Source organism: Ovis canadensis, chromosome 18, assembly GCF_042477335.2.
Source record: "Ovis canadensis isolate MfBH-ARS-UI-01 breed Bighorn chromosome 18, ARS-UI_OviCan_v2, whole genome shotgun sequence".
Taxonomy (NCBI): Eukaryota; Metazoa; Chordata; class Mammalia; order Artiodactyla; family Bovidae; genus Ovis; species Ovis canadensis.
Window position 1 is genome coordinate 74,475,447 of NC_091262.1, and position 71,410 is coordinate 74,546,856.

Below are 71,410 nucleotides of genomic sequence, written 5' to 3' on the forward strand. Positions count from 1 at the left end.
TGAACTGTGAACTTCCAGATGTTCAATCAGGATTTAGAAAAGGCAGAGGAACCAGAGACCAAATTGCCAACATCTGTTGGATCACAGAAAAAGCAAGAGAGTTCCAGAAAAGCATCTACTTCTGCTTTATTGACTACACCAAGGCCTTTGACTTTGTGGATCACAACAAACTGTGGAAAATTCTTCAAGAGACGGGAATACCAGACCACCTGACCTGCCTCCTGAGAAATCCGTATGCTGGCCAAGAAGCAACAGTTAGAACCGGACATGGATCAATCGACTGGTTCCAAATTGGGAAAGGAGTACCTCAAGGCTGTATATTGTCACCCTGCTTATTTCGCTTTTATGCAGAGTACATCATGAGAAATGCTGGGCTGGATGAAGCACAAGCTGGGATCAAGATTGTCAGGAGAAATATCAATAACCTCAGATATGCAGATGACACCACTCTTATAGCAGAAAGTGATGAAGAACTAAAAAGCTTCTTGATGAAAGAGGAGTGAAAATTTGACTTAAAACTCACCATCAAAAAACTAAGATCATGGCATCCAGTCCCATCACTTCATGGCAAGTAGATGGGGAAACAATGGAAACAGTGAAAGATTTTATTTTCTTGGGCTCCAGAATCACTGCAGATGGTGACTGCAACCATGAAACTAAAAGACACTTGCTCCTTGGAAGAAAAGTTTGACCAACCTAGATAACGTATTAAAAAGCAGAGACATTACTTTGTGACAAACGTCCATCTAGTCAAAGCTGTGGTTTTTCCAGTAGTCATACATGGATGTGAGAGTTGGACCATAAAGAAAGCTGAGTGCCAAAAGAATTGATGCTTTTGAACTGTGGTGTTGGAGAAGACTCTTGAGAGTCCCTTCGATTGAAAGGAGATCCAACCAGTCCATCCTAAAGGAAATCAACCCTGAATATTCATTGGAAGAACTGATGCTGAAGCTCCAAAACTTTGGCCACCTGATGTGAAGAACTGAATTGTTGGAAAAGAGCCTGATGCTGGGAAAGATTGAAGGTGGGAGGAGAAGGGGATGACAGAGGATGAGATGGTTGGATGGCACCATCGACTCAATGGACATGAATTTGAGCAAGCTTTGGGAATTGGTGATGGACAGGGAGGCCTGTCATGCTGCAGTCCATGGGGTCACAAAGAGTCAGACACGACTGAGCGACTGAACTGAACTGAACTTAACAACCCCATTTGGAATGTGTGAAATGTTTCTGCCTTTCTTGTTCCTACTCTGCCTCTTCCTGTGTGAGCCACCTGGCCTGTGGATGTACACATGGCATTTGGAGTTTATGGTCAACCTGGCTCTGGATTCGCTTTCCCATGAGTCTAATCCATTCCTGCAGTTCTACCCCAGGGCTTATGAATGTGCAGTCTGGAGACCTAGAACTATGCCTTGACCTGTCTCAGAATGGGTTTGAGATAAACCCTCCGATGTCCTAGCTATACCACCCCTCCCCACCTGCACTGGTTCCTCTTATACTGCAGCTTCTTCAAGGCCACTGGGAGCAGCTGGAATTCTGCCAAGAAGCCCAGCACCGAAACTTCTGTGGGCAGTTGGGGAGCATTTGTTATTGAACATTCTAGTGTGGGGGCAGTCAAGAGCACACACATGCAAAGCCCAGAAGACCGTCCAGAGCCCATGGGCTTCATGTTGGCTTTGAGCCCCATCTTGAAACCCATCATATCCACAGAGGTGTGAATGTGAGGGGTCAGGAACAGCTCTTTCACTGTTCAGCTCACCTGACTCTAGCTCCTTAATGCACACGAGTCTCTCCATGATGTTCTGGGAATGAGGCCACCAGGTCACCCTATTGCAGACACCAGAGAACTGAACCCACCTCTTCCTTCTCTTTGCTCACTCTGCTCCCTACCCAGCACCCAGGCTCCTTGAATCTCTGACCAGTCTCCATGCCATCTGGTTCCAGTTTCAAGGGAAATGAACTTCTAAGAGATGCTGAAAGAGTATCAGAAAGAAACACAAGCTTTGCATAATTCACAGTGGAAGAGTCCATGCCAGCCTATCCTGGGGTCACATTCCTGAGTGCCCCAGCTTGGCACACAGCAGGTCTCAGGAAGAGGGTTCAGCGGAGTGGGGATACGTCCTGGGGCACATTGTCTGCTACTTACAGTGTGGGCAGATTTTCTGGTTTCCTGGCCAAGAATATCGTCTCCTTCTGAAATTCAGTAAAGGGATCATGAAACTCAACTTGAAGACAGCCTGATTTTCTCCTTCAGGAAAAACTCCGAATCATTTTGCCTCTTGAGTTTCCATTTTCTTTTTTTTTTTTTTTCCCTTGGTACTTTTCTTCCCCCTCTAGGTTTCACAAGAAGAATTTCTGTCCGAGAAACTCTGAAAAGGAAACAGAAGCTATTGACTTGAAGATAAAGCCTCGTGGAAGCCCTTTGATGTTCTAATTTAGGAAACCTTGTGCTGTTGGTGTTCTCAGTTTCTGAAAGCTCCATTGTAAGGAAGACCTCTATGGAACCTTGGAATAAGTCAGCTTCCTGAAATTCCCCTGTAACTGACCTCAGCTTTTTTGCTCCTTCAAGACCGTATAGCCCACTCAAGCACCTTATTATCTTAGAGAGGATAGCTGTTGTTCTCCTCGTTTGAGTTTTTGTGTAAAACTCTCAGAGACGGGAAGTGAATACCAACACAGTAAGCATCCCAGGGCACCCAGAAGCAGTGTTTTGGAAACTAAACAAATGTGGCCCGAAGTATTGTAGTCTAGACTTTGACAGACTGGATCCAGGACACCACAGGGTTCTTCTGTGGCCGGGGTTGTGGAGCTGCAGGGCACCTCCCCTCGTTTCTCTAGGACAGTCTAGACAATGGTCTTCAAATAGGGCTACACACGCCCCTCGGGGCACAGGAAGACTCACCCACGGGATACTGAGACACGTCTCATTTATGGGAATGACGCTCCAGACCCTCCATTTCTGGTTGACTTTTTCCTGAAGTGCATCTGCCCCAGAACCCGGTGTGCGGTCCAAGAAGCAGGCAGCATCCTCCTCTCTCCTCCTGCCTTCTCCCACCTCACGGGGCAGGCAGACCTCTCGCCCCTTTTCTGCAGTAAATTCCTTGTGTCAATGAAAAATCATTGCCTGCCGCATCAGTAAACATAGGATGTTGCACCCATCAAGCGGTCACTTTACGGTCGCCCCCACAGTGAGTCCAGAGGAAACTCGGGGTGGAAACAGGATGCCTCCTCATCTCACAGTCAGTCATTGCAGCCACCGCCTCCCAACGCTGTCCCCTGAGGAGACTCAGGATGAGAAAGCACAGGGTACTGGCCCCAGATAGCCGAGGAGCAGGTCAAAGGAATGATTTCAGTGAGCCCAGATTCTTGCATCTTCCCTCATACTGCAATGTGCTAAACTCCTTAATTTGTGATATCCGGTTTTCTTTAATGAACAATAATCTTTTGAGATTCCAACCACCTGGTTTTTTTGCAAGAATTCCTGTGTATCCTGGCTCTCCCTTTACGTCTTCCGAGTGGTCTCTCAGAGCTATCTGAGGGCTAACCAGACTAGGCTAACATCCTCAGTTTTGTCTGCCAAATAAAGCAGAATGCTCAATTTTTAGATTGTGCTTTTTTTTTCCCAGGTGACCCTTTGGTTGTAAAAACCTCAGAGTGCTAAACAAAGAGATGGATAGAAATGCACATATCTAAATGCCCTTTTTGTTAGAGTTTAGGCAGGAGATGGATGGGCCCTGTGCTGAGCAGCTGGAGTTTGACCCTTATAGGGGAGCAGGAGTGAGGAGGAGCTGAGCTCTGCCCAGGAAAGAGATAAAGAGACCACATATTCCTCATTCTTAAGGTCAAGGAGGTCTCCCTGAATACACATGCACAGAAAACCTCCTAAAGATAAAAAATTAGGAGGGGACGCCACCCCATAGTAAGTTATGTCAACCTACCCATAAGACTGTTTGCTAGAATCCATCTTGGCTAAGAGATGCGCACACATACAGGGAAGGGTCCTGAGACACACCAAATAGACCTCAGAACTGACAAGGCAAGCTGACTGGCCGAAGGAAATCTGCAAGAAATGCCCCATGTAAGTGACTTAAACCACCACGAGTGGGAAACTCTCTGAGTCTGTCCATGTGAGTCTACTCACACATACTCTTTTCCCTCCTAATAAGCACTTTACTTGCTTCACTATTTTCTGTCTCTTTGTGGAAATTCATTTCTACAAAGCCCCCGGACCAGAGCCTTGTCACTGCCCACTGGCTAGTGGCTAGGTTTTAGCACTCTTGTTAGGGGAAGCACACTGACTGTAACCACCCACCCTGGCCAGACACTATAGTAACCATTTGCATGAGTTATTTGATGACAGGAGGTCCTAGTAAGGAACATGGAAGTAACAAGCCACCACCAATTGGAAGAATTTGGGAAAGGTCAAAAGCACTTGCTGCATGTCCTACCACCTCCCAGACTCTTCCTCGCTGGAATCCATCTTGGCCCAGCAATGTGTGCACCACCAGGAAGTACCTTAAGTCAGAATGATTGGCCAGAGACAACCCGGAAACTAATCCCATCACCATAAAACCTGAGACTGTCAGCCACGTGGCAGAGCAGACCTTCTGGTTTCCCTTAACCTCCTGCTCTCTGCCTGGGCATCCCTTCCCAGTAAAGTCTCTTGCTTAGTCAGCATGTGTGTCTTCTCAGATAATTCATTTCTGAGTGTTAGACTGAAGAGGAAAAGTTAGAATTTTACATAACCTCCTGCTCCTTGTGCCTCTGTAATTCAACTTGCTTCTTGCAAAGTCTGGATCACATAGGTCTCAGAAAGTGAGGGTCACAGTCTAGGAACTGGAGCTTATCTCGCTCACCCTTGTCCTGCTCTTTGCAATCACCCAGCCCCTGCAAACCCACAAACCTGCTTAATCATGTCAGTCCATGTATGAAAACTCTGTAACCCCTTTGTTCAGGGCCCAGAGCTTGAAGTGTTAACTCCTCTGGGCCCACTGGCATAATAAACTCAAGTTCTCCAATTCTCCAAGTACAGTGCTTGGTTTCTCGAGTACTGATTTCTGCAACATTTCTGGAGGCCCCAGCGAGATTCCAATCACACCAGCCCCTTGACCTGCTGGACTCGTGGCTCGGCTGGGGTGGAGCACAGGAACCCTGAGATGAACGAGGAGGCGCGCCACCTGACGGTATTCCGGGTTCTCTTTAGGACCGGTGTTCTGATTCTCTGGACAGCCAAGCCCTGACTGGACTCATTGGAGGGATGGACCGACTCACCAGAAATGGCCACAGGATCAGGTAAGGCCCCAGGGCCATTCCTCAGTCAGGTCCTACTACAACGGTTACAAAAGGAGACTGATCACCTCCTTGGAGCTCCCAGGAAAGCAGCATCAGATAGGGAGAACTGGGGACTCAGGAGAAGGGAGGCATTGTGACTGATAACCTCCTTAGAGCTCCCAGGAAGGGAGCAACAATTCAGGAAACCTGGGGACTCAGGAGAAGGGAGGCATTGTGATAGCCTCTGAATGATGGTGAGTGAGTGAGTGCTGATTGAACTGAGTGAGAGAAATTTTTCTTTTTGGAAACTGCAAAACCAATTCTTTTTGCATATGCAATTAAAAACAACTAGCTTGTTAAAAGGCTTGCCTAGGAAAAAGCCTGAAGTTAACCCTTTCCATGTCCTTGAAATACACATGCAACTTTGCCTGAGACCTCAGCCTTAGGCAAATTAGAACTTCAAGCAAAGGGAAAAAAAAGTGGGGGTCAAAGAGATATTTTAAATCTCAAACAGAAAACTATGAGATCTCTGTCTATCTGGATTTATGTATGTCTCAGTGTATGTCTTTTTTTTTTTTTTCTGATAGTATTGTTCAAGTTGTAAAGGAGTTCTAATTTAATTGGCCTATGGCACCTCACTCCAGTACTCTTGCCTGGAAAATCCATGGACAGAGGAGCCTGGTGGGCTACAGTCCATAGGGTCGCTAAGAGTCGGACGCAACTGAACAACTTCACTTTCACTTTTCACTTTCATGCATTGGAGAAGGAAATGGCAACCCACTCCAGTGTTCTTGCCTGCAGAATCCCAGGGATGGTTGGGAGCCTGGTGGGCGGCCGTCTATGGGGTCGCACAGAGTCGGACACGACTGAAGCGACTTAGCAGCAGCAGCAGCAAAGAAAAGTAAGCACTCACAAATCAAACAAGTCTAAATACAAGAAAAACTAACCTAAATAAATTTCAGATTCATGTGAACTGGGAAATATTCAATATTAAATATCTAGTATTAATGGTTTTTTTTTGCTAATCTGATAAGGAAAATAAGATGTATGTTTTTAATAAAGAAGATATAAAAATAAAATTATATTTTATAAAGGGAAAAGAAAGTAGGTCTGATTTACAGGTGGCTGTTACAGAAAGTGATTAAAAAGTTTGTGGAAAGTGGACCCTGAAAAAAAAGTTTTGTGCACGGTTAGGACTAACTAAGTTTAAATTTAATTAAGTTCACCGAAATGAGTTTAAAGTAAGCTGGTGCAAAACTTGAATTCGGCCTTTCTCTCTGTTAAGAGAACATACTTTCTTCAGATGTTGAATTGCTTCTAATAATAGATTTAAATTTCTTTACTTCTTAATTGATCTGTTCTATACTTGCCTTTGAAATCTTTTGTTACCATTGGCTAAGTAAATAACTATCATTTCACAGTGACTTACATGATCCTACCTGACTGTTATAAATCCTTTTGATATTTATTGACAAAACTTTCTAAATAACTTGACTTCTAGCTAACTTCAGGATGCTTCAGAGGGCCCCTGAGACATCCCAAAGAATTATTAAGGTACCTGGGTTCCTTGGACATGTTAAATTACGTGAGAAGTATTGTTGAAGGGGTGATAATTCTTTTCAGATTATACTGTATGATTGATGTTGCTAATATAGATATCTTAAAATTATGTGAAATTCATATAGATCTGATATGCCCTGATAAAACCTGGTAATTATAATTCTAGTTATCATATTAAAGTGTTATGACCAGGTTTCTTTGTCAACTGCAGTGGAATCAGATTTTAAACATTCCTTCTCATGCCTTTAGTATACTGCTGGTCCTTCAAGATTTATGGAAAAGACTTTCTAAGATTAAGCAGATAAACAAATTATGTTATTGATAAATAGTAAGCTGGTACCAGACTGGAATTTGGTCTTCTATCTATTTAGAGAACAAAGTTTTCTTAGACTACAGCTTTAGATAAAAGATTATGAATTTCTTTGCCTTTAACTGATTTATATTTGTTTTTAAAATCTTTTTGTTACTTTGCTAAAGTAAATAAACATTATTTAAGATTATGGTACATGTAGGCAAAGCTCATTCTGCTTCTACAAAAAGAATAACCCCTCATGGTTAGACTTTTGCTATCTTGATATCTTTAAAACATGGCAATAGTCTGCTCCTAAATCAGGAAATTAAAAATGGATAAACAGCAGCTAAAAATCAAAGAGTCAGGGCTATGGGAAATCCAAGATGGCCACTTGGCTTTTCCTGGCTCCCTGAAAGACCTTATTTTTATTTGATGGGTTAAAGCCTCCCCTGGCTACAGTATTAATCCCCTCACAATGAGTTCTCCAAAAAAAGAAAAAATTATGTTTCACTGAATACTGAGTCCTAGTTTTGTTAATTAAGGTCTGTGCTTAAGACTCACTTCTGATATAGTTCCTTGTTATGTTATATTGCTAAAAAGTTTAATTAAGTTATTAAAAAGGACATTCTAAGATTGGTTCTAAAGCTTATCTCAGTAACCAATCTTTGGATAAAAGTTAGATGCTCCATGATATACAACCAGGAGATTAACACTTAGCTATAATCATTTAACTGACTCAGATGGCCTGGGGTATACCGGGCTATACCCAATGAAAGTTCTTGACTTAAATTCTTGCTTGTGACCTTACTAATAACTGCTAGCTATATTATTTTCTATGTAGCCTGCTTCAGAAGATTATTTCTTATGTTACCAAACATGTGACTGAGCCCATGATAAAATGCTGATATGCAGTTCCATATGAGATCAATAATTGTAATAATGTAACTCTAGATATGGGAAGAAGCAACAAGAGGAAATATGTTCCTAGACCAAGAGGCTAGTAAGACATGTATGGTCCAGAGACTTTTGCTACTTACAAGGCCTGGCCTAGTGACAACACATTGGAGTGGCCTGTCAATGGAATCTTTGTTAGACCTGGGAATAAGTCTTCCTAGCACCGTGGGACACAATTACCATGAAATGCCCCCAAAACATGGTCAAATAAGTGGCTATGAAGGGACTCTGCTGACTGGAAGTTGGCCCTTGCCAGCTGCCTCTGCAAAGATTAAATCATGACCACTACAAGATGCTGACCTTCAGCACCCCCTTGCAAGGAATTCAGGGTGGAGACAAAAAATAAGGCACTCTACACTCTGGGAAAAACCCAGAAAACAGGCCTTCACATAGTCAGATGTTTTCAGGTAAAGATTTTCATGAGTCCAAATTCTTGCATCTGCTCATACCTAGAGAAGCACTAATGTCACAAATCACTGTCTACTGGCTAGCCCCACAACAGCTTTCCTGCTTCTATTAATCTTCGGGCCATATATCTTTAACTTTCTTGTCAAGTTTGTTTCTCCAAGTAGTAGTATGACAAGAATTTCCCTCGGCCAATACCCAGACAGTGATGGAACAAGCTGCCTTATTCTGTGGACTCTCGTTTCCCTCTGTAAATGCACCGCAAGGTCCTTAGGCTATTCTCCCCTTGAGATCTCATATGGGAGACCACCCCCAGTGATTGTAGAGCTCAAGGGAGACCACCAACAACTAGCTGACCTGGAATTGTCCCAACACCTCCAGGCCCTGGGAAAAGTCTTCCACCATATTGCCCAATAAACCTTAGAGAGGACACCTATTCCTTTGGGCAATTGGGTTCATCCCTATCAGCCAGGAAATGAGGTATGGGTTAAAGATTAGAAAAAAAAAAAAATTTCAGCCAGTATGGACAGGCCTTCATGTGGTTGTCCTGGAAACCCCTACTGCTGTTAGAGTTACAGGCATCATCCCTTGAATCCACCACACCAGAGTCAAGAAAGCAGCTACTTTCTGTGATGAGGACACCTGGAAAGCAGTTCAGGACCCCAAAAACCTCCTCAAGGTCTGATTCCAAAGACAATGGCCCTTAACAAAGGATGCTGAGCCCTGCTCTAGTCAGTTCGGAAGCTGACTAGTCAACACATAGCAGAAGCTTGAGGATTCTTCAGCCTTGCTCCAGTCACACTCCAGCAGCTGGCTGGTCAATGCACGGCAGAAGCTTGAGGAATCCAGCTATCAAAATATAGATGGATTTTCATTATCCACCCTGGCCTCTAACCCTAATTGGTATTATTTCTATGCTCTTCATTACAGGGCCAACTAGACTCCCCGGCTGAGGTGGTTTCACAGAATAGGAGAGGGCTAGACCTACTGACGGCTGGAAAGGGAGGACTCTGCCTCTTCTTGAACGAAGAATGCTGCTTTTATGTAAACCAATCAGGAGCAGTCAGGGACATAGCCCAACAGCTACGGGAACAAATCATGAAGAGGAGGGAGGAACTAGCTAATTCCTGGGGTAGCTGGAACAATATCTGGAGCTGGCATCATGACTTCTCCCTTTAACCGGTCCTCTCTTCATGTTCTTTGCAACGCTCTTGTTTGGCCCTTGTATTCTCTATGCTATTACCCAGGTCATAACCTCTCGAACTGAATCCATAAAGCTACAAATGATAATAGCTCAAATATAGCCCCCTAAGCAATGGAGAGCTCTGCATGTCCTACCAAAACATGATATGATGCTTTCTACAATGAGTAATAGAAGCATCAAGAAAGGGGAAATGAAGAGGAAAAGTTAAAATTTTATATAACCTCCTGCTCCTTCTGCCTCTGTGACTTGACTTGCTCCCTGCAAAGTCTGGATCACATAGGTCTCAGAAAGTGGGGACTCAACAATACTAGGAACTAGAGCTTATCTCACTCACCCTTGTCCTACTCTTTGCAATTGCCCAGCCCCTGCAAACCTGCAAACGTGCTTAATCATGCTTGTCCATGTATAAAAACTCTGTAACCCCTTTGTTTGGGGCTCAGAACTTGAAGTGTTAGCTCCTCTGGGCCCGCTGGCATAATAAACCTGAGTTCTCCAAGTTTCCGAATGTGGTGCTTGGTTTCTCAAGCACTGGTTTCTGCAACAAGACAAGTGCCTCCTTTCAGGCCCTGGAAGGGGTCCCTCCTGCATCACTCTCACTGCCAGTGTTGTAGCCACCCGTTCCGGGAAACAAACTCACTCAGAAGGACAATGCAGATAGTGAAGTGCAGTTTATCACACCTGCGGGCCCAAGGCAGGGTCTCCTCTTAGCCAAGGACCCCAACCAGTTTTTGTGAAAACCTTATATACCCTAAGTGTACACGCCCAAACCCACCTCCCCAAATTCCTTGAAACTAGTCTGAACAAAGGAAAAGAAAGATACAATCAAAGTTAACCCGTGATTCATATGCTTTAAGCCTGGGTAGTTAACAGTGGACAATTATCAATAGGCCTGTGGTCATACCCCAATAAGCATAATAGAATTTATGATTCTATTTGGTTACACAGATAATTAGGGTATTCTTTTAGGCAATGGAGAGTCTAGGCATGAGCCCTGGGGTTCTTCCATCCGGGGGGCCTGGTTTTCCAGTTGGTATGTTGTTTCCATAGATACTGGGCATATAGCTCAAAGTCCACAGTCCGGCCCAAGATGGAGTCCTGCTTTCAAGATGGAGCCTGTTCTGTCTGTTTCCTCCTTCACCATAGCCTGACTTAAGTCTCTAGCCAGGGAACTGAAATCCGGCTGCAAGCCACTGCAGGTTGAGGCCACCTGAGATCAAGAGGATTTCTATCCCTCCAACTAAATTGAAGGATCTAATTGTCCTGATGTGCAGGAGTTAGTCACTCAGTCATGTCCAACTCTTTGTGACCCACTGGACTCTAGCTCACCTGGTTCCTCTGTCCGTGGAATTCTCCAGGCAAGAATATTGGTGTGGGTTGCCATTCCCTTCTCCAGGGGATCTTTCCAATCCAGGGATTGAACCCACATTGCAGGCAGATTCTTTACCGTCTAAACCACCAAGGAAGCCCAGTTTTCCTGATAGACTATCAAAAATCATTTTTGATAAGAGATGACTGTGACTTTTGGCATAGAACTTGGAAGACAAACTGTTAAAAAACAAAAATTCGGCCAAGTAAATTGACTGTCTTTGGCTTTATTCAATGATTCAGAGATCAGGAAGCATCCTCTCTGGCAAGCAGAAAGGTGCTTCAGGAGCTTTGAAACAAAATGAAGCTTTTGCACAGAAGGAGGGTGGGGCAAGGAAGTTATTAACAAAAGAAAAGAAATGGTTTCAGGGCGGTCATATTCTTTTGGGGGGAGGGTGATGATCTACCATGCAAATTACCTCTTCTTCCTTGGGAGGTAGAGAGGGTACACGGGACAGATAATATTAACGAAGCCGACAGGAAATTCCAGACTGGCCAATTAAGACTACATTCTAGGCGAAAGTTGAGACTGCAATTAGTTCAGTTCAGTCGCTCAGTCGTGTCCGACTCTTTGCAACCCCATGAATCACAGCACGCCAGGCCTCCCTGTCCATCACCGTCTCCCAGAGTTCACTCAGACTCACGTCCATTGAGTCGGTGATGCCATCCAGCCATCTCATCCTCGGTCGTCCCCTTCTCCTCCTGCTCCCAATCCCTCCCAGCATCAGAGTCTTTTCCAATGAGTCAACTCTTCGCATGAGGTGGCCAAAGTACTGGAGCTTCAGGTTTAGCATCATTCCTTCCAAAAAAATCCCAGGGTTGATCTCTTTCAGAATGGACTGGTTGGATGTCCTTGCAGTCCAAGGGACTCTCAAGAGTCTTCTCCAACACCACAGTTCAAATGCATCAATTCTTTGGCACTCAGCCTTCTTCTTCACAGTCCAACTCTCACATCCATACATGACCACAGGAAAAACCATAGCCTTGACTAGATGGACCTTAGTCAGCAAAGTAATGTCTCTGCTTTTGAATATACTATCTAGGTTGGTCATAACTTTTCTTCCAAGGAGTAAGCGTCTTTTAATTTCATGGCTGCAGTCACCATCTGCAGTGATTTTGGAGCCCCACAAAATAAAGTCTGACACTGTTTCCACTGTTTCCCCATCTATTTCCCATGAAGTGATGGGACCAGATGCCATGATCTTCGTTTTCTGAATGTTGAGCTTTAGGCCAACTTTTTCACTCTCCTCTTTCACTTTCATCAAGAGGCTTTTTAGTTCCTCTTCACTTTCTGCCATAAGGGTGGTGTCATCTGCATATCTGAGGTTATTGATATTTCTCGCAGCAATCTTGATTCCAGCTTGTGTTTCTTCCAGTCCAGAGTTTCTCATGATGCACTCTGCATAGAAGTTAAACAAGCAGGGTGACAATATACAGCTTTGACGTACTCCTTTTCCTATTTGGAACCAGTCTGTTGTTCCATGTCCAGTTCTAATTGTTGCTTCCTGACCTGCATACAGATTTCTCAAGAGGCAGGTTAGGTGCTCTGGTATTCCCATCTCTTTCAGAATTTTCCACAGTTTATTGCGATCCACACAGTCAAAGGCTTTGGTCTGGGTTTGGTATTGAAACCAAGCAGGAACCCTATGGGGCTCCTGGGCAGGAAAGCCTTTCTGTGCCCCCCATCTTTTGACCTTCCCTGAGTTCCACAGGGCAGGTTCAAACAGTGCTAATCAGGGAAGGGAGGGGATGCAGAGACAAAGGATGAACAGTTGGAAAACAATAACGCAGCCTTGGGGCAGGGTCCTGGTTCCCCCTCAAGGGATACACAGGACAGTTTCTTTGAGCTCTTCTAGAGAACTAAATCTCCCAATCAACTGAGGATAGTGTTGATGAAGTGTTCTTCATTCCAGAGAGAAGGTCACATTGGGACTTCCCTAGTGGCCCAGTGGTGAAGACTCTGTGCTTCCATTGCGGGGGGTATGGGTTCAATCCCTGGTTCAGGAACTAAGATTCCATATGTTACAGTGCAGCCAAAAAAAGAAAAGAAACAAAAAGAAATAATAGAGAGAAGGTCACAGTTTGATAACCTCAAGAAGCTCATCAGGAGGCTACCTGAGGCCAGGTTAAAGGATGCAGACCCTGCACACACACTGATTCTTAGCAGCCGCACCCTGGAACCATCACTATAAAACTTCTCACCAAAACCACCCAGGTTGCAAAACACAGTTTGGAAGGACACAAGCCCACTGTGCCTCCCTTTGGCTGGCAAAGCAATAATGCTATTCTTTTCTACTTCACCCAAAACTGTCTCTGAGATGCGATTCAGCTCTGGTGCCCAGGGGCTGAATTTTTGGCATCTGTATCATGAACTTTAGCACAAGTGATGCCTTTGAGGGGTTTTTCTGGTGGCTCAGATGGTAAAGAATCTGCCTGTAATGCAGGAGACCTGGGTCCTATCCCTGAGTCATGAAGAGCCCCTGGAGAAGGGAATGGCAACCCACTCCAGTATTCTTGCCTGGAGAACTCCATGGACAGAGGAGCCTGGTGGGACTACTGGGGACCTGTGGTTTCTCTCTTTAACAACTCAAAAGAATTGGGTAGCATCTGAAACAAAACCCCTCCCATTCCCATCTACTTATTTATGTGAGAAAGTCTTCCCAGAACTTACATCTACATAAATGGAAAATAGAAATAGAACTGATGCTGCGTTCTTTCAATAATAAACACGCATGAGTATGCACTAATGGAGGGAGAAACCTTATACATCTCTATTCGTGAAGATACATTTCCAATAACATTTTACTCTTTGTTTAATAATTAATGTAATTTGCAAAAATGTTCTGTTGTTGAGTCAGTTGTGAACTGCTGATAATCATGATGATAACTCAATTCTGAAGCCCTTTTTATTTTTATTTATTTTTTTTTTTTTGAAGCCCTTTTTAATACTTAGAGTCCATGTGTTATACTGTGCTGTGTATGGTTGCTTAGTTGTGTCCAACTCTTTGCGGCCCATGCCCAGAGGGGATTATGGCTTTCCGTATTTCTGTTTACATCTATATCTTCATCGCAGGCAAAGAATGTGTTTTTTATATTGAGACAAGATTGAGAGAGAGAAGTGGAGTGGAAATATTGTTGTAGCCACGCGTTCCGGGCAACAAACTTACTCAGAAGGACAATGCAGATAGTGGAGTGCAGTTTATTACACTGGTGGGCCCAAGGCAGAGTCTCCTCTTAGTCAAGGACCCCGACCAGCATTTGTGAAAATCTTTTATACCCCATGTGTACGTGTCTGAACCCACCACTCCAGATTCCTTGAGACTTACATAAACCAAGGAAAATACAATCCCAATAACCCCATCATTCACCTGCTATGTGCTCATGTGCTCGAACAGTCAATTAGCCAATAATCAATAAACTCGAGGTTACACTCCTATTGATACAGAAAAATTTGTGGCCTGTCTGGAGGAAGGGGTGAGTAGTGTATGTTTCCTCTTAGGCGATGAGTAACCTAGATACGATCTTCAAGGTTCCCCCATCTGGAGGGGGTCTTATCCTTCTGTTGATGTTTTCATAGGCACTAAACACAGAGTTCAGAGTCCATTGGAAAGGTGGCCGGGCATGATCAGCATGAACAGGCCTAAGATGGAGTCCAGGCCCTATGAATTCCTTCTTCCATATGAGTTCAAAGTAAAAAAGAACCATATCAAACATATTACTTTAAGAATCATTTATGTATTTATATAAATGTTTTGATAATGGGTATTAAAGGAAACCAGAATATGTCATCCCAAATTATGCTTCTTTTACATAAGAAAAAGCTCTCTCTACTCTCCTCCCTCTTACTAAAGGTGAGGTGTAGATTTTCTTTTATTGGAGACCACTCTAGACTCTTATCAGCCCAGAGGTGGCACAAGAGGAATCAGCAAACAAACTTTAATTTCTCCCATATATTTATCTTCCCAGTCTGCTGCCCTTGGAACCTTAAAACCATTTCCCTTGTCCCGTCATTTTCTGCTAATGTCTTGTTCTTTGTTGGAGATGCTAGATAAGCCCAAGTTTTGGTCACTGCTTTGAGTTACTCATCCCTGAGTTTCTCCCATGCAACTAGGAGATAAACATGCTAATAAATTTCTGTTTTTCTTTCATTAATCTGTCTTTTTTTAAAAATAGCACCCCAGCAGAGAACCTAGAAGATGAAAGGGAAAAAAGACTTTTTCCCTCTTCTATGTAGTATAAGGAACTTCTCGGGTGGTGCTAGTGGTAAAGAACCCACTTGCCAGTGCAGGAGACATAAGAAACACAGGTTCAATCCCTGGGTCAGAAAGATCCCTCGGAGGAGTGCATGGCAACCCACTTCAGTATTCATGCCTAGAGAAGCCCCATGACAGGGGAGCCTGGCAGGCTACAGTTCACAGGGTCTCAAAGTCAGACACAACTGAAGCAACTTAGCATGCACAAAGACATAATTATTTCAGACATCCAACAATAATATTTTAGAGAAATAAACTATTGGACAGTCATTCAATGAAATACTCTGGGCAACCACTAGAAATGATAGTGGAGGAAACTACTTAATGATACGAGAAAATGCTCATAATATATTGAAGTTCTAAGTGAATGCTAAAAAATAGTGTATAAATTGCAAGCAATTTTACTTTTAAAAAAATACAAAATATATTCCATAGCTTGACAAGGCATCAACCAACTCCTGCATCCAATTCATTTTGGGGAAACAAATGCTTCATGAATTTGCTGGGGTTTCTACTGAAGACTCATCCTCCAAGGGAAGAACTTGTTTAGTTCATGGTTATTTTTAAAGCCATGGTGCAAGCTGGAAAAGAGATGTGTTTGCCAACAAAGTTCCCTCAGTCGAAGCTATCAGTATCAGTAACCTCAGATATGCAGATGACACCACCTTTATGGCAGAAAGCGAATAACTAAAGAGCCTCTTGATGAAAGTGAAACAGAAGAGTGAAAAAGTTGGCTTAAAACTATCTGGTCTCATCACTTCATGGCAAATAGATGGGGAAACAGTGGAAACAGTGACAGACTTTATTTTTTTGAGCTCCAAAACCACTGCAGATGGTGACTGCAGCCATGAAATAAAAAGATGCTTACTCCTTGGAAGAAAAGTTATGACCAACCTAGATAGCATATTAAAAAGCAGAGACATTACTTTGCCAACAAAAGTCCATCTAGTCAAAGCTATGGTTTTTCCATTAATCATGTATGGATGAGGGAGTTGGACTATAAAGAAAGCTGAGCACTGAAGGATTGATGCTTCTGAACTGTGGTGTTGGAGAAGACTCTTGAGAGTCCCTTGGACTGCAAGAGGATCCAACCAGTCAATCCTAAAGGAAATCAATCCTGAATATTATTTGGAAGGACTGATTCTGAAGCTAAAACCCCAATACTTTGGCCACTTGATGTGAAGAACTGACTCATTGGAAAAGACTTTGATGCTGGGAAAGATTGAAGGCAGGAGGAGAAGGGGACAACAGAGCAAGAGATGGTTGGATGGCATCAGTGATTCAGTAGACATGATTTTGAGCAAGCTCTGGGAGTTGGTGATGGACAGGGAGGCCTAGTGTGCTGCAGTCCATGGGGTCATGAAGAGTCAGACACGACTGAGTGACTGAAATGAACTGAACTGAGTCAAAGCTATGGTTTTTCCGGTAGTCTTGTATGGATGTGAGAGTTTGACCATAAAGAAAACTGAGCGCTGAAGAACTGATGCTTTTGAACTGTGGTGTTGGAGAAGACTCTTGAGAGTCCCTTCGACGGCAAGGAGATCCAACCAATCCATCCTAAAGGAAATCAGTCTCGAATATTCATTGGAAGGACTGATGCTGAAGCTGAAACTCCAATACTTTGGCCACTGATGCAAAGAAATGACTGATTGGAAAAGACCCTGATGCTGGGAAAGATTGAAGGCAGAAGGAGAAGGGGATGACAGAGGATGAGATGGTTGGATGGCATCATCAACTCGATGGACATGAGTTTGAGCAAGCTCTGGGAGTTGGTGATGGACAGGGAAGCCCAACATCCTGCAGACCATGGGGTCACAGAATCAAACATGACTGAGCAACTGAACTGAACTGCAATACATTTAGGTAAGATATCTTACCAATTTAAACATGTAGACATGACATCCACACAGTGGGTCAGAACATAAAGAGCCATGATTCTAATACAGAATGGATAAGGATTGTGATTAATCTTTGAACATTTTGATCTATGGAACTTTTTAATTTAATTTTTTAAATGTTCGTAACATTGATCACCCTTGGCTAGAAGATTGAGAGACACAGTAATCGTTTTCCGAATGTTAGGAAGATTGAAAGGAGAGAGAAAACACCTTGAAAAACTCACGGAAACTAAGTGAAATTCCCCGTGGATAAATGCGGAAACCACTGGCTAGGTTTGAAAAGCGAGGACAGCTACTTAATATGCTTAGCAACGCTTTGGAACTCAAATACATTTTACCAAATAAATCATTCACCATTGTTTGAGGCCTGCAGCTCCCCTGGACATGGCAGAACAAACACTTCTGTGTGCCAAGAATGGGAAAGTCCAGGCCAGCCAGTTCCCTCTGGACCAGCACATTAGTGGGTGGTGTGCGAGGCAGAACATCCCTTGTTCCCTTACCCCACACCATCACCCAGTGTGCAGAGGAGGGGAGTGTTTAATAACTGGGGCAGAGCCAGCTTCCAAAGCAGGGTTAACAACTCCCAAGCAACCCCATTCTGCATCCTGTAGCTACAACCACAGGAACTCAACAAGGGCGACACGCCAACAAGACCTCCAAGATACAAGTTAGGAGTAATTCTGACTTCACATTTCCCCTGGTGTGCCCCACAGCTCAAGCAAACACAATTGATAAACCTGCAAAAATGTTTCTCTGATAGAACGCGTACCCTTCTGGATGACTCCAGAAACCATGGGCCCTTTACAACATCAAGATGTTTGTGTGTGTCCAGTTGCTCAGTCATGTCCGACTCTTTGTGGCCCTGTGGATGGACTGTAGTCTGCCAAGCTCCTCTGTTCATGGGGTTTTCCTGGCAAGAATACTGGAGTGGGTTGCCATTTCCTCCTTCAAGGGATCTTCCCAACTCAGGGAGCAAACCCAGCCTTTGAGTTTCAGTTTTAGAGTCTGCTTCATCTCATTTTGCATTTTAAAAGACATTTACTGAGTGCTTACTAGGGTCTACGTACACAATAGATGTTTGAGATACAAAAAAAAAGAAAAAAAAAAAACAAGACAGCTTTCTTCTTAGGAAGTTACAGTTCAGAAGAGGAGATACTGAAAACAACCACTGTAATTCAAGACAGAATCAACCAAGTAATCAAGATCATTGTTACTTCATCATCAAAATACTTTGTGTCATTGAGTGCCTATTACATGCTAGAGAGGCAGTACTTTACAGGTATCATCTCATTTAATACCAGAACAACTTATGAGAATTTCCAATTATTCATTTTACAGATTAGAAAACAGAGGCTTAGAAAGTTTGGGTAACTGGTTCAGCATCTTAACGTAAACATGTGGCAGTCCCAGGACACAAATCTGAGTCCGTCTCCAGAGCCTCCATTTATTTCCATTCCTTTACACCAACATAGGATATGAGCAGACTCTTATGGGGCTGGGGAAGCAACTCTGAGAAGAAAATCAAGGAAGGCTTTATGGAGGAGGTGGCATTGAGCTGGACTTTGATGAGCTCATTTCCAAAAAGTGAGGAAGGGACATGACATCTTCCACTGAAGGAGCTGCCAGGGTAATTGTGTGAAGGCTGGAGTCTAGAGGTCCTACAGGAGACATCCGAAAGTTTGGCAGTGCCAGAATAAATCAACTCTATTGAACTGTGGATGGCAACTTTACTGGTCTTCAAAGAGGCCTCTCTCTGTCCTCACCTGTTCCATAACCCGTATCACTTATCTAAAAATGATCTCAAATTCCTCTTCAGAAACTGGAGAGCAGCCCGTGTTCTTTGGGATATCACGGTGTCACATTGCTTCCTTCTCACTGCCTGTTTCGGTTTGACAAATAACTGGAAAACAAAGGTTGACACACTGGGAGCATGTTTTTTGCTGCTGAAAACTGCCGGTTGCTAAGTAACGCTCTCAAGCTGCTGTTCCATAGGGGTGCTTTCAAAGGGCCAACACAATGGAAGTCCTTACGATAGCTGGGGTGTGGCTTGTCCCGCTGCAGGGAGGCCTGAGAAAACAAGTTCTGCTCCCTGACACTTCCCATGCTCTTCCACGTGGTGCCCTGAGAGCCCTCGTGGACACCCTGGTGGCACTGTGACCTGAAAGGTGAGGCTGGAGAAGCTGGCGGGGCGGGAGCCTGGAGTCCCTGCAAAGCCATGCTAGGTATGGGGCTTGGCCCAGCACTGCACACTCTGAGCACCTTTGGCCAGTTTTTGAACAGAAGGGTATCATGATTTAAAGGGAACTAGGGCTATAATCTAAAAAAAGCTAAAAAAGTCTGTTACCAAACTTAGGTCTGGCTGCTTGCCTTTCAAAAATCAATAATTGAAAGGCAGGTGTTGGCAGAAAGGAAAACGCTGTTTTTGATCAGAATCCTGGCAAACTGGGTACTCAGTGTCTCTGAAAACTGACTTCAAGATTCTGCTTGGCCGTGAAACTTTTAAAGGGAAAGAGGAAGTAATGTCACTGAGATAGGGGATGAGACTTGTAGCCATCCCTGCACTGTGCAGAAGTCCTCGAATTCTTATGATCTTTCTGGAGATGCTTTTTAAAATATTTATTCATTTATTTTTGGCTGCACTGAGTCTGTTGCTGCGTGCAGGCTTTTGCTAGTTGTGGTGAGCTGGGGGCTACTCTTCATTGCGGTGAGTGGGCTTCTCATTGCAGTGGCTTCTCTTATTGCAGAGGACAGGCTCTAGAGCCTGTTCAATAAAAGCTGGACAAAAGTTGAAGAGGCATTTCACAAAAGAAGATATACAAATGGCCAATAAGCACATGACAAGTCTTCAGTGTTATTAGTCACTAGGGAAATGCAAACTAAAGCAACGAGATACCACTTCATACTCCTTGAGGAGTGAAAGTTTAAAAATCAAATAACAAAAAATGTTGGGAACCTGGCACTATCATCATCTTATAGAGTTTACACTTACACTTTATGCACTCAGATGGTATAAATTATCCCTGCAAACAATCATACAGTTTCTTATGAAGTTCAGTGTCTACTTACCATAGGACCTAGAATTCTGCTTCTAGATGTTTACCCAAGGAAAAGAATGAAAGTATATATTAATATATTCTCACAAACTCCGTAGCAACTAGAGAGATGGGAAAGGGTGGGAGGTGGGAGGGAGGGTTAAGAGAGAGGGAACATGTACATCTGTAATTAATTCATGTTGCTGTATGGCAGAAATCAAACCAGTACTGTAAAGCAATTATCCTTCAATTAAAAATAAATTAAAAACAAAACAAACAGATAAAAAATACACCCACAAAAACTCAAGTACAAGAATATTTACAGTAGGTATATTTAAAATACCCCACACTAGAAACAACTCAAATATCTCTCAACAGATGAGTGGATAAATAGATTGCCACATATTCTTACAAAAGAATACAGCTCAGAAAATGACACCAGTACAGACAACAATACATATAATTCTGATTGATATTATATTGAATAAAGGAAGCCACACACAAAAGACCACATGGGATTCTTTTTATATGAAGTTTGAGAACAGGTCAAACCATTATATTCAATGGTGATATAAATCCAAACAGTGGTTGCCTTGGTGAAGTGGAGGTTGACTAGTGGGGCCACGAGAGAACATTTTGTAGAAATGGACATATTTGTTCCCTTGACTGGGTGTTGGTCCTATGGGCATAGTTCAGTTCAGTCGCTCAGTTGTGATCGACTCCTTGCGACCCCATGAATCACAGCACGCCAGGCCTCCCTGTCCATCACCAACTCCCAGAGTCTACCCAAACCCATGTCCACTGAGTCAGTGATACCATCCAACCATCTCATTCTCTGTCATCCCCTTCTCCTCCTGCCCCCAATTCCTCCCAGCATCAGGGTCTTTTCCAATGAGTCAGCTCTTCATATCAGGTGGCCAAAGTATTGGAGTTTCAGCTTCAGCATCAGTCCTTCCAATGAACACCCAGGACTGATCTCCTTTAGGATGGACTGGTTGGATCTCCTTGCAGTCGAAAGGACTCTCAAGAGTCTTCTCCAACACCACAGTTCAAAAGCATCAATTCTTCTGCGCTCAGCTTTCTTTATAGTCCAACTCTCACATCCATACATGACAACTGGAAAAACCATAGCCTTGAATAGAGAGAACTTTGTTGGCAAAGTAATGTCTCTGCTTTTCAATATGCTATCTAGGTTGGCTTGGTCATAACTTTCCTTCCAAGGAGTAAGAGTCTTTTAATTTCATGGCTGCAATCACCATCTGTAGTGACTTTGGAGCCCAGAAAAATAAAGTCTGACACTGTTTCCACTGTTTCCCCATCTATTTCCCATGAAGTGATGGGACCAGATGCCATGATCTTCGTTTTCTGAATGTTGAGCTTTAGGCCAACTTCTTCACTCTCCTCTTTCACTTTCATCAAGAGACTATTTTGTTCTTCTTCACTTTCTGCCATAAGGGTGGTGTCATCTGCATATCTAAGGTTATTGATATTTCTCCTGGCAATCTTGATTCCAGCTTGTGCTTCTTCCAGCCCAGCATTTCTCATGATGTACTTGCATATAAGTTAAATAAGCAGGGTGACAATATACAGCCTTGACGTACTCCTTTTCCTATTTGGAACTGCTGTGTCATTTCATGTCCAAGTCTAACTGTTGCTTCCTGGCGTGCATACAGATTTCTCAAGAGGCAGGTCAGGTGGTCTGGTATTCCCATCTCTTTCAGAATTTTCCACAGTTTATTGTGATCCACACAGTTAAAGGCTTTGGCATAGTCAATAAAGCAGAAATAGATGTTTCTCTGGAACTCTCTTGCTTTTTCCATGATCCAGGGGATGTTGGCAATTTGATCTCTGGTTCCTCTGCCTTTTCGAAAACCAGCTTGAACATCCGGACGTTTACGGTTCATGCATTGCTGAAGCCTGGCTTGGAGAATTTTAAGCATTACTTTACTAGCATGTGAGATGAGTGCAATTGTGCGGTAGTTTGAGCATTCTTTGGCATTGCCTTTCTTTGGGATTGGAATGAAAACTGACCTTTTCCAGTCCTGTGATCACTGCTGAGTTTTCCAAATTTGCTGGCATATTGAGTGCAGCACTTTCATAGCATCATCTTTCAGGATTTGAAATAGCTCAACTGGAATTCCATCACCTCCCCTAGCTTTGTTTGTAGTGATGCTTCCTAAGGCCCACTTCACTTCACATTCCAGGATATCTGGCTCTAGGTGAGTGATCACACCATCGTGATTATCTGGGTCACGTAGATCTTTTTTGTACAGTCTTCTGTGTATTCTTGCCACCTCTTCTTAATATCTTCTGCTTCTGTTAGGTCCCTACCATTTTTGTCCTTTATTCAGCCCATCTTTGCATAAAATGTTCCCTTGGTATCTCCAATTTTCTTGGAGAAATCTCTAGTCTTTCCCATTCTGTTGTTTTCCTCTATTCCTTTGCATTGATCACTGAGGAAGGCTTTCTTATCTCTCCTTGCTATTCTTTGGAACTCTGCTTAAAATCCATCACATTGTACATTTAAGATCTGCACACTTCATTGTAATTTTTTTTCTCAATTTTAAATTTGCCTACATACTATGCTTAAACAATATAAAAAGAAAAAGAAATTTGAATATAGATTACAAAAATTGAATAGTAAAAAGGGGGAGGAAAGAAGTATAAACTGGACAGAGCTTCTGGAGAGGCTATGGTGTAAAGGGAATCCTCTTACGCTGTTGGTGGGAGTGTAAATTGGTGTAGTCACTAAGGAGAATGGTACTGAGGTTTCTTAAAAATCTAAGAATAGAGTGACCATATGATCCAGCAATTCCTGGATCATGTGCTTCTGGCCATATATCCAGAAAAGATGAGAATTCTGATTTGAAAAGATTCATGCACCCCAATATTCATAGCAGGAACAGCCAAGACATGAAGCAACCTAAATGTCCACCAACAGATGAGTGAGTAAAGAAGATGTGTGTGTGTGTCTGTGTGTGTGTATGCATATATATAATGAAATATTACTCAGTCCTAAAAAAATAAAAATACCATTTTCAACAACATGGATGTATTTAGAGATTATCATAGTAAGTGAAGTAAATCAGAGAGAGAAAGATAAATATCGCATTGTATCACTTATATGAGGAATCTAAAGAAAATGATATAAATGAACTTACTTACTAAACAGAAACAAACTCACAGACATAGAAAACTTACGCTTAGCAGAGGTAAATGGGGGGAAGAGGAGGGATAAATTAGAAGTTTTGGATCAACAGATACATACTACTATATACAATGTAGATAAACAGCAAGGACCTACTGTATAACACAAGGAACTATATATGGTATCTTGTAATAACCTATAATAGAAAAGATCTGAAAAAGAATATATGTATATAGAAACAGAACCACTTCCTGTACACTTGACTCTGATACAACATTAAAAAAATAATAATAAAGAAGTTACTTCCAGCAGTGGGCCTATGGCAGAGGGCATGGCTCAAGGAATAGAAAGAAAGGTCCACTAATCCCCTTGACTAGACCCCCTTGGGCAGGGCACCATCTGTAAGTATCTACCAAGCAGCATGCCTTGTTATGTGGAAGAACAGGGATGCAAAATTAGCATATTAAGCGCCCAGCTCCCAAGCTGGAGCAGTCATGTGAATTGTGGAGACCGGATTCTTTTATGACTGCGCCATAAATTCCAGTTGTGACCCTACTGTTTCTGAACAAAAGCCTCTGTTGGTGTGGGAAATGGCCACACACTCCAGTATTCTTGCGTGGAAAATCGCATGGACAGGGGAGCCTGGTGGGCTACAGTCCATGGGGTCGCAAAGAGTCGGACATGACTGAGGGATTGCGCACACACACAGGTAAGAGCCCGTGTGCGTGGGGGATTGTGTGACTGGGGAAGACTTGGGGTGGGATTCTGGGCCACCGGCTGTTAACTTTTGGGGGGAATATGGCATTCAGTTCAGTTCAGTTCAGTCCTTCAGTTGTGTCCGACTCTTTGTGACCCCATGGACAGCAGTACGCCAGGCCTCCCTGTCCATCACCAACTCCCAGGGCTGGCTTAAACTCATGTCCATTGAGTTGGTGATGCCAGCCAACCATCTCATCCTCTGTCACTGACGCCCAAGAATTGGCCCTTTCAACCAGCACCCCGAGTGACCCTAATCCTAAGGCAAGGTCTCCAAAGATTCGGCTTGCCGATTCCCCAGTTACAAACCCCAGTCCCTTCCCGTATTCTGAGACTAAACCCACCTCTAAGCGTAAAGGAGTGTTTTTGCAAGTGGTCCACAGGCAGCTGAGACAGCAGCCTTGGCTGTGGGCCCAGTGTACATTTAGAGAGACCCCCCCCCCACAAACATCCCCCTGCCTCCCGCAGAGAATAATCTCCCAGCCGGGGTAATGGTACCAGAGGCATAATTGCACTGGCATTGGGAACACAGCTGCAGAACCTAGTCATTTTAGGGACCTGGACTTCCCGGATGGTGGCTGGCCCTGGTCCATCATGCTGGGGTCAGCTTAGCTGAGAGCTCTGTGGCAGATTTGTTGGCTGGAAAACCTCCTTAACCCCCAAAATCAATGGCATGAGGCGCAGAACCCGGAAATGAGGGAAGCCACGCCCCCGCAATACAGTACAACTGGTTCACAGAGGAGCGCCCCGCTGGTAATTACGGCTTATATCAGCATGTAGAGCAGCCACAGGGAGGAAGTCAGGAGTCTGATGGAGAAGAGACCGTGATCACTGAAATATTTCTGTTCCACAAACTCCTGAGGTGCCGCCCTAACTATCCAGTCTCCTGGGGTTATGGGGAGGCTAGGAAAAAATAATTAGACCTTGAAATGTGGAGTTGTGAAATCGCTGAAGTCCCAATTCAAAGAGTGAATTGAATGGTGAGGTTGAGAACGGAGCAGTCCCTCTGCTCTGCAGCAGGAGAGATGCAGGTGGGCACGCTGATTGCCTGGTTTGGGGGCACAACTGGCTTATGCTGGGGTTTGATACCAGCTGAGACTCAAGAAGGGCTGAATTTGAATCCCTACAAATACAAATCATGGCCAAGAATGACAGTGAGCTGAGTCAGGAAGGCTCAAGGAGGAGTGCGTCTTAGGCGTCAGGTTGCCTCCCTAAATCCATCCACCCATCTCCCCAAATCGGCTCAAAGCACTCCCCTGGCGACTCTTACCTGTCCAGGGTTGGACATGTGTCCCGAGTTGGCCTGATCAGACTGAAGGGAAAGATTCAGACGTTTGGGTAAAAGGTTTCCCTGTCTTCTCCTGGTGGGTGTGAGTAAGGGAGCACGTTGCCCCACTCGTCACTGGCCACCTTCTGGGAATCAGGCACTGGATCGGCCTCAGGGTGACCGAGTAGAGAGACTGGGAAGGATCTGGGTCTCTGACGAAAGCATCAAACATTGATTGAACTCGGCCTGAAGCCTGCCCTGTCTGGACAGCTAGCTATGTGAGAAATACATTTCCTCGTTGTTTAAGCTTTTTTGGCATCAGATGTCTTTTATTTGCTGTCCAAGCCTCCTGACTGGTACAGCACCCCCATAGAAGGGGTTGGCCACATAAACTAGGCCGGAGCCTAGGAAGCATTGTGATGAATGAAACCCAGGCGTCAGAACCTATCAGTCCAGACTCAGACTCCCATGACTTGTCTCCTTTCGTGGCATTTTTTTCTACAAAGATATATCTGATTTGCATATCAAGTATTAAGAATATTCTTTCATTCCTTCAAGAAAAAGATTACTCCTGTGTTTTATGAAACCAAAGGCCCTCTCAGTCTGCCCTTTATTTCCCACTTAAGAAGTTTTTTTACTGAAATATAGTTGACTTCAATACTTTGGCCACCAGATGCAAAGAGCCGAGTCATTGGAAAAGACCCTGATGCTGGGAAAGATTAAAGGCAGGAGGAGAAGGGGACAGCGGAGGATAAGATAGTTGGATGGCATCACTGATTCGATGGACATGAGTTTGATCAAGCTTCAGGAGATGGTGAAGGACAGGGAAGCCCGGTGTGCTGCAGTCCATGGGTTTGCAAAGAGTCAGACAAGACTGAGTGACTGAATGCCCACAATACTATATATATATATATATACACAAAATGGATAACCAATAGGTATCTACTGTATAGCGCAGGAAACTATGCTCACTATTTCCCACTTTTGAAAGAAGTACATATTGAGGTGAGAAATAGCTCACTCTCCTTTTTTTGGTAAATTTACTTATTTGGCTGCACTGGGGCTTAGTTGCAGCGCTCAGGATCTTCAATCTTCCTTGTGGCATCTTCAGTTGAAGCATGTGGGACATAGTTCCCTGACTAGGGAATCAAACTCGGTCCCCCTGCATTTTGAACTCAGAGCCTTAGCCACCGGGCCATCACGGAAGTCCCTCTCTTCTTGTTAAAGAGAAAAAAAACAATCAGCCTAAGTGCAGTGGAAAGTGGCTACTATCACATGGCTTCTGTGTGAAGGAGACAATAGAGAGTAGCGAAGACTGGGGTTAAAGAGAGCATCTAACCCCACCTCAAGGGCTTTAGCAGATGGTGACTGGCAGCAATGTGGCTCCAGGGCCAGCCACCTAATATTCCGACCCTTCAAATGATGGATGGACTTGGAGGACATGATGCTTGAGTGAAGTCAGTCAGACAATGATAAATACTGTCTGATGTTGCTCGTATGTAGAATCTAAAAATACACAACAAGCTAGTGGATATAACACAAAAGAAGCAGACTCACAGAAACAGAGAACAAACTAGTAGTTATCGGTGGGAGAAGAGGGGAGGGAAGGCGGCTATAGGGGTGGGGGAAGGGGAAGCACAAACGACTGGCTGTAAGACAGGCTTGAGGATGTATTGTATAACATGGGGAACAGAGCCAATATTTTATAATAACCGTAAAAGGAAATTAACCTTTAGTATTGTATACGAATTAAAAAATTTTAAAGACCCTGTAAAATAGAATTTGTATGTGAAGTCTTCATTAAAAAAAAAAAAAATCAGATCAACACTGCATAGGCCAAACAGAATAATTCTGCGGCTGCTTATGCCTAACCAAGTCGCAGCCTGGCATATCCCAGGCTGTGTCGAGTGGCCCCCACATCTCCAAGTAAACCACCTGCTGTGTACGATGTTGTGGCATCACAGTGTTATTTATGACACTGAAAATGTGGCAACCGCCTCGTTTCTAATAACAGGGATCAACTAAATAAACTATGACAAATCTCTCTTGGTGGAAGATTATGCAACTGTTTAAAAAACACACTGATAAGTAGTAACTTGGGAGAAACACTTAGGATATAATGTTAAGTGCGGAAAAACAGAGTCCACACACTTGTATATATAACATGATTACAACTCTGGCAAAGAATACAGAATAGAGCAAGGCATCAGAAGTTAACTCTAAAAGCAAGTGAGCCCAATAGTGTCAGGAATTGCTTCTGAGTGCAGAGTGAATTACCCATCCTTCTCAGACCTAGCGTGCACTTCTCTCTGCCTGCTGGACTCCTCTGCTCTCTCTTCTGGAGGCATCTCCAGCTGGACTCCGTCCACCCTCTGGCCCTTCAACCACCCCCCCACAGACTTGCCCACTTTTCTCTGGTTCCTCTTTTTCCAGCATAAACCACATCAAGTCCATCAACAAACTCCACTGCACTTCCTCTGAGAAGTATCTTGAATCCACCAGTTGGCTCACCTCCCTGCCACTCACCCTGGTCTACGTCATCATGCCTAAAGAAATAACTTCATTCTTTGTCTGTCAGATTTGTGTCCGCTAAAATCCATCCTCCACACAGCAACCATACTGATCCCTTTGTGCATGCTAAATCATTCAGTCATGTCCAACTCTTTGCAACCCTGTGGACTGCAGCCCGCCAGGCTCCTCTGAGCTTGAGATTCTTCAGGCAAGAATACTTGAGTGTCATGTTGATGTTTGACAGAAAGGAACAAATTCTGTAAAGCAATTATCCTTCAATTAATAAATAAATAAATTTTAAAGAGAAAGAATACTGGAGTGGGTTGCCATGCCCTACTCCATGGGATCTTCCCAACCCAGGGATCAAACCCAGGTCTCTGAGGTCTCCTGCCTTGGCAGGTGGATTAGAGATTCTATTCATTCTAGATCAGGTCATCCCTGCTTAAACCCCGCTCCCCCGACACCCTGGTGATTCTCAGTGGTGGTGGTACAGGATCAGTGGCTGGGTAATGTCAGCGCCTTTGTTTCTGTGATGGTCTTGGTCTTTCCCACATGGTCACAAAAGGGCCACCTCATCCAGGCAGGAAGTGCTTGGGATCTGAGCCTTATACTTCCCAGTATTCTCAGTAAGTCATGCCCCAGGGGCACCTCTGTGATTTACATGAGCCCAGTGGGTGACAGGGCCACCCTCACTGGACCATCCAGCTCCCTGATAAGGTTCAGCTCTTCAGTTCAGTTCAGTTCAGTTCAGTTCAGTTCAGTTCAGTTCAATCGTTCAGTCGTGTCCGACTCTTTGCGACCCCATGAATCGCAGCACGCCAGGACTCCCTGTCCATCAGCAACTCCTGGAGTTCATTCAGACCCACATCCATCGAGTCAGTGATGCCATCCAGCCATCTCATCCTCAGTCGTCCCCTTCTCCTCCTGCCCCCAATCCCTCCCAGCATCAGAGTCTTCTCCAATGAGTCAGCTCTTCACATGAGGTGGCCAAAGTACTGGACTTTCAGCTTTAGCATCATTCCTTCCAAAGAAATCCCAGGGCTGATCTCCTTCAGAATGGACTGGTTGGACCTCCTTGCAGTCCAAGGGACTCTCAAGAGTCTTCTCCAATACCATAGTTCAAAAGCATCAGTTCTTCAGTGCTCAGCCTTCTTCACAGTCCAACACTCACATCCATACATGACCACAGGAAAAACCATACTCTGCCAAGCACTTGACATCAACAGGATTCTAGAGTTGGCCCCAGATTCTATCCCCTGGTTATTCAATAAACACTACTCTAGGTACTTCTGTGAAGAAACTTGGCAGGGGCCTGGCCCAATCAGGTGAGTCTTTAAAAGCAGAAAGTTTTCTCAAGGTGGAGGCAAAAGAAGAAGTCAGAGATGCTAGAAACCCAGAAGGATTCTATGCATCTTCATTCTTTGGAGATGAAGGAGGTACCGAGGAATGTGGTAGCCACTAGGAAGTGAGAATGGCCCCAGCTCACAGCCAGCAATGAAATGAGGATCTTGATTCTACAGCTGCAAGGAATTTGGTTCAGCCAACAACAAGAACTATTCTTGTTGAAGGAATATTCTTTCTGGGGCCTCCTGGTAAGAATTCAGCCTGGCTGACACCTTGATTCTGGCCTTAAGAGAAGGGAAACCGGGAGCCTGGTTGGTCTGCCTAGACTTCTGACTTTGGAACTCTGAGATAATAAATAGGTTTTAAGTTGCTAAATCTTGGGTGATGGCTTATACAACGAAAGAAAGCTGATGTCCTTGTTTAATCCGTAGTCCTTAACCCACCAGTTCTGCTTGGTGGATGCCCTCGTATCCTTTTTAAGGTGAGGCTTTGAGAGGTTCATAACATGCCAGGGTTGCCCAGAGGCCCCAGGACTGCAGGCTGAGGCTATAAATCCCAGCCTCACCAGCTGCATCTTTGAAGCATTCATCAAGGGCTGGCTGGCCCTGGGCTGGAGGCTGGAGACCCAGCAAAGCCTTTGGCCCCAAGGCGCCCATGGGTTTGTGGAGAAGAATTCCTAGTGATGTGGGAATTAGGGAGGAAAGAATTAGCTGAACTCGGTCACAGCCCTCACTGTACGGTATGAGTTGTAACACCCTCAGTTTCAGAGCTGAAAGGGGAGTTAGCAGCAAAGCCAGGTTTCTGCCCACCTCTCCTGACCCCTGGAGTTCCCTTCTTCCATCCAGACGGCAACAGTGGGCCCTTTGGTCCCCCAGAAGCTAGGAAGGAATGAGGACCACTTGCCACGTTGCTGATTCCAGCTCTTCTAATCCCCACCCCGTGCATGCATGCTCAGTTGCTTCAGTCATCTCCAACTCTCTGCGACCCCATGGACTCTAGCCCACCAGGCTCCTCTGTCCATGGGGGTCTCCAGGCAAGAATACTGGAGTGTGTTCCCGTGCCCTCCTCTAGGGAATCTTCCTGACCCAGAGATCGAACCAGCGTCTCCTGCATCTCTTGCCTTGCAGGAAGATTCTTTACCGCTGAGCCACCAGGGGAACCCAATCCCCACCCCATCCTTGGGGAAAAGCAGAAGGAACAGTGTATCCTCAAGGCTGGAGGGACAGCAGGAAGCGAAGAGGGATATGCCAGCCAACCAGCTGCCTCCCTCTCTCCTCTAGGAGCCCCTCTTCTCTGCCCCCAGCCCCACGTCAGAGGCCAGGACCACTGGGGGACGGGCAGGGGTGCATGCCATGAGTGACAAGGGCTGGGGACAGATTGATTCATTTCTCCGCACCTGTGAGGACCTCAGGGCAGACTCCCAAGGTGACAGGAGTCTTGAGAGTTTCCAGGCTCCTTTCCTGCCCTGGTGGTGAGCAACTGCCGGTCCTAAGGAAGCCAGAAGGAGCTGAAAGTCCAAACCATAGGCTTCTCAAGAAATGCCTTCTGACCACATAGTTTCTCTGACACCACCTCTTGCCACAACAGAATTGCTTAAAACCCTTGACCACAGGGGCAACACAGATAAGTCTTTGTGCACCCTGGAGTGCCTGCTGGGGGACACGGCAGGGATATTCAAAGCATGACCTTGAAACAAGTGACCCTGTGGTCCACGGTGGGAAGTGGGAGGCTGGTCATCACTTCCCTTCGAGGTCAGCACAGACAGGACAAGATGCTGGCACGACCCTCTGCCCAGGAAAGGAGGGGACACACCAGGTCTTCTCTGCAGCCTGAAAGACAGAAAAAAAGCTCAAGGGGAGACTGGTTGGAGCTTGCCAGGAACCCAGGAATCCCCGGTGCCAGGTCTATTTGTAAATGTCTCGCTAGTAAAGGGGAAGAGCCCCGTTCTGGGAGAGGTGCTCTTGTCCTGCTGAGAATGGGTGGGTTCAGACAGGTAAATGTAGGCTGTTGAGAGCTGGGTTGCTATGAGGACTGTGCGAACACAGAATTTGGGGATCAGCAGGGAGGTGGGTGAGGAGGTGGGTAAGCATGGAAGGGTGGAGCCCTGGGTAGGCTGGGGATGGCGAGGCCACAGGGAGGGCGCCCAGGGGGGCTGTCCCCGTGCACGCCCCGCCCCTTCTCCCAGACCTTAGGGGCTTCTTCTGCACATGCGTCCCCGTGCACACTTCGTGTTAGCTCTGTTTCATTTGTTTCACTTGCAGAAACAAAGAGGCAGGGTCCCCTTTGGGATGTGAAGCAGGTAGATGAGCCATGAACTGAATTCCGTGGAATCAGAGGCTTGGGGCCAGAGGTATCCATGGGAACTTAAATCCCCAAGAAATATTGGGGAAAGGTTTGGGTTTATCCAGGGTGAGAAGTCGGGGGGCTCTGGTGGATCTGATGTAGATGGTGTGAGTCAGAGAAATCTCTAATGACCTTGGGTCTTTCAACCATTCATTCCCACATGCCTGTACCCCCCCCACACACACACAGTGCCTGATGAGGGTCCCCTCCGCGCGCCCACTCAGCGGTTACAGCTGCAAACCCCACTGTGGCGCCCACAGCACTGCACTGTCGTCACCTGTTTGCTTCTTTCCTCCCGCTCTGGACTCGAATCCTCAAGGCCAGAGACTGACTTTACCTGGATCCTCCAGAATTTAGCTCAAAGCTCAGAAAGTGCTGGATGGAGGGAACAGGATGGACTTTTCTGGAATCTGACCCTGGGCCAGGCTCTGCCAGTGCAAGTCAGATAAAACTTGCAGCCCCTGGGGTCCTCACAGTCTTAATGAATCAGCCATCCTGGGGCAGTGAGATCCCTTTCTCTGGAGGTACAGGGACACAGCTGAGCAACTGGGCAGAGAACTCAGTGGGCACTGGAGCTCTGATGGGCAGTGACCTCGATGCTTCCAATGCCCCTTCTGGCCCTTGGATTCCTGACTTCCTGAGATCAGGGTCCAGCGAGATGTTGGCTCCCAGATGTTTGTTGCCAGTTTCCAACAAGCCATTCGTGTGTGGAAGGAGAGCTGAGTCACTGTTTGGAATGCCTGAATCAAAGTCACCTCCCTTCTTAATAACCATTATAAACACGTTGCTGGTCAGCCCTGTTTGTTTGCTTCTTGGAGTTTATGTGGCTGCATGAAATGTAGTATCAAAGACGAACACACAAACCTCAAACCACCCGTATTTAGTCTTCTCTGTGTCTAGTCTGTGTGTTACCCACACTAAACACACTTGTGCTGGTGAGGCGTGGGGGCAATAGCTCCCTGCACCTGACTGGCTTACCCCTCCAGAGCCCTTACTGGCCCCACCACTGGCTCAGGAGCATCCTCACCCCTTGGAGAGCTGAGGGGCCTTCGGGCTAGGACACCTGGGCCACAGCTCTCACTGCCCTTCTTGTACCAGCTTCTCCAATCTCTACCTTAAATCCCCTGCAAGGCTGGCCTCCTCCTTCCTGACACTCCAGAAACAAGTTCATGCAAGTTATTAGGAACCCAAAGCAGGTATCAGATGATTTACATCACGGATCTGCTGTCTCTGGTTTTCTTGATAAATCAGGCTTTAACGTCCCATTTCACAGATTGGGAACCCAGGGCTGAGAAGGATGAAGGATTTCTCCCTTGGCCTCAGACCAGTCTGGTTCTGGGTTGCAAGCCTTTTTTTTTTTTCTGCCATGCTAATCCTTCTAAACCTGTTTTCAATCTCAGCTAATGGCATCAAGCGCCACCTGTCCTTCAAATTTCCAAAGTCATTTCCAACATTGTCACCACGCCCACTCTATCTCCTAAGATTGGCTGGAACTGTATGTGTCATAATTCAAACAACGGTGACTTAACCAAAAAGGGTAAGTGGTTTGTGTAGTGTAATGTGACAGCTGGAGCCAGGCAGTCTGGTTTGGTGCATGAGAAAGTCATCAAGAACCCAGCTTCCTTGTAGCCTTCTGCTCCTCCATCCTTACCTTAAAGCTCTCATCCTTATGGCCACAAAAAGGCTGCTTTATCTCCAAGCATTGCAGCTACCTTCCAAGCAGGACATTCCAAAGGGAAGATAATGCAGGGCAAATGCTCACTTCACCTGAGTTTGTTCCTTTTTATGTGAGAAGCAATAGCTTTGCCTGGTCTACTGTATATACTGATTGGTACAACTGGGATACACAGCTAACTAGTTGCCTGTACCTTCCACTGCCAGACGCCTGGGAAGGCAAAAGGCCATGAGGTACATTGCTGCCCTGAGCAAAACTGGCTTTCTGTTGGCAAAAAAGAAGGAGAATGGATATTTGATAAGCAATCAATTGCTTGCCACAAAGCTCCCACATTTAACCAGCCCCTGCATCACATATAGTCTAATTTCTCTTGCCTCTAACCCATCTCTCTTCCCCTTGCCAAGATTTCTACCTAGTTCAGGCTCATAGTTACCTCCTCTAACTGTGTTCTCTGCCAGACTCACCTCTTCTCCTGTCCCTGCTGCACACTGCTACCCAGCAATCAGGATACATGCCCCCCCTGCCCTCCAACCTCTAATCCCTGTCCATTGCTTATAAAAGGATGGCCAGATTCCTCAAGCTGAAGCTAAAGGCCCTTTACAATCCAGCTCATCCCTCTTCTTCCCTTATCTTCTAAACTCCTGATGGTCCAGCCACTCTCTCCCACTCCCCACACTGAAGATCCACTTGCCATGCCCCCATCTAAGATGACTTCCTTCCTGCATGTTCTACCTCTTGGAAATGCTCCTTTATTTTAAATTTTATTTTATTGAAATATAGTTGATTGAGAATGTTCTGCTAGTTTCTGCTGTATAGCAAACTGATTCAGCTATCCATATACATACATTATTTTTCATACCCTTTTCCATTATGATTTATCACAGGATATTGAAAATAGTTCCCTGGACTACACAGTAGGACCTTGCTGTTTCTCCATTCTATACATGATACTTTGCATCTGCTCTTTCCAAACCCCCACTCCATCCTTCACCCAGCCCACTCCACCTTGGCAACCATGATTCTGTTCTCTGTGAGTCTGTTTGTTTCGTAGGTAAGTTCGTCTGTGTCATATGTTAGAATCACATACAAGTGGTGGCATTTGTCTTTCTCCGTCTGACTTACTTCACTTAGTATGGTCATCTCTGGGTCCATCCGTGCAGCTGCAAATGGCATTATGGAAATGCGCCCTTAAGTCTCAGCTCAACTGCCGTCTTCCCTGTGACCACTTGCTGATCACCCCAGTTGGAATCAACCTCTCCCTCCTCAACGTTCTCTTGGATAGCATGCCACAGTTTGGCTTGGCCTCCAGCTGGCCGTTGCGGAGTCTCTTGGATGGCTTGTGGCTGCCCAGCTCCCATCTCTCTACTTCCAGTAATGTCCTCTTGGGGATCCATCCTGATGGGGAACCGGGGTTCTAGCAATATCCTATGAGCCTTGATTAAGCTTCTCCTAAAGCTAGACATAGCCCTGGACTCCCGCTATGTTAGACTCTGAAATTCCTTCTCTTGAATCTGTTTTTCTTGGATATTCTATTACCTATGTTCGAAAGAGTCTTCTTCATACTGATGCTGGTTCTTGGCCTCCTTAATTAATAGAAATTGACTAGAGGCCAGACAAGGAATTCAGACAAGGCTTTCCTGGGGCCCCTGCTGCAGCACAAGGGAGCAAAAACATACAGGTTCCCTTGTTGGCTCCCCGTGGTCAGGGAGGTGAGCTGGTTCCTTACAGCGGGTGAGGGTAGGGGTGTGTCCAGGGGTCTGGCCAGACGGGTGGCTTAGGTGGTCTGCCCACCCTTTTGGTGGTGGGGTGTGCAGGGGCATGGGCAGTACCCTGCTTCTGCTCCAACACCCTGCTGTTGCTTCCAGCTCCTCAGAAGTGGCAGCTGGGTTTCTTTTGGTCTTTTTGTATCTTGTCTATAATTTGCCCCAACTGCGCACATGTGCACAATTATCTTCAGTCCCCAGTCGTTTCTTTGTCTTTTGTTGCTCGAGGAGACATCTGTCCAGGCACAAGCACTGCAGCACAGGGCCCCAGGCCCTGAGTTCTAGCCTGTCTCATCCCCAGAAAGCGCGGTGCACCTCTCCTGGGCTGAGCTGAAACCCTTTGACAGGCAAGCTCAGTTGTATGTTTCACTTTGTTCCCCTGGCCTGGCACAGAGCTCCATCCCCACAGGGAGGAGAAGGGAAGAAACCAAGATGCTAGGGACACAAGGGAGGTCCCCCCTCCTTCATCTGGGAGCCTCGTGTCACCGCCTGCTTCCTGACACCCCCATGCTGCTGAACTGCGTTAGCCGCACATGTCCTTAGCTTCTCCCTGAACCTTGGCATCTGCTTAGTAAATGACACTCGATAATAGGTGTGAAATGAAGACTCCTGCCAGCATCTCTGGTTCTGACACTTGTTCCACTCAGGCTGGCAGTGCCTAGCAGGCACATCGTAGACATTTCCTGTTATTCCTTTTATTGGGTGAACTAGCACGAAAAGCACCCGCCCCACATCAGTGCCGGAAGATATCTGCCGTCTTAGTTCCACGACAGTGTCCACAGGGAACATGGGCTGACCTTGCTTTTCATTATGAAGGGCAATCCATGTACATCCGGCGAACCTCCCGCTCAAGCCACCGCCATCTCTGCCCTGAACGGTCGGAAAACGTTCATAACTGTTCTCGGCTATTCACTGTTGCCTCCTCATCTATTTTAAAATTTTTAATTTTGTTTCTTTGTTTTCTCTTGGCTGACCGTGTGTTTGTTGCTGTGCACAGGTTTCCTCTAGCTGCAGCGAGCGGGGTCCGCTCTCTGGTTGTGGAGCGCGGGCTTCTCATCGCAGCGGCTTCTCTCGTTGCGGAGCACCGGGTCCAGGGCACCTGGCTTCAGTAGCGGCAGCTCTCAGGCTGAGTTGCCCTGCAGCATGTGCAGTCTTCCCTGCCCAGGGATCGAACCAGCGTCCCCTGCTTTGGCAGGTTAATTCCTAACCACTGGAAGTTCCTCGTCTATTCACACAGCAGCCAGAGTCATCTGTTAAGGGGTTAAGTTAGATCTGACTCTCCTGGGCTCAGAACCCTGCAGCGGTCCCCTTCCATTCCACCTAGAATAAAAGACAATGTGGGTCTCTTCTCTGGCTCCACGGCCCATCATAGTCCTCCCTCTCCTTAACCCTCTGCTCTCCCGGCTCACTCTGATCCGCCCCAGGCTTCCCCCTTCCCTCCCTTCCCCCACCCCTCTCCCCTCCCAGTGTGCTTTGCGCATTTCAGGCCCCATACATGCTAAGGCCTCACACTTGCCCTTCCTTCTGCAAAGCTTCAGCCCCGGGGACCTGTATAGCTCGTTCCCTCCCCTCCTTTGGGCCGCTCCTCAAATGTCACCCCATCACATGTGCCACCCTGGATGCCAACACCTGGCAGGGTGCACAGTCATCTCCTCATTGACTCAGCGCTCGGTTCACAAGGTGGCCCCACCCCAGGGCAAGCGCTTTGCTGGGAGCTGGAACTCCACACTCACAACCGCGCTCGGGGCTTCCAGGAATGCAGGACACAAAGGATGTGGCTTTCAGAGAAGAGCCCTCCAGCAAAGTGTCAGCAGGCCCCTGGCCATGGGGCCAGCTTGGTGAGACCTTTCTGTGGCCTCTTCCCACTTCACCTCTGAGAAGACAAGATGGAAGGAAGCAACAACATCTACTGGGCCCTTATTATGTGTTACCTAAAGTGCTATGATTTAACTGGCAGGTCAGCTTTTCTTTTATAATAGACATCAGGGAATGCCAAAAGTCCCACCTGCCTGAGCTGACCACTGTGCACCAGTATTTGAAATATCAAACCACCTGACCATTTTGATTGGATGTCCCTTAAGTCCAGAGCTTCATCTGCTCTTTGTCTGATCCTAGGGTAAAGGAGCCCCCCTACAGATGACAAAACTGAGGCTCAAAAAAGTTCAAAATATTGCTCAGTGATTCAGCTAAGGTCCACTGACGCTGGAGCCCTTCCAGTCTCCATCCAACGTCAGATGGAGTGTCCAGCGCCATCTTACTCCTGCCTCTGCCCCTCGGAGAGCCCTGTCGAGGGCAGAGGGCCTGGCCCAGGGAGCCTGAGACACAGCCCCAGGTATGGTTAGGCCGTGACTTTGATGTGGGTCTGCTGGGTTCCTGCCTAGTTCTTCAAGCAACCAGCCCCATTTTGCTCCCCACTGAGCTGAAGATAAGGCATAGGCATTGGTGAATTTGAACTGATGGGTTTAATTGAACGCAGTGACGGCCTCTGATGGAGAGCCTCAGGCTAGCTGGATGGTGCCTCTCAGCTGCAAAAGTCCCTCTTCTGAACTGTTGTCAGGTGGAGCCCTGAGTGTGAAGGTGAGGTTGTTTTTACCTGCCTTTGGCTGCAGGAGACTGGGTTTAACGGATGCATTTCTTCCTGCTCCAAGTGGCCGCCTTCTCATCCCTGGCCCTGAAGGAAATCATCTTGGCAGAGCTTAGAGACCCTGGCAGCTCCTGGTGCTTTGCCAACCTCTGTGTCCCCGTCCTCTGGTGTCCTGAGCCAGCTCCACCACAGGCAAGGGGCTTCCTGCCACCAACCCTTGAACATTTGCTTATTCTTCTCACCTTGAGGGGCTGGCTGTCACCTCTGGGCACCTGCAGGTCTGAATCTGTCAGGTGAGTAACACTTCCTGAACAGCTAGGATGAGCAACATCTTCCTACACCCGCAGCCACAGGTCATAGAAGCTTCAAGTGGAACCTGGCCCTCAAGGAGCTCACGTTCTCGTGGGGCCACATGGTAATGTGTAAGCAGATATAAGCGAGATGATGTCAGGGACTGAGGAAGCCTGTGAAGGAGACGAGATGAAGGTGGGTGGAGAGGGTGCCCGGGCAACCTGGGTGGTCAGGGGAGCTCCCTGAGGCTTTGAGTTCTGAATGATAAGAAGGCAACACCAAGACCTCAGGCAGAATATAGAAGCAACCTAAGTGTCCATCAGCAGAGGAGTGGATAAAGAGGATGAAAAGCGAAAAATGAAATGTTAGTCACTCAGTCATGTCCGACTCTTTGCAACCCCATGGGCTGTAGCCCTCTAGACTCCTCTGTCCACGGATTCTCCAGGCAAGAATACTGGAGTGGGTTGCCATTCCCTTCTCCAAGGGATCTTCCCTACCCAGGGATCGAACTCAGATCTTCTGCATTGCAGGCGGATTCTTTACCATCTGAGCCACCAAGAAGTAAAGAGGATATGGTACGCATATATGATGGAATACTATGTGTCTGTGTGTTCAGCTCCGTCTGACTTTGCAACCCCATGGACTGTAACCTGCCAAGCTTCCTTATCCATGGAATTTCCCAGGCAAGAATACTGGAGTGGGGTGCCATCTCCTACTCCAGGGGATCTTTCTGACCCAGGGATTGAGTCTCCTGCATTTCAGGTGGCTTCTTTACCACTGTGCCATCTGGGAAGCCCCATAATAGAATATTACTCAACCATAAAAAAGAGCAAAATAATGCCATTTGCAGCTGTCTATGGATGCAACTAGAGGTGCTCATCAGTTCAGTTCAGTCACTTAGTCATGTCCGACTGTTTGCAACCCCATGGACTGCAGCACTCCAGGCTTCCCTGTCTATCACCAATTCCCAGAGCTTGTTCAAACTCATGTCCATCGAGTTGGTGATGTCATCCAACCAGCTCATCCTCCGTCATCCCCTTCTCATCATGCCTTCAATCTTTCCCGGCATCAGGGTCATTTCCAATGAGTCAGTTCTTCGCATCTACAAGGTGGTCAAGTATTGGAGCTTGAGCTTCAGCTTCAGCTTCAGTCCTTCCAATGAATATTCAGGACTGATTTCTTTTAGGATGGACTGGTTTGATCTCCTTGCAGAGATGATCACACTAAGTGAAATAAGTCATACAGAGAAAGAGAAATACTATATGATGTCGCTTATATGTGGAATCTGAAAAATGCAACAAACTAGTGCATAAAACATAAAAGAAGCATGCTCACGGATACAGAGAACAAACTAGTGGAGACCAGTGAAAGTGGGGAGGAGACTTGGGGGAGGGGCACTTGGGAGTGGGGGAGGGGCACTTGGGAGTGGGGGAGGGGCACTTGGGAGTCAGGGAGAGGGAGCTACAAACCGTTGAGTGTAAGATAGGCTGAAAGATGTATTCTACAACATGGGAAACAGTCAATATTTTGTAATAGCTGTAAATGGAAAGTAACTTTTAAAAATTGTATAATTTTTTTTTAATTTAAAAAAAAAAGATCTCAGGCAAAACAATCTGATCTGAAGGATGAAGGACTATCAAGACCCTGAGAGACCAGGAGAGCGTGGCAGGAGGAGCAGAAAGCAGGCTTGTGTGGCTGGAGCTTAGAGGGATGGCGTGGAGCAGGGGAGGGCGTGAGGTCAGCAGGGCCAGGAGGTGCCGTAACGATCTGGCTCCCATCTGCGGTGTGGCGGGCGGCCACTGGGGGGCGTTAGGCCGGGGACTGTGTGGTCTGACGTCAGCGGGCCTCCATGTCAGCTTCAGGCCTCCATGAGGTCACTCAGCTCCAAGGGAAGGATGAAGTGGGAAGCCTGTCAGGAGCCCCGTGGGGAGCAGGTGAGAGCTGGCGGTGACCTGGGCTCAGCTGGAGTGCTGCGGGGCTGGGGCGGGGGTGGGGCTCCCAGGAATAACTACCAGGCGGCTTGGAATCAGGCTCTGAGGGGAAAGTAGAATCAGGGGCGACCCCTGGGTTTCTGACCGAGCCAGAAAGCCGCCAGGGATGCAGTTTACGGTCTTGAGGAAGATTCAAGAAGAGGCAGACTGAGAGGTGGGGTTGAGGGCCAGAAGCTCAGCCTTGTCCCTAGGCATGAGGGGTCTGTTATTCACGTGGGTGGAGGGGTGAGGTTGGCACCCAGAGAGGAAGAGTCCAGAGACACGTGGGATGAAGACAGGGACTTTGGAGTCAGCACATGATGGTCTTTGAAGCCATGGGCTGCATGCCCTCCACTGCAGAGTGTGGGCAGAGGCTGGGGGAGGCTGAGGGCTGGCCCTGGGGCACACCGGCCTTGAGGGGTCTGCTGAAAAGGAGGGTACAGCGTGCAAGGTGGGAAGCCTGTCGGTGGGAAGCTTAGGGAGGGGAAAGTTCCAGAAGGACCATGTGGCTAGTGACACCAAATCACAGCAAGAGGTCGAGGACGAGGAGACAGAGAACTGAGCTTTGGCAGGACGGAAGGCAATGGCTACCTCCGGCCATCTCGTGGGGAATCGTGAGGACAAGATCCTGCTTAGGAAAGCAGGAGCAGAAGGTGAGAAAGTGGAGATAACAAGTCAAGGAAACTTTGTGGAAGAAACCCAAGTGTCCACAGACAGAGGAATGGATAGAGGAGGTGCACACATGCAATGGGGAGAGTTGCGTGGGAAGTGGGAATTCCATACGTACGATGGAATAGTATTCAGCCATTAAAAAGAATGGAATAATGCCATTCACAGCAACATGGATGGACCTAGAGATAATCCTGCTAAGTGAGGTATATCAGACAAAGAAAGCCCAGTATCATATGACATCACTAATAAATGGAATCTTAAAAAAAACCAATACAAATGAACTTATTTCCAACATAGAAAAAGACTCTTAGATGTAGAAAACAAACTTATGGTTACCATAGGGGGAAGGATAAATCAGGAGTCTGGGATTAACATATACACACTACTATACATAAGATAGGTAATCAACAAGGACCTACTGTTTAGCATAGGGAGCTCTACTCAATTTTCTGTAATAACTTACCTGGGAAAAGAATCTGAAAAAGCATGGATATATGTAAATCAACTATGATATATGTAAATCAACTATACTCCAACATAAAGTAAAAATTGATTAAAAAAATATGATCCAAATGCACTTATCTACAAAACAGAAACAAACTCACAGAAATAAAGAGCAGACTTGTGGCTGCCAAGGCGGAGAGGAGTAGGGAAGGGGTGAAGCGGGACTTTGGGATTAGCAGATGCTAACTATTAAGTAAAGGAAAGAAGTGATAGAGGTCAAAAACACCATACAAACTGTTATACAGAGAGTGGATAAACAACAAAGTCTTATTTTATAGCACAGAGAATTATAGTCAATATCCTGTGATAAACTGTCATAGAGAAGAATATGAAAAGAATGTATAGATATCTATAACTGGCTTCCCAGGTGGCTCAGCTGGTAAAGAATCCACCTGCAATTCAGGAGACCCTGGTTTGATTCCTGGGTCAGAAAGCTCCCCTGAAGAAGGGATAGGCTACCCACTCCAGTATTCTTGGGCTTCACTGGTGACTCAGACGGTTAAGAACCTGCCTGCAATGCAGGAGACCTGGGTTTGATCCCTGGGTTGGAAAGATCCCCTGAAGCGGGGCATGGCAACTTGTATTGCCTGTATTCTTGCCTGGAGAATCTCCACAGAGGAGTCTGGCTGGCTAGAGTCCATGGTGTCACAAAGAGTTGGACATGACTGAATGACTAAGCACATATGTATAATGGAAAGGCTTTCCTGTACAGCAACATTAACACCATATTGTAAATCAACTATATTTCAAATAGAAATTCAAATAAATTTTTTAAAATAGACATCTCTTTGTGGTGCTGGGAAGGAAGTGGGGTGGTGGGCAGAGTAGGAAGTATAGTCAGGCTGCTCTTTGGGCATCTTTGAGCAGTCCTGCAGAAAGAATCATTGGTGATGGGAAAGAGGAGATAATTATAGAAGCAAAGACCTTGAGAGAGTGAGGGGGAAGGAAATCCTGAGCCAAGTGAAGCAGAGAGATATGTCTTCTATTGTGGAGCACGTGGAGAGCAATCCTGGGAAACTAGGCCTTGGTGATGGGATGTCTCCATCTAAATACTGTCTCTATAAAATATGGAAACAGGTCATCAGCCAAGAGGAAGGGAAGAAAGCAATGTCAAAGATGGAGAGAAGGAAGAAGCCATAAACCAGGAAAATGGAGGTGAAATTTCTAGGAAAGTGGAGGTGGATTTATTGAACATGTTCATTCAGTTCAGTTCAGTCGTTCAGTCGTGTCCAACCCTTTGCGACCCTGTGAACCACAGCACGCCAGGCCTCCCTGTCCATCTCCAACTCCTGAAGTCTACCCAAATTCATGCCATCGAGTCGATGATGCCATCCAACCATCTCATCCTCTGTCGTCCCCTTCTCCTCCTGCCCTCAATCTTGCCCAGCATCAGGGTCTTTCCCAATGAGTCAGCTCTTTGCATCAGGTAGCCAAAGTATTGGAGTTTCAACTTCAACATCAGTCCTTCCAATGAACACCAGGACTGATCTCCTTTAGGATGGACTGGTTGGATCTCCTTGCAGTCCAAGGGACTCTCAAGAGTCTTCTCCAACACCACAGTTCAAAAGCATCAATTCTTCTGTGCTCAGCTTTCTTTATAGTCCAACTCTCACATCCATACATGACCACTGGAAAAACCATAGCCTTGACTAGAAGGACCTTTGTTGGCAAAGTAATGTCTCTGCTTTTGAATATGCTGTCTAGGTTGGTCATAACTTTCCTTCCAAGAAGTAAGTGTCTTTTAATTTCATGGCTGCAATCACCATCTGCAGTGATTTTGGAGCCGAAAAAAATAAAGTCAGCCACAGTTTCCACTGTTTCCCCATCTATCTGCCATAAAGTGATGGGACCAGATGCCATGATCTTAGTTTTCTGAATGTTGAGCTTTAAGCCAACCTTTTCACTCTCCTCTTTCACTTTCATCAAGAGGCTCTTTAGTTCTTCTTCACTTTCTGCCATAAGGGTGGTGTCATCTGCATATCTGAGGTTACTGATATTTCTTCCGGCAATCTGGATTCCAGCCTGTGCTTCTTTCAGCCCAGGGTTTCTCCTGATGTACTCTGCACAAAAGTTAAATAAGTAGGGTGACAATATACAGCCTTGATGTACTCCTTTTCCTATTTGGAACCAGTCTGTTGTTCCATGTCCAGTTCTAACTGTTGCTTCCTGACCTGCATACAGGTTTCTCAAGAGGCAAGTTAGGTGGTCTGGTATTCCCATCTCTTTCAGAATTTTCCACAGTTTATTTGAAATGAGAAGAGCAGCTCCATTGCATCATTTTCTCCAGCTATAACCTGCTTGGGGTCTTCTGCAGTTCCTTATGAGGATTCCCAGATGGTGCAGTGGTTAAGAATCTGCCTCCCAATGGAGGAGACACAGGTTTGATCCCTGGATTGGGAGGATTCCCTGGAGGAGGAGATGACAACCTACTCCAGTATTCTTGCTGGGAAAATCCCATTGACAGAGGAGCCTGGTGGGCTATAGTCCCACAGGATTGCAAAGAGTCAAACATAACTGAGCATACAGTTATGGTGATGATAATCAGACTACAGGTGCAGGCAGAGGATTGAGAAGATGGTTAGAAAAGAAAAGATTGGAGAGGAAATGAGTTGGAAGAATAAGAGAGAGTAGTTGAAAAGTGGGAGGTTTCGAATCGAGATTGCCAGTGGGTGGCTGAAACGGGTGGCAGAGAAGGTGGTTGACTGTCCTTTGAGATCAGGCAATCAGAAGTTGTTTGGGGTTAGATGGTGGCATAACTGCCACTCAGATTCCAGGCAGCCAAGCTCCCTGCACTCTGCAGACCTCAGTCAACAGCAGGCTGGCAGTAGGTACAGACATGGCTCCCTGGAGATGCAACGAGCCCTGCGGTACAATGAATGCCCCAGAGCTCCGCATGGGATCAGGCAAAAGCGGGTCTCCAGCAGAGAGAACTTTATTGCTTAGCTTTTCCACCTGCCCTATTCTCACTCCTCTTTTCTAGGGTCAACTCTTCAAAAAAATCATTTGAACAAAAATCCATCTTCTAGGAAAGATAGATGTGCACGTCCCGAGAACGGTGAAGGGCATGGTGATGGAGAAAGAGTTAGTAAATCAGTACTAACATTACTGAAGACTAAGGGGGGTGATCGGGGAGCCAGGAAATTGACACCCACGAGAAGGGGCAAGGGTCATGAACATGGACAATGCGCTTCAAAGGAGCTGGAGGCCTTGAAGAGGGAGGAAGCAGCTTGGCAGTGGAATGAAGCGCAGCAGAACTGCCAGCTATTTCCAGATCCTGAGACTGTGGCGTGTGACAGAAAAGTACCAGCCTCTGGAGAGGATTGCAAAGGAAGCATGTTCCAGGTGGCCTGGGTTTGAATTAGTACAAAGTTAAATTAGCAGAACTCTGGATTGACTCTGAGTTCCCGAGGGCTCAGCCAAAGGGGGTGGGGGTGGGAGAGGAGCTTGGGTGATGGGGTCAAATGAGGAATGTTTAGAGCATCTGTAGGAATTGGGGGGTTCTGGGTGACCCAGGAGGCTCTGATTCTGCCAGAGGCCGAGAAGATGGGGTGTTTAAAGCTTGGCAGTGTTGGTCCTGGAGCTCAGAGCACAAACCAGCAGACCCCAGGATGTCAGATGCAGCCAAGGGAGCTGTACTCATCTGGATGGAAAGAGCAGACGTCTTGGGCTTCCCAAGGTTCATGGAAAACTAACTCAACTGACTTATACACATTGAACGAAGGGGTCATCTGGACCTCCCTGCCCCTTGGAGATTTGGAGACCTTTCATCCAAAGTCCTAACTTACGGCCTCTGAATCTCCAAAGCGTCCTTCTCCTCCGCACCCCAACCCGCCACCCCCAAAGTGATTTCTGTGACTTCTCCAAGATCTGCTTCCTCGAGCTCTTCTCTCCAGCTCTGTGCTCCTGTATCCTGGATGCTGGCTTGATGCAAGCTCAGGGTTCCACTCAGAAGCCCAAGGGCGCCTCCGGGGCCACATTTTGTGAGTTTAACAATTGAAGGCGGGTGTGGCCAAGGGCTTCGTCTCCTTCTGCCCAGGTTTGAACTCTTCCCCTCCTTGCTCCATCTCACCCTCCTCTTTTCCACACATACACACATCAGACTCACCAGCATCTTCCTCTGTCCTCACTCAGGTCCCTGTATGCTCAGCTTGTGTCCCACATGGGCTTAGCTCTGGAGTTTCTTTTCAAGACATAATATGCTCTTGTTGAAAGGAATTTGAGATGCAGAGTTTTTCTCCCTCTGCACAAACTGCATGGTGTGGTGGTTAGGGACACAGGCCCTGGATTCACACACTGCAAAGGCTGGACCTTTCTGAGCCTTGGTTTGCCTCTCCAGACAATGGGGCAGTCATAGTGGAGCAATGTGTTTCCGGGGCTTCCCAGATGGTGCTAGTGGGAAAGAACCCACATGCTGATGCAGGAGACGTAAGAGACACCACGTTCGATCCCTGGGTCGGGAAGATCTCCCTGGAGGAGGGCATGGCAACCCACTCCAGTTTTCTTGCCTGGAGAATCCTATGGACAGAGGAGCCTGGCGGGCCCTAGTCCATAGGGTCACAAAGCGTCAGACATGACTGAAGAGATTTAGCATGGAAGCCATGTATTTCCAGCACTTTCCTTGTGCTTAGCACTAAGCTAAGCACTTGATTACCATCAGATTTAATCCCAGCATTATTCTGGTGAACCAGAAACTACCTCATTTTTCCGAAGGAAAAAATTAAAGTTCAGTAGTAACTCACCCACCGTTGTAGGATTTTTAGTTGTCTGAGCCAGGATTCCATAGAAGGTGTTTTTAACTTTGAAGACCTTCCTCTTAAGTTATCTGCAGTGATACAAAGTTAGAAAAACTGGGTCCCCCTCCACTTGCTTGTCCTCTAACCTGATCCTTTTACTTTTGGGGCCTGTTTTCCCATCTATAAAATGGAAGATTCCTTTCTGTCTGTATTGCCACCAAATCCTTGAAAATGGCAGCCATGGGCTTGAAAGAGTTAACATGATTGCCTGTAAATTCAAAATTCCCCTCTTACCACGATCTGTCCCAAGTTTCCAAAATAGCTTTGAAGATAAAAAGTACATAATGGTTTAAATTTGATTGGAAGGAAGGGAATAAGAGTAAGAGCAGCCTCAACACTTCTCCTGGGAGGTCCCTCAACTTTCCCAAATATGGCTTAATTTTTTCAGGTTCTGTATTTTATCCATAATGGCCTTAAGGGTAATAAAGGCAGCTCTGCCTTTGGGGCAGGGATCTGATTAGACAGAGAAGAAGTGAGTGAGTGAGTAAGCGTGTATGTGTGTGCATGTGTTTTGTGTGTGTGTGTGTGTGTGCACGCACCACACTCCCTCACAGAATGCCTGGGTGGACAGGTCTGGTACAAGACATCCTGATGACTCCTAGGAGTGGGTGGCAGACATGGCCTTGTTTATTCTTCCTGGATTCTGAGTTACACAAACAATAAATCCCAACAATGTGTTTGCCGGCAGAGTTTCTGGTTAGCTTCAAAGTCGCATATAAGGACACAGCAGAGCTCCAGGCCCAGCTGTGTGGGCAGAGTCCTTCTGTTCGGAGACAGCACTGCAGAACGTTCAGCCACCAAACCATCTGATGACTAAGAAATGAGGTTCTAGAAAGAGCCCTGGCGTGGGCATGGGTCTGGTCTGAGATCTGACCTTTGTCCCCAGACTTTTGAGATGCCTTGGGCTTCAGCTCTGGGTTTACCCATCTCCAGCCAGCATTCACAGCACTGAGTTATGAATCAAGGTTGATGGCCCAAGAATTCTCCTTTGTGGCCCACAGGCCAACAGGAAGCTGACCAAATCCCACGGCACCAAGCATCCAAGCCCTCCGTGGCAGGCAATCACTAAATCCATTCTTGACTTTATTCCTGAATTTATCAATTTCACGGATGTCAAGTCAACCAATGACTCCTGGGTCTATGTCCCTTCATCCAGAATCTCACCAGGACCTGGTGGAGAGTGCATGGGGTCTTACTTAGCAAATACATAAAACAACAATATGCAAGAGTACTTTGAAGTTTATAAAAAGCTGGAATCACGCATGTAAGAAATACAACTAGTGGTGAGAATGATATTGTTACATGCTCCAAAGGGCAACTTTTGTTCTTGTGATATGCTTTCATGGAAATAGATCATTTAAGAAAAATTAATTTACTAATTTTAGAAAGTAGTGGCAATTGTTTTCTTATTGTACAAAATATGAAGGCAAGTTTAAACTTATATAGTCCAAGCAACCAGATAAAATCCAGATATGACCCAATGACACTTTTATGTATTTCTTTCAGTCTGGTTTCTATATGTGGACTTTGTGTGTGTGTGTAAATAAGTAATATAATTTATTTGTCTATCAGATCAAATCTGCTTTTTATGTCCTACCATTTTCAGTTAACATGTTGCTGTGAACACTTTGCTGTCTTTTGACATCTGAGCTAAGGTTCCCCCACCCGACTTCCTAGCCTAGTGATCGTGGGTGATTCATGGTCAGGGGTTCACTCACTTGAACCCCTGTTTCCTCATGTCTAAAATAATCTTACCAGGGCCATACTGCTAAGTGTTCACCAATATCAGTTTTCACCTCTTTGCAGACTGTTGTCAAACTCTGTTTCCCAGGCTCCTTTGCAGTTGAATGACACCACGTGACCATATTCCAGCCAATGACAAGTGGGAGGAAATGATGTTTGCCACTTGCATTCCTGTCTCATAGAGTCTCCCACAAATGAGCACTGATTTTCTCTCTCTTCTTACCCTCCAGGTCTCAGGCCCCCGAACTGATTAGATGAACCAAAACAATGACGAAACAACTAGATGGTGGAGCCCCAAGACAAAACAGGCTTGAGTCCCCAGATCACAGCTTGGAGAAGGACCCAATTGCCTTATGATGTGAACAAGAATAAACCTTCATGCTTAAGCCACAGAGGCGTTGATTCGTTTCTGCTGCTTAGCCTAATCCGACAGCTGCCTACCTCATAAGGCAGGCTGTGCCTTTGAAGAAAATATTGAAATCAACTGCTTTTAAAAAGCACTCCATAGACCTGAGCCTTTAAAAATTAAACAATAGTAAATAAATGAGCAAGCCAATGACTAAACTGGGTCAGATACACCTTAAGATTTGTTGGATTTCAGAGAAGCAGGACATCATTGTGGACAGGAGGAAGCAGTAGGAGGAGGTGCTGTGTGGAATCTGGTAGGAGGTGTGTGAATGCAGTCCAGGAGAGGAATGGGAAGACAAGTCATTCAACGTGTGTTTGTCAGTAACCCAGTAGGTAGGAAGTGCAGTGAGGGCCGTTCTGTGTAATTACTTGGAAGGTGAGAAGGAGCAGGGATTGGACCATGCTCAGCTACCAGGGCCTGGAAAGGTTTCCTGTGGCCTTCCCATCCTCTTCACATTCTGCTTTGGAGCCCTAGCACTGTCCTGGAATGAGCTCCACCCCTTAATTTCCCCCTTAATTTCCTGAAACCCCCAAAAAACCATAGAGTAGGTACAGATGTGGAGGAGAAGCATATTGAAAATAATCTGAATTCTAGCTGATGAGAAGTTGCTGTGTATCACGGGGAGCCCAGTCTGGCACTCTGGGATGACATGGAGGGGTGGGATGGGGGAGGGGTAGGATGGGGGAGGGGAGGGAGGGCATGTATGTATAATTACGTTTGATTCACGTTGTTGTATGGCAGAAACCAACACAGTATTGTGAAAATTTAAAAATATACATTTAAATCTAAAAAACAGAAAAATTTTTAAAAATTTAATTAAAGAAATAATTATAATCTGAATTCCTATTCCTCCATGTTATAGACAATCAAACTGGAGGCCCAGAAGTTTCCATGGCTCATGTTTGCACACATGGCACAATAGTTTAGAGTCAGAGGCAAAGCACAAACGTAAAACAGGTGATGTACTTTCCTTCATAAACCTTCACCAGCCTCCCAGCCCACCTGGAATGAACCAACTCCTCACTGTGATCTATAAGGCCCTATAAGGTCTGGTCCCTCTCACCACCCACTCTGGTACCAAGGAAGAACGGAGCTGGTTTTCACCGATACCTCTGGTGGATGACTGGACACCTCCCACCCCCAGTTCTTTGCATCTCGGAGAGATCAGCTATCTGAGTTCTTACCAATGAAATGTGAGCAGAAGTCAATCCTGTTCCTAAAAACTACTGCACAATTCCCCACCATCTCTCTCTTCCCTTGGGTACCAGTTAGGTGCAAGCATCCCACGGAGGATTCCCAGGCACTAGGCAGGGAGTAGGCAGAGTTACACAGCATCAGGAGCCTGGATCCCTCAAAGACTGAGGGCGAGAGACTACCCTACTTCCACATAGAGCCAGGAAGTGAGCCAGAAACAGCCCTTCATTGCACCCTCAAGCCTGTGAACGCTGGGAGTTCTGTTATTGCAGCTAGTGTTAACTTACCCTGGCTAATGCAAGCCTCCTCTTTTTGCACATTCTGCTGGCTATGCATCACCTCCTTCGGCGCCCACCCTCGTATGCTGTACCCTCTCATTATATGTATGGCTCTCATTATAATCCAGGCCCCAAGGGGACCTGTTCACTTGCTCCTCCCCTTGCCGCAAAGCTCCCCTTCCTGACTTCATGGCTACTTCCTTCTCAGCTTCAGCGTCATCTTCTCGGAGAGCATCATCTTCTCCTGATCAAAAGTAGTTCCTACAGTCACACCTTATTTCTCTTTCCTTAGGCTCAGCTGGTAATCCACCTGTAATGTGGAGAGCTGCGTTCAATCCCGGGTTGGGAAGATCCCCTGGAGAAGGGAAAGGCTACCCACTCCAGTATTCTGGCCTGGAGAATTCCATGGACTATATAGTCCATGGGGTCACAAAGAGACACAAGTAGCAACTTTCGCTTTCCCTTTTCACTATACTCCTATTATCTAGAATTATCTTGTCTATCTGTTTGCTTATTTTGTTTTAATCTCCTCCCTCTAGAATGTAAACTTCATGAGGTCAGAAATTAGCCTGTTTGGTTCATTGCTATATCCGCAGCACTTAGAATATACTAAGTGTTTAAAAAGTATTTGTAAATGAATGAGTAGTGAATGATCTATTGTGCAAACATTAGTCCCATGAGCTCCAGGATAAACCCATTGGGTCATACCCCATGACTTGCTCAGTTGCCAGATGTTTCAGTGCAGAGGGGTTTTCCCATCAATTGAAAAGGGTGGGGCCGGTCTAAGGTTCAAGGTCGGTTGGTCTATTTAGCCAGTTAGAGAAGGGCCCAGATATCTCAGGAGCCTCCCCAGAGCAGAGAGGTTTATAGCGGTTGGCTATGACCCATGACTGCTGGCAGCTGCTGAGTTTGGCACAAGGGTCTGTAATAAGTCGGAAGTATTTTTCCATCTTGATGGAAAGAGCCAGTAATTTGCCCTTCAGTGATGTGTGGGAGGCTGGAGAGCACGAGAGAAAAGTCCAGAATGGCATCTTGAGATAGTTGCTGTTGTTGTTCAGTTGCTAAGTCATGTCCAACTCTTTGCGATTGTTTACAGCCAAATCTTGCTCAGCCCTACCAGGACCAGGGAGAGCGTCTTCCATCATTTTCTCCAGGAACAGCCACTTGGCTCTGCCTTCACTTGGGGAGAAAGCAGCCCAGGATGAGCCTTCCGGCGAGCTGGGCTGGTCCTACTCATCTGACAGATGAGCAAACGGAGGCCCTGTGGGGTTAGGAGACCGCAGCAGCAGCTGAGCCTCTAGTGTGGAGAGAAAACAGAACCTCGCTTGTCTGATTCCCGGATTTCCATCAGGAAAATAGAGAACAGGTGTATTTCTTCCTTCACCCTGTCCACGAGATAGATATCGTACCAAAAGAATCAGCCCTTACCTACAGATGGGGAGACTGAGGCACCAGCAGTTTAGCAATGTGCCCACGTGAGGTCCAGACCTCGGACTCAGACCCGGCAGTCGGGGCTCCTGGTCACTGTGCTGCTCACAGTTTGATTCTGGTATCCCTGGAGCCTACCTCCCAGGACCTTGGGGATGAAATGGTGTGAGGGGTGCAGCGGGGGGCTGGGAGCTACAGTTCTCCATGCCAACATGAAGGGGGGAGGAGAAGAGAGGGGGTCCCAAGGGAAGGAGGAGAAATCTGGATTAGTCAGAGTTCTCCAGAGAAGCAGGACCAATAGAATATACAGAGAAAGGTCTATTTTAAGGGATTGGCTTACACAGTTACAAAGGCTAGCGACCCAAAACCTACAGTTCTACACTGGTTGCAAGCTGCCGGCCTACCCTGACCCTGCCCACCCTCCCAGCTAAACTCTCCTTCTTCCAGCAGGAGCTTAAAGGTCGCTTCCATGGGAGCAGTTCCCTATCACATACCACTGAAGTGGCTAATATATGGTTTGTGAATTTGCATATTTGATATCTAGGTCCCCAAACTCTAGGTCCCCCAGCAAAGGAGTATTGGAGCCTGCTCTATCTTCACAGGACCCCCAAGGCCAGTGACCGGTCACGTTGGAGGTCAGCACACAATTTAAAAGGCTGAATATGTGAACGTCTATGGTGGTCCAAACTGTATTTCCAATTGGCTACAACAGTAATCAAGCTTCCCTAGTGGCTCAGTGGTTAAAGAATATGCCTGCCAATGCAAGAGATATGGATTCATCCCTGGGTCAGAAAGATCCACTGGAGAAGGAAATGGCAACCCACTCCAGTATTCTTGCCTGGGAAATCCCACGGACAGAGAAACCTGGTGGGCTACAGCCCATGGGGTCGCAAAGAGTTGGAAATGACTTAATGACGAAAAACAACAGTAATCTTGCTGCTTGCCTGCGTGACAAAGGCACACGTGAAAATTTCTCCATTGTTGCCCCACCTGGCATTATACGCTGATTGATTAAAGAATGAGGCAACCCCAGCGGATGCCTCTCACCCACACAGCTGACTCTCCGCCCCAGCCTCTCCCTGCTTTTCCCGTCCCACCCCTGTCATCCAGCTGAGCATTCCTTTCTCAGGTCTCATCCCAGCTTCCACCTTTCCTTTCTAGCGGGAGAGCCTAGTGGAAAATTCAGATTCAAGATCCTCTTTGTAAACCGGGGCAAGTTACTGAAGCTCTCTGGCCAGGCGTCTCCTCTGCAAAATGAGAAGCTGAGTCAGAGCACCTGGAGCCCCTCAGCTCTGACTCTGTGCCACCCAGTCATCAGTTTTCTTCTGCATTTTGGCCCGACCGCCCCCTTCTCATTGCCAAGACTTCCTGTGCCTGGGAGCAAAATCTGCCCCTCACCTTCCACCCCAATAACCCTTAAGCCACAGATAGTGCCACACCAACCCCGCCAGCCAGGGGGTAAAATTGGAACCAAAAGGAGAAACGAGGATTATCCTCCTGTCCAATACTGTCATCGCAGAAGCTGAGTCAGCCCTTTGCAGTGGGTCTTACACACTCACCCCCACAACCCTTACACGTGCATCCTTACTCATCCTTACACATGCATGCTCACACTCCTGCACATTCACACCATGTTTCCTTTGTTATTAGTAACAGAAACCAATTCTGATACATGCAGTGGGGAGACAGGGAGGATGAGGATGAGAAGAGGCAGCGAACTTGGAAAAATCTCCCAGAATCACAGAAGCTGGACAGCCAGGTCTTGGAAAGGACATGAAGCAGCCAGGTCAGACAGAAAGAAGCAAGACCTAGCAAGCGGTCTCTTCCGAGTTCTCCAAGCAGGAAAGATCAGCCTACCGCCACTTCCTTATTTTTATTATTGAATTATAGCCTACATAAAACATTGCATTCATTCAAAATACATGTAAATGAAGCCATCATGCTGTATGCCTTAAACTTTACAGTGATGCATGACAATTATTTCTTAATAAGACTGGGGAGAAAATTATGTTCATAATGTATCAGTTTGGTGTCAAGAATATAGTAAAGGGGAGAGGGGTAAATTAGGAGTTTGGGATTAACAGAGACACACTTCTATGAATAAAATAGATAACCAACAATGACCTACTATATAGCTAAGGGAACTATAATACGTTCAGACTTATAATAGCCTATAATGGCAAAGAATCTAAAAAATAATGTGTATATATATTCTTCACATGAATCACTTTGCTCTACACCTGAAACTAACACAGCATTGTAAATCAACTGTAGTCCAATAAAAATATTTTTAAAAGAATGATGGGCTTTGATGATGCTGCAAGGGACACCAGAGGGTAACTTCTAAGAAGTGTGGGGGGAAAAGAGAAGCAGAAGAATAGGACACGGAAGGAGAGAGTGAGAAGCTCAGACAGAAAACAAGCATTAAATCAACTGTAGTCCAATAAAAATATTTTTAAAAGAAGGATGGGCTTTGATGATGCTGCAAGGGACACCAGAGGGCAACTTCTAAGAAGAGTAGGGGGGAAAGAGAAGCAGAAGAAAAGGACATGGAAGGAGAGAGTGAGAAGCTCAGACAGAAAACAAGCATGAAATCAACTTGAAAGGGACATCTCAGATTCAAAGACATAAAGAGAGCGAACCCAAGAGGATGAGCAAGGAGAGGCTGGCGGGAGGGAGCACTTTCACCTCCCCAGAGCCCCAAACTCCATCTGCACCCTGGGCCCAAGTTTTATCATCATCCAGATGAAAACCATCTGGCCATCTGCACGCCACCCTCCAACTCAGTATTTTTCCATCTGTCCTGCCATGTGAGGGGTTTCATGCATGAGTCAGAGGTGAGACATCAGTGGAGCCTCAACCGTCTCTCCCGGTGGCCTCTCCTCTGGGTGGGAAGGCTGGGCTCTGAGACTGTGGTCCACTGGGGCCTCTCTCCAGTGGGGAGTCCTTGCCACCTGCGGGGCATTCAGTCTCGACTAAATGCTTCCACAACACAGTGTGTTCAGTCTTAACAGCTAGGTGGTACAGCCTGGGGAGAAGAGGGATGGCTCAGAGCAGGGATGGGACGTGCCTAAGCTCCCTAACTCCAGGGCCTGGCCACCAGCTAGAGAGCAACCCCACCCTCTGCCATTGCTCCCACCCAGCTGTGAAGATGGTGGTGGGCATCGGACCTCATCACTGACAGCCAGCCCTCCTTCCTGCTGCCAGCCTGCGGGTATAGAGGTCTGTGTTTGGCCAGCTTCATGGGCAGGGTAGGAGGGGCCAGATGGGCAGGCTGCTCTGGTGGCTTCAAAGCCTGACCAACTGGGACCAGTCATTAGACAGCCTTGGCAAGCCATGGGGAGAAGCTTGGCTCGCATCAGCCTTGTAAAAGATGAAGACAGAAGGGTGCCCCATTACCGTTTATCTCCCTGGATCACTATGTTAATTCCCTTGAATTTTCCAGCTTCTAGAGACTGCCTGCCTTCCTTGACTTGTGGCCCCTTCCATCTTCAAAGCCAGCAATGGTGGTAGAGTCCTTCTCACTTTGCATAGCTCCAACACTGGCTCTTCTACCTCCTTCTTCCACGTCTAAGGGCCCACAGGATTACCCTGGGGCCAGGTAATCCAGGCCAGTCTCTTTAAGGTCAACTGACTGGCAACCTTGATTCCATGTACAGGTTAATCCTCTCCTTGCCATATGAGCTAACACAGGATATGTGCATCTCTGAGGGAGCCATCATTCTCTCTACCACATCACCCTTTGGGGATGATGGACCCAACTGCTGGTGTACCCAGAAGGTTTGGCACACCTCAAGCTCCACAACAGACAACAAGCAAAGGCCTTCTCTCTCTCTCTCCCCTAGGATTAAGAAAGGGTAGGCAAGAGGACTGAGCAGATGACTTCCCAACATCAGATTCTTTGGGAGGTAAAATAGGTTCCACGATCCTGAAGAGGGCATCTGACCCAGAGGTTCATGGACAGATTGGCCTCAGGCTTGTAGGGTACCTGGGAGGGGGTGGGGCCTGCTTGTACTCATTGGATGCAGACTCAAGTTTGGGCTTGAGTTTCAGAAAAGCCAGCTATTGGCTGTTGGCAAGAGCAGAGGCCAAAAGACGTACAGAGAGAAGGGATACAGACATCAGGAGGCACCAAGAGCCGGGAGACAGAGGTGCTGGGAGCAGGAGGCTCTGGTCCACTCGGGAAGTGAGTGGCTGAGCCACGGTGATGGCATGGTGACAGGAAAGCTGTGTTCCTGGATGCTCCACAGCCCTGGCCCTGCTCCAGCCACGGCTCCACTGACAGGTCCTTCCAGCCTGACCACCTTCAGCCTCTCACCCTCTCCTCCTGACCTGGGGCTTTTCGGATCTATAGCATGTGCTGCCTGGGTGACCCTGCTCCACATTCCTGGAAGCATGCTGGAAGGTGGGGGACTGAAGTTTCCTGGGAAACCCACCCCAAGTGGGGAAATGCCTCTCTATTGTCCTGGGGCAGAGGTTTCTGAGAAACGATCTGACCCTTCTTAGAAGGTCCTCGAGGTGACAGGGGCCCAGCATGCACAGCGGCGGCCAGTTCAGGAAAGCATCTTGTGTCACCTCCCCTCCTTAGAAGCTCCTCTCCCGCCAGCATCTCCTTCTGGTCCGGGTGGTCACTGCCCAAAGAGCACCCGGTCAGAGGCCTGCATCTCAGTCTCTACTCAGAAAGAACTCAGGTTAGGGCCGTTTGTGGTGTTGGTGGCCCAGGTGGTGTCCCTTCTGGCCAAGGCCCTTCTAGTCATGGGTCCTGGGGCTGTGGGTGGCCACATCTCAGCTGCGTGGTGTCAGCATTTCACAGCAGCAGCCTGGAAGCCTGAGGGCACTAATTGTTAGTCAGGGCCCCAGCCACTGCCCAGAGGAACGAGGAGATGAACGGTCCCTGGTGGCATTCAATCCCAGGTCTGGGCACCTGAGAGGTTCAGGACCATCTGTTCTCCCACTCCCAGGAGCATCCGCCTCCCCATCTTTCTAGTGTAACCTAGTCCATGGTTTCAGTCTCTCAAAGCCCAGAGCCTGAGACTGTCTGGAGGATGTGATGGGCTCCTACACGTGGGCTCTACATGTCCTCCTGCTTCCCAGGCACCAAGCCCCTCTCTCGTTCCTGCTGCTCAGCTCCTATCTCCCTTCCCTCCACGAGGATACCAACAATCTCCCAGCACTTGGGGCAACCAGACAGTGCCTCTGACTCCTAGCTTCTACAAGCCACCACCCGCTCTAGATAGCCTCCCAGCATCCCGTGGCCCCTGTGCACATGCACTGAGCCCTCGGAGTCCATCATTCAACTGGTTCCTTCCAGCACCATCTGCTTGGAGATGCAGACAGAGACCAGGGGACCCTTTAAAGCTAATAGGAGGGCAGGGGCATCCAGAGCCGATGTGGGTGCCGAGACCTCAGGCCTGATTTCAAGTGTGACACTTCCATCTCTTAGTTGTGTGACCTGAAGCAACTCACTGCCTCTCTCTGAGCCTCAGTTTCCTTATGTGTAAAATGGGACTAACCATATCTACTGCACAAATGTGCCTTAAGTATTAAATACAGTAACAATTATAGAAAGCTTAGTTCTGTTGAATAGGAGATGCTGAATAATAGTTTATAATCACTTCTTAGTATCGGTGGTGGGTGAGAAGATAAAACCTTCCAGGCTGGCTGGCTGGTTTTCACGGGGTGCATCCTTGACATCTTCAGGGGGTCCTGGTTTGGGTAGAAGCCCCCACCGTAGATGACTGAAGTCCCACTGCTGTGCCTGCACTCCCATGACCTTGAGCTGCAGAGGATGAAAGGCCTTGAGCTGTCCTGACGTTGCCCTGTGAGTAAATGAGAATGTCATTAACTGAGAATAGTAAATAGTGAAAGTCGTGTCAGACTCTTTGAGACCCCATGGACTATAGTCCACCAGGCTCCTCTGTCCATGGAATTCTCCAGAATATTGGAGTGGATAGCCGTTCCCTTCTCCAGGGGATCTTCCCAACCCAGGGATCGAACCCAGTTCTCCCGCATTGCAGGCAGATTCTTTACCAGCTGAGCCACCAGGTAAGCCCAAATGAGCCCAAATAGTACTGAGGAAATATGCTGGGGCCAGAGTGACCGTGAGGGGTGGGGAGGTGGGGAAGGGAGCTCACATCCCTACAGTGGCTGGACCTGACCTCTGCATGGGGCATGTGGCTGCCTCCACTCACACTCAGCAAGTGTGATGCATTCTCCTACATGATGGACAAAGGAAGGTAGTTCTGGAAGCTTCCTGCTGCCAGCATCTGACCCTGGACTGAGGATAATTACGAGGAACATGCCGGGTGCCATGCAACTATGGCCCACTAAGTCCTTACACAAGCACATCAGCTCAGTGCTGCTTCCGTCTACATTTGATGGATGAGGAAGCTCGACCAGGACAAGATAAGGGCTTCGCTTGAGAGTCACAGCAGAGGTGGGGTGTGGAGCAGGCAGCCCACCACCCAGGCTGTATGCCCACCACTCTTAGTTGTGCGACCTGAAGCAACTCACTGCCAGTCCTCACACTGCGGCAGGGGACTGGATGCCAGCACTCTGAGTTCAGAGGGTTTTGCTGAGACAGACCCAAGGCAGAGAGCCAGGGGCCAGGTGGGCCATACCCTGGGTTCACAGCCTCTGGGCTGGATGGGGTGAGTGCCCACTGCCTCTGAGGCTCCAAACCACAGACACAGCTGATCTCAGCACCTCTGTGGCTGAGGGTGGAGTTGAGAAATCCATGCCTACCTGAGGGTCTATTGCTTCACCTCATGGAGCCTCCATCTGCAATTTCAGATTTTAATTTCTGAGCTGAGAATGGACCATCTTGTCTGTTTGTGTGTGTGTGTGTGTGTGTGTGTGTGTGTGGTGGGATGTTTGTGTGTTGGTGGGATGTTTGTGTGATGTGCACTGGGATGTGTGTGGTTAGGGTGTGCATACACACGTGTGAGTTGGAGGCTACTTTCTTGAGGCATAGTTGATTTGCAGCACTATGTAAATTTTAGGTCTACAACACAGTGATTCACAATTTTTAAAGGTTACACTCCATTTGTTGCTGGCAATGAGTCACTCAGTTTTGTCTGACTCTTTTGAGACCCCATGAACTGTAGCCTGCCAGATGCCTCTGTCCGTGAAGTTGTCCAGGCAAGAGTACTGGAGTGGGTTGCCATTTCCTCTTCCAGGGGTCTTCCTGACCCAGGGATCAAACCCACGTCTCCTGCAGTGTCAGGCAGATTCTTTGTCACTGCGCCTCCCGGGAAGCTATGCTCCACTTAGAGTTATTATGACGTGTTGGCTCTGCTCCCTGGGTGTACAATATCTCCTCCCCACTTTCCTGTGTACCTTTTAATCCCCTTTTCATACTATTCATGGGGTTCTCAAGGCAAGAATACTGAAGTGGTTTGCCATTCCCTTCTCCAGTGGACCACAATCTGTCAGACCTCTCCACCATGACCCACCCATCTTGGGTTGCCCCACGGGCATGGCTTAATTTCATTGAGTTAGACAAGGCTGTGGTCCTAGTGTGATTAGATTGACTAGATTTCTGTGAGTATGGTTTCAGTGTGTCTGCCCTCTGGTGCCCTCTTGCAACATCTATCATCTTACTTGGATTTCTCTTACCTTGGGCTTGGGGGTATCTCTTCACGGCTGCTCCAGCAAAGCACAGCCGCTGCTCCTTACCTTGGATGAGGGGTATCTCCTCCCACTGCCCTTTCTGACCTTCAATGCTGGATGGCTCCTCTAGGCCCTCCTGTGCCCGCACAGCCACCACTCCTTGGACATGGAGTTGCCCCTCCCGGCCGCCACCACTAGCCTTGGGCGTGGGGTTGCTGCTCCTGGTCGCTGCCCTGGCCTCGGGCCTGCGATTGCTCCTTCCTGCTGCCTCCTTTGGCCTCGGGCGCCTCCCCTGGCCTCGGACGCGGGGTGGCTCCTCTTGGCCACTGCCCCTGGCCTCAGACACGGGGTATCTCCTCCCGGCCATCGCCCCCGATCTCGGATGCAGGGTAGCTCCTCTTGGTCGTTCCTGTGTGGTCGCAGCCTGGCACTCTAGGGCACTGCCCCTGACCTCGGAAGTGGGGTACCTCTCGGGTGTTCAGTGCGCCGGCCCGCCACCACCGTCTGCGCTTAGTGCGCCAGCCCGCCGCCGCCGCCAGCCAGTGGAGGTCAGTGGAGAAATAACTCCAGAAAGAATGAAGGGATGGTGCCAAAGCAAAAACAATACCCAGCTGTGGATGTGACTGGTGATAGAAGCAAGGTCCGATGCCGTAAAGAGCAATATTGCATAGGAACCTGGAATGTCAGGTCCATGAATCAAGGCAAATTGGAAGTGGTCAAACAGGAGATGGCAAGAGTGAACGTCGACATTCTAGGAATCAGTGAACTAAAATGGACTGGAATGGGTGAATTTAACTCAGATGACCATTATATCTACTACTGCGGGCAGGAATCCCTCAGAAGAAATGGAGTAGCCATCATGGTCAGCAGAAGAGTCCAAAATGCCGTACTTGGATGCAGTCTCAAAAACGACAGAATGATCTCTGTTTGTTTCCAAGGCAAACCATTCAATATCACAGTAATCCAAGTCTATGCCCCAACCAGTAATGCTGAAGAAGCTGAAGTTGAACGGTTCTATGAAGACCTACAAGACCTTTTAGAACTAACACCCAAAAGAGATGTCCTTTTCAGTATAGGGGGCTAGAATGCAAAAGTAGGAAGTCAAGAAACACCTGGAGTAACAGGCAAATTTGGCCTTGGAATGTGAAATGAAGCAGGGCAAAGACTAATAGAGTTTTGCCAAGAAAATGCACTGGTCATAGCAAACACCCTCTTCCAACAACACAAGAGAAGACTCTACACATGGACATCACCAGATGGTCAACACTGAAATCAGATTGATTATATTCTCTGCAGCCAAAATGGAGAAGCACTATACAGTCAACAAAAACAAGATCAGGAGCTGACTGTGGCTCAGATCATGAACTCCTTATTGCCAAATTCAGACTCAAATTGAAGAAAGTAGGGAAAACAGCTAGACCATTCAGGTATGACCTAAATCAAATCCCTTATGATTATACAGTGGAAGTGAGAAATAGATTTAAGGGCCTAGATCTGATAGATAGAGTGCCTGATGAACTATGGAATGAGGTTCGTGACATTGTACAGGAGACAGGGATCAAGACCATCCCCATGGAAAAGAAATGCAAAAAAGCAAAATGGCTGTCTGGGGAGGCCTTACAAATAGCTGTGAAAAGAAGAGAAGTGAAAAGCCAAGGAGAAAAGGAAAGATATAAGCATCTGAATGCAGAGTTCCAAAGAATAGCAAGAAGAGATAAGAAAGCCTTCTTCAGTGATCAATACAAAGAAATAGAGGAAAACAACAGAATGGGAAAGACTAGAGATCTCTTCAAGAAAATTAGAGATATCAAGGGAACATTTCATGCAAAGATGGGCTCGATAAAGGACAGAAATGGTATGGACCTAACAGAAGAAGATATTAAGAAGAGGTGGCAAGAATACACAGAACTGTACAAAAAGGATCTTCACGGCCTGGATAATCATGATGGTGTGATCACTCATCTAGAGCCAGACATCCTGGAATGTGAAGTCAAGTGGGCCTTAGAAAGCATCACTACAAACAAAGCTAGTGGAGGTGATGAAATTCCAGTGGAGCTATTTCAAATCCTGAAAGATGATGCTATGAAAGTGCTGCACTCAATATGCCAGCAAATTTGGAAAACTCAGCAGTGGCCACAGGACTGGAAAAAGTCAGTTTTCGTTCCAATCCCAAAGAAAGGCAATGCCAAGGAATGCTCAAACTACTGCACAGTTGCAGCCATCTCACACGCTAGTAAAGTAATGCTCAAAATTCTCCAAGCCAGGCTTCAGCAATACGTGAACCATGAACTTCCAGATGTTCAAGCTGGTTTTCGAAAAGGCAGAGGAACCAGAGATCAAATTGCCAACATCCACTGGATCATGGAAAAAGCAAGAGAGTTCCAGAAAAACATCTATTTCTGCTTCACTGACTATGCCAAAGCCTTTGACTGTGTGGATCACAATCAACTGTGGAAAATTCTGAAAGAGATGGGAATACCAGACCACCTAACCTGCCTCTTGAGAAATCTGTATGCACGCCAGGAAGCAACAGTTAGAACTGGACATGAAACAACAGACTGGTTCCAAATAGGAAAAGGAGTATGTCAAGGCTGTATATTGTCACCCTGCTTATTTAACTTCTATGCAGAGTACATCATGAGAAATGCTGGACTGGAAGAAGCACAAGCTGGAATTAAGATTGCCGGGAGAAATATCAGTAACCTCAGATATGCAGATGACACCACCCTTATGGCAGAAAGTGAAGAGGAACTAAAAAGCCTCTTGATGAAAGTGAAAGAGGAGAGTGAAAAAGTTGGCCTAAAGCTCAACATTCGGAAAACGAAGATCATGGCATCCGGTCCTATCACTCCATGGGAAATAGATGGGGAAACAGTGGAAACAATGTCAGACTTTATTTTTGGGGGCTCCAAAATCACTGCAGATGGTGATTGCAGCCATGACATTAAAAGACGCTTACTCCTTGGAAGAAAAGTTATGACCAACCTAGATAGCATATTAGGTCCATCTGGTCAAGGCTATGGTTTTTCCAGTGGTCATGTATGGATATGAGAGTTGGACTGTGAAGAAGGCTGAGCACCGAAAAATTGATGCTTTTGAACTGTGGTGTTGGAGAAGACTCTTGAGAGTCCCTTGGACTGCAAGGAGATCCAACCAGTCCATTCTGAAGGAGATCAACCCTGGGATTTCTTTGGAGGGAATGATGCTAAAGCTGAAGCTCCAGTACTTTGGCCACCTCATGCGAAGAGTTGACTCATTAGAAAAGACTTTGATGCTGGGAGGGATTGGGGGCAGGAGGAGAAGGGGACAACCAAAGACGAGATGGCTGGATGGCATCACTGACTTGATGGACGTGAGTCTGAGTGAACTCCGGGAGATGGTGCTGGACAGGGAGACCTGGCGTGCTACGATTCATGGGGTCGCAAAGAGTCGGACACGACTGAGCAACTGAACTGAACTGAACTTTTGCCCCTCCCATCTTGCCCCTCCCTCTGGAGGCTGGTTTAGACTGAGAAGTCAGGTCATCGTCTTAGAGAGGTGGCATTTGAGCCTGAATGAGCCAGAAAAGCTGGCCATGAAATGGGGAAATCTGAGCAGACCTTCCTCAGGGCACAGCTCAGGCATGTGGTGCCCCATCAACCCCACCTGTTACTTGGGGTCACCCCTGGTGGAAGGATATGAGGGGTACAGACAGAGCAAGGCAGCGGGCCAACACAGCAATGAACCACCAAGTCCTCTAAGCCTCATGGAACAGAAATTCCTGGCCAAGCTTCCAAAGGAGCACGAGGAGCCCTGTGCTTCTGATGGAGCTTTTCTTCCAAGCACAACATCCTTTCAGATGACCTCACGCAAAGATCCGCCCAATGCGTCATGGCCCCCTGGCTTCCTCTCTTTTATTTCTTCCTTTCTGTTTTTTTTTTTTTTTAATAATTGTCTCCCAGCACGTATTTGAATTCCTTACTCTCAACGAACATGGTTAGGTTTCTCGCTAGTTCCCCAACCAGTTATCTAGCAGGGAGCTGCTACAGAGAAAAGTGATTTATTTATAGTAGAAGATCTGTGTCCTGAGAACCCTCTATCACCAGGAAGAGAAGATTATGAGTCCTAGAATTGCCTTTCTCAAGTAATACAGTTATTCCGATGTGACTTTTCTAAGCAGATGAGATCTACACACACAAAATAGAATGCTTGGTGGTTCAAGGTTGGTGCAGATGTCAAGAACATGACTGATCCTGTAATCAGACATTAAAATACAGAATAGGGCTTCCCTGGTGGCTCAGTGGTAAAGAATCCACCTGTCATTGCAGGAGACACGGGTGGGAGCCCTGATCCGGGAGGACCCCACACGCCACAGAGCACTTATGCCACAACTATTGAGCCTGTGCTCTAGAGCCTGGGAACTGCAACTCCGGAGCGCTTGCATCACAGCTACCAAAGCCTGTGTGCCCTAGAACCAATATTCAGCAATGAGAGAGGCCACCGCAATGAGAAGCCAGCGTACCGCAACTAGAGAGCAGCCCCCGCTCACTGCAGCTAGAGAAAGGCCTGCACAGCGATGAAGACCCAGCACAGCCAGTAAATAAATAAATTTTAAAAAATACAGTATAAACAAGAGTCAGGTGGTACACCATCAAAGTATCAGTTCATTCCTCCAGTGGTTATTCTGGGACTCACTGCAAGCTCAGGCATCTTCTTCCTGGGGGGTATCCCAAAGGCAGCCTGCGGCGGAGGTTATATTGACTTAGGAGGTGACAGCTTGGTTTTAGGTCCATCTTGGACATTAGCCAACTTTGCTGGACGTGACACGTTTCTGGGACTTCAGCATCACCATCTTTAGCTTGAAGTTGTTGACTCTATCAGTGATTCTCAAGTGGAAGACAAGCAGCATCAGTAGCACCTGGACATTGGTTAGAAGAGCTGCTTCCCCGGCACCAGCTTGTACTTCCTGAATGAGCCAGTTAACACTTCCAATTTTACTGAGATGTACGTGGCAAACCACACTACATAAGTATAGCATGGTGACTTTTTTAAATCTTTTTTTTTACTTTTTATTTTATATTTGATATAGCCAATTAACAATGTTGTGATAGTTTCAGATGCAGAGCAGAGAAACTCAGCCATATGTACACATGGATCCATTCTCCCCCAAGCTCCCGTCCCATCCAGGCTGCCACATACAGTAGGTCCTCCCTAACTATCCCTTCTCTACATCCTTCCCCTCGGCCACCGTAAGTTCATTCTCTAAGTCTGTGAGTCTGTTTCTGTTTTGTAAATAAGCTCATTTTTTTGTAGAGTTTTTATGAATCCTGCATATAAATTTCTGCAAATAGTGATATCATGCAGTATTTCTCTTTCTCTAACTTGCTTTCTTCCCTCTGCACTCTAATTTGACTTACCTACTCTTGAAATAAGGACCCCTAGATTTAGCATTCCTCTTCTTTCTCAGAGAGCCCTGATGCATATTCTCAGAGGGGCCCTTGGGCTACTGGATGGAGCTTGGGTAGAGGAGGGGTAGATGGGGCCCTGGAGACGGTACCCAGGCTGGAGAGGAAGGTGGCAAGTCTGGGGTGATGAGAATGGGCAGACCCCTCATCCAGCACCTTTGGTTTTCCCTGTGAAGTAGCAGGAGGGTCATTTACTTGGAGGAAGAGGAAGGTGTAGAATTTGAGGGAAAAGCAAAGGACCAGAAGTTGAGAAACCACAGGCGGCTCTGGGAGGGTGTTCAAGGCCCTGCTGGTTGGCAATTCTGAGTCGTCCGTGGCTTCAGGGCTGTATTGAGCTTGGTACAGGGAGCAGGGGACAGACAGCAGAGAGGGACAGGGGTTCAAGGAGGGCCGTGGGCAATGTGAAAGTGAAGTCATATATGTCCTATGGGAAGAAGGGAGGTCATGATCAGAAACTAAAATGCTGATTTGGGGTAAAAGAGGCAGATTCAATATCCATGGGTCCTTCCTCTCCCCAAAATCCTTTCAAATGTTAATAAAGGTATTGCTGAAACACACACACACACACACACACACACACACACACACGGTAATTCCCTATAAAAACATGAACACAGGTGAACTGCACTAGCAACTGAGAGAGTCAAGACATGGTTAGTTGACGAAAAGCAGAAGGATCAGGCAGAAGGGGGGTGGTTTCCACTTAAGGGCACGAAGAGGGCTGTTGTTTCAGTCACTCATTTGTGTCTGACTCTTTGCGACCGTGTGGACTGCAGCATGCCAGGCTCTGCCCATGGGATTCTCCAGGCAAAAATACTGGGTTGCCATTGCCTCCTCCAGGGGATCTTCCCATCCCAGGGATCAAACCCACATCTCCTTCACTGGCAGGCAGATTCTTTACTACTGCACCACCTGGGAAGTTTGCCATAGATCTTCAATTTACAAAAAATGCAGTAAAAGGAGGTATGCCTGGAATGAGAAGGTATGCCTGTAAAAGGAGCCAGGACAAAAAAGAGGACATATGATTCTATTTTTTAAAAAAAACTCTAAATTATATAAGCACAGAGTGAAGAGAGTGGAGATGGGGAGGAAGGTGTTTCTAAGGGGCTGTGAGATGATGTGTGTGCTTGTAATTTTGATTGTGGTGATGGTTTTCAAAGTGCATATGTATGTAAGTAAAAACTTATCAAACGGTATGCTTTAACTATGTGCGGCTCACTGTATGTCGATTCAGTTCAGTTCAGTTCAGTTCAGTCGCTCAGTTGTGTCAGACTCTTTGCAACCCCATGAACCGCAGCATGCCAGGCCTCCCTGTCCATCACCAACTCCCGGAGTTCACTCAGACTCATGTCCATCGAGTCTGTGATGCCATCCAGCCATCTCATCCTCGGTCGTCCCCTTCTCCTCCTGCCCCCAATCCCTCCCAGCAACACAGTCTTTTCCAATGAGTCAACTCTTCACATGAGGTGGCCAAAGTACTGGAGCTTCAGCTTTAGCATCATTCCTTCCAAAGAAATCCCAGGGGTGATCTCCTTCAGAATGGACTGGTTGGATCTCCTTGTAGTCCAAGGGACTCTCAAGAGTCTTCTCCAACACCACAGTTCAAATGCATCAATTCTTCGGTGCTCAGCCTTCTTCACAGTCCAACTCTCACATCCATACATGACCACAGGGAAAACCATAGCCTTGACTAGACGGATCTTAGTCAGCAAAGTAATGTCTCTGCTTTTGAATATGCTATCTAGGTTGGTCATAACTTTTCTTCCAAGGAGTAAGTGTCTTTTAATGTCATGGCTGCTGTCACCATCTGCAGTGATTTTGGAGCCCCCCAAAATGAAGTCTGACACTGTTTCCTCTGTTTCCCCATCTGTTTCCCATGAAGTGATGGAACCAGATGCCATGATCTTCGTTTTCTGAATGTTGAGCTTTAAGCCAACCTTTTCACTTTCCTCTTTCACTTTCATCAAGAGGCTTTTTAGTTCCTCTTCACTTTCTGCCATAAGGGTGGTGTCATCTGCATATCTGAGGTTATTGATATTTCTCCCAGCAATCTTAATTCCAGCTTGTGCTTCTTCCAGCCCAGCATTTCTCATGATGTACTCTGCATATAAGTTAAATAAGCAGGGTGACAATATACAGCCCTGACGTACTCCTTTTCCTATTTGGAAGCAGTCTGTTGTTCCATGTCCAATTCTAAGTGTTGCTTCCTGACCTGCATATAGATTTCTCAAGAGGCAGGTTAGGTGGTCTGGAATTCCCATCTCTTGAAGAATTTTCCACAGTTTATTGTGATCCACACAGTCAAGGCTTTGGCATAGTCAATGAAGCAGAAATAGATGTGTTTCTGGAACTCTCTTGCTTTTTTGAATACACCTCAATAAAGCTGTTTAAAAACATATAAACGACATTGAAATGTTTGAAAGAAGGGTTGGAAGATAACATCATGAAAAGTTCCCTAAAGAAGAACAGCAATAATAAGAAGTAAGAAATTCTAAGAGTCAGTTCTGGTGGTTCAAGATCTGAGAAATAGAAGCTCCAGAAAAAGAAAACAGAAGTAAACCAAAGGGAAAAACTTGTCAAAGAAATGATAAATGTGCCCATATTTAGAAAAGGGGTCTGTGCAATTGCAATGACAAAATTAGTCTGCCCAAGTGAACACTAAAGACCATCACAGTGTCCTTATAAGAGGGAAGTAGATGGAGAGTAGACACAGAGAAGGCCCTAGGGGTTGGGGTTGGGGTTGGTGGGGGGCGGTGGTGGTGACAGGAGGGATGTGGCCAGAAGGCAAGGAAACCAAGGGATGTGGATGGCCGCTGGGAGCTGGGGAGGGAGCAGAGCCTGACTGACGGACGCCTTGATTTCAGACTTCTTGCCTCTATAACTGAGAAAGAATATATTTCCATAGTTTTAAGCCACCAAAAAAGACTCTTGAGAGTCCCTTGGATAGCAAGGAGATCAAACCAGTCAATCCTAAAGGAAATCAACCTGAATATTCACTGAAAGGACTGATGCTGACGCTGAAGCTCCAATACTTTGTCCACCTGACGCGAAGAACTGACTCACTGGAAAAGACCCTGATGCTGGGAAAGATTGAAGGCAGGAGGAGAAGGGGACGACAGAGGACAAGATGATTGGATAGCATCACCATCTCAATGGATATGAAATTGAGCAAACTCCGAGAGACAGTAAAGGACAGGGATGCCTGACATGCTGCGGTCCATGGGGTCACAAAGAATTGGACATGACTTGGCAGCTGAACAACAGCAAGCCCCTATGGTTGGGGTAATTTGTTACAGCACCCACAGGATGATAAATCTAATGAAATCTAATCAAGGTGCCACCATTGTCTACCAGGAACAACATTCCACATCAGAGGCAGAGGAACATGGAAACTGAGGGTCAATGGAACCACGTTTTTTATATCTTCATATTGGAAGGAATGGGGGAGACAGAGCAAGAGAAATTATATAGTGAAGCCCAAAGATGGGGGGATGTGCAGTGGATGTCAGGCTGAACCCAGACAGCAGCACAGGCAAAGGCCCTGGGGTGTAATATGTGATGAGGATTGGCCTACTCATGACATGTCTGCAGAAGGCAGTAGGGTTGTGAGCATGTTTATTCTTGCTGGTCTCCCCCAATCTCGGAATACCTTTGCTAGATTTAGGGGATTCCCCACCCAGTGAGTTTTGGAAATGGTAAATGCTTTCACAGCCTCTCCTGCAACAGGGAGCAGGTGGGCACTGGGCCATGAGTCCCAGATGGGCCTTTGAATCAGAAGCTGCTGAGGATCTGGGGACCCTTCCCAGGACAGGCCCACAGCTACACCAGCTCCTGGAGGCCCTAGGGTCCAGTGCCAGGCCTGGGGCATCAGCAGTGCAGTCTGTGCTCATGGGGGACAGGAGGGCAGTAACGTGGTCTGGGCCCATGGAAGGGGGGATGAGGGGATGTTCACACAGGCGCAGTTCCAAGGGGGCTTTGTGGCGTCATCCCTGGCTGGACTTCTAAGCCCACCCCAACCCCCTCCCTAGACTTGAGCCACTTACTCATGGCCTCGGGGGCACAGACTTGCACCCAAGATCAGTCTCCCGTGGTTGGTGTCCAAGGCTCTGTGTGCACAGTGGGGGAAGAGAGGGTGTCTGCTTATTCAACCAGCAACTGTTTATCACCCATTTCCCTTGTGCTGGGCACTGTGTCAGCCTCAATAATTTGATATGATTCACTTCAGCTTCCATTAGGTTGCCAAAAAAAGAAAACCACCCTCAAATAAACTTTGGAGTTAAAAATGTAACCCTCAGGAAAGGAAATGGTCACCTGCTCACTTTCTGAATCACTCAAGTCTAGGAGGAGAACACAGACCGTTTCCCGAAAGGGTGGCCGGCTGCCGCCCCCACCCCGTGTCTGCTGGGGGGGGCCTGGCCTATTTCTGGCGTCAGGGAACCCTGACCCTGCTCCACTCCAAGCCCTTGGAGTTCACGGCAGGGAACGTTTGGGAAGGCAGTGCCTATTCATGGAGCCACAACAAGAAGGTGAACTCGGTCATGTCACCCTGATGCTGGGGATGGCGGGGGGCCCCTCTCCAGGGCCCAGAGCACTCCTCCCCCATGTCTCCAGAATGTCTGACCCATCGAGAAACACGGGACCCTCAAGGATGGGTCGGATGACTAAAGCACCCCTCTGGACCTGTTTCTCCACTGGGCCCTGAAGGGGGCCCCCGGCTCCCACATTCTCTCATGGACCCTCCAGCATCCAGGCGCCCACCCTGCCCACCTGAGGACATATCCTCGGCTCACCTTCTGCCTTTCTCAGAGGGCGCTGCGTGGCTCCCGGGGCACTGGGATGTCCTGAGATGCCTTCAGGTCCTGCTCTCCTTGGACAGGACCCTTCCCCTTCTGTTGATAATTCTAGTGTCACTCGCCCCCATGGGGCTGTGAGGAGGAGGCCACAGGAGGAAGCAGGTGGGGGAGACCCCTAAGGGCAGGGCGGGGATGGGAAACCGTTAATCTTGACCACGGGAAGGCAGAGATCAGCCTCACCGGCTCTGGGAGCCCTGGATTGGCACAAGGGACAGAGCTGACCTCAGGGAGGGTTTGGGGGACAGACAGATGGATGGACAGATGGACAGATGAGCGAGAATTCTGGGGAGACCCCGGGGCACGGTGGAAAAGATATAGATTGAGAGTCAGAAACTGGCTTCTCTGCCATCAGCAGCCCTCCTTCATCTGTTCAATGAGTGTTTTCTGAGCACCTAGGACCTGCCTGCCAGCACACTGGCGAGTAGTGTAGACACGGCCCTGCCCTCATGGAGCTATGAGTTCATGGCAGAGGACACGCAACCACATACACACACACAAACACACACACACACACCCCTTTGCACCTTGTGGGTGTCCCGCAGAAGAGCTCCGAGGCTTCAGACAGGAAGGAGGGCAGAGAGAACCCCCTGAGGAGGAACCACTAAGGCTGTGACTTGGGGAGGAGAGCAGCTGGCCCCGGGAGAAGAGGGAAGAACATTCCCGGGGAGGAGCGGGCCTGCCAGTGTCCCGTGGCCAGGAAGCGCTGGTGAGCGAGAGGTCTGGAGCCGTGTTTTTTGCTAGATGCAATGGAAGTGGCCATCAGAGAGTGATTTCACCTGCTTTAAAATCCCTCTGTTTGCAAATGTAGGGAAGAGGCACATGGACACGGGGGACGGGGCGGATGTGGGAAGGGTGAGGTGATTGAGAGTGACGTTGACATCTATACACTACCATGTGTAACACAGATAGCTGGTGGGAAGCTGCGGTATAGCCAGGGAGCTCAGCTCAGGGTTCTGTGATGACCTAGAGGGGTGGGATGGGGTGGGAGTGTGGGAGGGAGGCTCAAGACGGAGGGGACGTGTACACAGTTATGACGGATTCGCACTGTTGTATGGCAGAAACCAACAAGACACTGTAAAGCAATTAGACTCCAATAAAATCAGCTCAGTCCAGTTCTGTGGCTCAGTTGTATCTGACTCTTTGAGACCCCATGGACTGCAGCACGCCAGGCCCCCCTGTCCATCACCAACTCCCGGAGTTCACTCAGACTCATGTGCATCGAGTCAGTGATGCCATCCAACCATCTCATCCTCTGTCGTCCTCTTCTCCTCCCGCCTTCAATCTTTCCCAACATCAGGGTCTTCCCAAGTAAGCCAACTCTTTGCATCAGGTGGCCAAAGTATTAGAGTTTCAGCTTCAGCATCAGTCCTTCCAATAATATAAATAAATAAAATCAGCAGTTGCCAGAAAGCAGAGGAGGGGAGGGCTGATGGCAAAGTAGCCCGCAGGTGATGTGCAGGGTGACTGAATCATTCCGTGGGGCACGAGGGTAGTGGATGCAAGAATCTGACTTGGTCAAAACTCACAGAACCAGACACCACAGAGAGGAAACTTTACTGCGTGCAATTTTTTTTTTTAAGTTTTCTATTAAAAAAAAAAAGATCCCTTTGGCAACTGCAAAGGGAAGGGTGGGAGGGGCAGGAGGGGAAGTGGGAAACAGGCTGGCCAGCAGCAGTGGTCTGGGTGAGGGTGGATGGGTCTGGGCTAGTGGTGGCTCAGGGCCTTGACCTCTGGTAGCTTGCTTCCTCAATGGGCACAGGGGGCAATGGTTCCCACCTCAGAGCTGACCGCATGGGTTGGAGACATCTCCTGTCACCTGCCAGGAGGGCCCTGGAGGGAGTAAGGTGCTGAGTAAACTTGGGAGCCTGGCTGACCGTGCTTTACCTGAGAATGGCTGGGGCTCTCTGGCCAGGACGGGGGTGGGGGCTGGGAGCTGCCAGGGGTTGCCTTAGGAAAACAGACTTGAAGGTGAACCAAGCAGGAATCACTCAACAGTGAAGGGCACTGGCTGGAGGCCCCTGGGCAGAGGAATGTGGACCAGAACGTTGTGAATTCAGTTTCTGTGTCCCCAGGAGGCCAGACCATTTGAGTTGGGGTGCATTCAGGATCTGAAGGCCTAAGCAGAGAGGGGTGGGGAGCAGAAAGCCTGGCTAGCGGGGGGCCATCCACTGGGAGATGGAGGCTCCCATCTGCAGGCCACAGTGCAGTGGACCCTGGATTCTGCTCCAACTCAGCCCCTCCTCCTCTCACCGGGGGACCTTGGGCAGCTCACTCAACCTCTCTGCTTCGTTATAAGCCTCTGATGAGTAGCACACGGCAAGATACCTCGGTGAACTAACAATACTCGAACCAAACGGATGAAGTGAAATGGAGGCTGATGCTGATGTTGATCAAGGGTCAGCCCATGAGTCGGGAGAAACTTGAGTTGTTACCGAATGCAAGTTCACGTGCCCATCACACAGGGAGGCCAGACAAACCAAACTGTCAGAATCTGGAGCAGAGAAAGGTTTATTGCAGGGCCTGCCCTGCCAAACCCCAAACACTCTGACGAGTTTCAGCAAAGAATCTGTTTCTCTGAGAGCAGCAATCTACAGC

The 71,410-nt window shown here is 47.1% G+C and overlaps 1 long non-coding RNA gene across 2 annotated transcripts; it reads left to right on the plus strand.

The window, feature by feature from the left end:
* Positions 1–4,955: 4,955 nt before the first annotated feature.
* On the plus strand, positions 4,956–48,145 carry LOC138423955 (uncharacterized). 2 transcript variants are annotated; one of them, XR_011250538.1, is made up of 3 exons: positions 4,956–5,292; positions 6,773–6,825; positions 9,413–10,182. It is a non-coding gene; the product is annotated as an uncharacterized lncRNA (long non-coding RNA). The 2 variants fall into 2 exon arrangements; XR_011250539.1 differs by lacking the exons at positions 6,773–6,825; positions 9,413–10,182 and adding an exon at positions 47,829–48,145 and having other exon boundaries at positions 5,204–5,292.
* The last annotated feature ends 23,265 nt before the right edge of the window (positions 48,146–71,410 follow it).